This window comes from Mustela erminea, chromosome 1 (assembly GCF_009829155.1).
Source record: "Mustela erminea isolate mMusErm1 chromosome 1, mMusErm1.Pri, whole genome shotgun sequence".
NCBI lineage: Eukaryota > Metazoa > Chordata > Mammalia > Carnivora > Mustelidae > Mustela > Mustela erminea.
This window is the reverse complement of record NC_045614.1, coordinates 61746590-61798389: the sequence shown is the minus strand read 5'-3', so window position 1 is coordinate 61798389 and position 51800 is coordinate 61746590. Positions and strand designations below refer to the sequence as shown.

Here is a 51800-nt window from a genome sequence, read left to right as displayed (position 1 = left end):
ACAATAGTAGAGGGAATCTGGATAATTCCAGAAGCAGCTCTGGCTCCAGGCACACAAAAAGGAAAAGTCTCCCTGAGCTGGTTTCCTGGAAGTATGGGGGGCAACTCATTGATGTTCTCTTCAGGATTCCTGCCATCTTCTTCTGAACAAAGTGACACAGGTTCGAAGCCCTGTTAGGCTCATCTCCTGCCCTGGAGGGCAGGGAACCAAAGCTGCGTTGGGAGCAGATTCTGTCTCCCATCCATCTCCAGTTTCTGTGCTTACTCCAGCTTTTTCCTTCTTGGATGGTGGAAACTCCAGATGTCAAAGCTTGTTGTGAATAAAGCTGTAAAAGGGGGTCATGCATCCAAATTGACATGTATTTCTTCCTGGATTGAAAGTGACTACAGTCACCAGGTTGGGAAAGCATCATGAAACCTTAACACCCAAATCATAAAAAAAGGGCCAGATTGGGTTTGGAGGATCGAATGTGTAAGTGGGGGTAGTTAGGTCATAGAAGCAAAAATCACCTTCCACTGACTACAAACAAGTCAGGGAAGCCGTACCTGATGTTAATGACCTTGTTTCAAACTAAAGTCACATGCAGTGTTTTCACCATATATTTTTCTTTTATTTCTTAACTCACTGCTCCAAGTTTTGCCATTAGGTAAGTATTGCTCCCAGACCCTCCCTTATCTGCTAATGGGTAATGCTTCTTTCACATGATCTCATGTTTCCACATCTCCAAGAATACAGGGGAAGGATGGGTGAGGATGAGGAACCCTGGGTTTCAGGGCTGGGAGTATGGCAGGAACAAATATCGTGGGGGAAAACCTGGCAGGCACCTACCATCCTTGGAAGATAGCCCAATTCTTCTGAGCCCAGAGCCAAGCCAATATACCTGCTGGGGGTAGGGCGGCCAGGCAGCAGGCTTTCATTGTGGGTCCCACCTCTGCCCTAAGCAGAGGTCTAAGAGCAGCCTCTGCTCCATTGTTTCCCAAAAGTAGGAATCCTTGCCCTATGGGGGAAAATGTAGCTGTCCCTTTAAAAAGAAGTTTTAGGGGCGCCTGGATGGCTCAGTGGGTTAAGCTTCTGCCTTCAGCTTGGTCAGTGATCTTGGGGGCCCTGGGATCAACCACCTCCCATTTAGCCCCAGGATCAAGCCCTGTGTTGGGCTCTCTGCTCAGCAGGGAGCCTGCTCCCCCGTCCCCTGCCTGCTTGTGACCGCTGTCAAATAAATAAATAAAATCTTTAAAAAAATAAAAATAAAAATAAATTTTAGCTTAGTCATCTACAATTGCACAAAGAAAATGAGCCTCAAGCTTAGAGCAAGGGGCAGCGAAGTATTAAACAACCACCAGACAGATTTGTATATGTATTTCTTAATGTTTGTGCTTTGCTTGATCCCTTCTGGGGACAAAAAAAAACCGCTTTCTTGCCTGTTCCTTGTTCTTCAATAGCATGGGAACAAAGTCTTAAAAAACAGCATCTTACTTCCTAAATTATCCCTGACCTAGATTTCCCTGATGGAGACTGGATACAGGAAAGTAGTGAAGCCTGTCACCATGAGAAGTTTGCGCTTTCTTCTGCAGATAATCAGGGACATTGAAGGTGTGTCCCTGCGTTTTTCAACAGGTTTGTCAGGATTCCAGCAGCGATACTTTTCCACAGCTCCGCCAGACAGGAGTAATGGGAAGCTGGGAGACCATAAATGTTAATCCCAGAGCCTTGATGAGAGATTAAACCATAATCTTAAACATCTAGACCAATGTGGTCTAATAGATACATAGTGAGCCACGTGTAATTTTTAATAATCCAGGAGCCATATTGAAGATGAAGGAAAAAGGGGTGCCTGGATGGCTAAGTTAAGTTGGTTAAGTTTCTGATTTCAGCTCAGGTCATGATCTCTGGGTCTCGGGATCCAGTCCTACCACTGCCTCTCTGCTCACAGGGAATTGATTCTCCCTCTCACTCTGCCTCAGTTCTCTCTCTTTCTCAAATAAATAAAATCTTAAAAAAAATAGTTGAAATTAATTTTAATAATATATTTCACCCAAAATATCTAAAACATTTCAACATGTTATAACAATTATTAATAAGTTATTTTACTAGATTGCTGTAAGTCTTAGAAATGCGGTGTATGGGGGTGCCTGGGTGGCTCAGTTGGGTAAGCCTGGGATTTTCAATGTCCACTGAGGTCATAATCTCCTGTGGTGAGATAGAGCCCCGAACACCCGCTGAAGATTACCTCTCCCCCTCTTCCTCTGCACCACTGCTATCACTCCTCCCCGCACTTGTACATGCTCTCTCTCAAAAAAAAAAAAAAGAGAGAAGAGAGAGAGAAGGAACAGAAAAGAAATGCGGTGTATAGATAACTTTTTTTTTTTTAAGATTTTATTTATTTATTTGACAGAGAGAAATCACAAGTAGATGGAGAGGCAGGCAGAGAGAGAGGGAAGCAGGCTCCCTGCTGAGCAGAGAGCCCGATGTGGGACTTGATTCCAGGACCCTGAGATCATGACCTGAGCCGAAGGCAGCGGCTTAACCCACTGAGCCACCCAGGTGCCCCAGTGTATGGATAACTTAAGAGCACATGCCAATTCCTTCGCTAAATTTTAAGCGCTCAAAGGGAAATGTGGGTCTGTTAATAAAGTTGTTGAACAGAAAAATATTCCATACTGCTTCCATTTTTCATACAAATTAACTAAAATTAAATACAATTTAAATTTCTGGACGTCAGGCATATGAGCCACATTTGAAGTTCAAGAGGCAAGGATGGCTACCGGCTACGTACCCCGGCAGAGCACGTCTAGATCGCAGACACACCTTGCACCAGACCTTGCAGCCTGAGGCAGGCCTCCAAGCTCCAGGAGCGGGGCAACAGCGGACCCTGCAATTCTGGACGTGTTCACCAGGTGGCACTAAAGAGAACACCCTCACCAGCTCGCGAGGAGCGCCCAACCCCGGAAGCGAAATCCCAAGGTTGCGCGCGGTTCCTCCGGCTTTCTCCACCTCCGGATACACCCTACACGATCTGGGGTCCAAAAGCGTGCAGCCGGGCAGGATGGGCGGGAGAGCAGACGGGCGGGGTGTGCAAGGCGAGTGAAGAGCGGTGAGCAGGTCCCGGTGGGCCACGCGGAGCCACGCAGGGGCGGTGGGCGCGCAGACTCGGCGTCCGACCGCGCGGACTGCAGAACGCCCGCCTGCGAGCGCGTCGCCGGGCCACTGCTGCCGCGTCGCCTTCTCCCGCGAGATCGCCAGCGCTGGGCCCGAGCTCCCACTAACGCACCCAGAGCCCGGCCTCCTCTCCAATGTTTCAGAAGTCACGGCCGGCGCTGCTGCAGTCTCAGGATGTTGGAGACAAGGTGGAGACGCTTATGGTAAACTGCGGGGAAGGGACACAGGGGTTCCGAAACCGCCGGGTCGTGGAGGGAAATTCGGGAGGTAGCCGAGGCTCGGCGGCTCTCTGGGAGCCTTTTCCGCTCCCTGGGTGTGCGCCGAACAGGTTGGGGACGTGGCGGGAGAGGGATGGATTGGTCAAGGGGATTGAAAAGAGAAGGGCAAGGGAGGAGAGGAGTTGCAGCCCCCTTGGACAGACAGGCGACGGTCTGTCCGCTGCATTGGCGTCCGGGTAGGGTGGCGGAATTGCCCGGGCCTTGGGAGTGTCGGGGAGTGTGCCGGTGCGACCACGAGCCGCGTGCGAGCGCCTCCGGACGTTGCTTTAAGTTGGATGGCTAGAGCGACAGAGGTGGAAGGACGCTCGGGCAGGTATCTGGACCACCGCAAGGCCCGGGTAGTAGCCCCAGACCGGAGAAGAGGTGGGTGCCCGCGAGAGGTGAGTCAGGACCGCACTGGGCCACCGGGGCTGGGAGAGAGGACCGCTTCTAGGTCTCCACCTTCTAGCCCGCGAGGAATGGGGGGAGGGGTAGTAGGGCCCGAGGCCACGCCCCTGAGTCCGGATTGGCTGCCCCGGTCGTGCCGCCGGGTCTCCATTGGTGGAGGCGGAGGCGGGGCTGGGCAGGCGGGTCCCGGAGGGCGGTCTGGCTGAGCTGCTGCCTGTGGGTGGAGGCCGCAAACGCAAGACATAGATCCCCGAGCGCTGCCAGGCGCCGCGGCTCACCTTCTCTCCGAGGTCCCCTCCGCCAGCATGGGCAGCGTGGTGCATCGGGGTGGTTTTTTTTAATCCTTCAAAACGGCAGCGGCTGCGGCTCTGCTTTCCATCTTTGAAAGCGTACTTACCTATTCTCTTTCTGGGTCCTCCAGCTCTGGCCTGGAGACTTGATTGGATTTTGTTTTCTCAAGGAAATTAAGAATTGCTTATGGAGGGGCCCCTGGATGGCTCAGTCGTTAAGCGTCTGCCTTCGGCTCAGGTCATGAGCCCAGCGTCCTGGGATCCAGGCCTGCATCGGGGGCTCTGCTCAGAGGGAAGGAAGCCTGCTCCTCCTGCTACCGCTCCCCCTGCTTATGTTCCCTCTTGCTGTGTCTCTTAAACAAATCTTAAAAAAAAAAAAAAAAAAAAAATTGCTTGTGGAAATTGCTAACTTATTTCAGTACTAATTTACTGCCTTTGTATACTGTGTATTATTCGGTTGTTTTTGCCCTCTTCCCTCCAAACAAATTGTTACTCCTCTAACTTCGGGCTATTTAGAAAAAAATCAAACATGCCTACAAAGGATGTTCCATGTGACAACATCTTAAAACTTCAAAATGAAAAGTGTAAATTCTGTTGTTTTTTTTTTTAACGATATTACCTGTTGTGTGTCGGGTTTTCTTTTCTTTTTTCTTTCTTTCTTTATTTTTTAAGTAGTAGAAGTTAGTCTGTCCAGCTGGTATATATTTAGCATCTACTCTGGGCTCATCGACCAAGAAAATTACAAAATTACAAAAGTTACAGGCTCTAGGCATTTATTCAACAAATATTTATTAAACTAATAATATGTCCAAGCATTGCACTGTGAAAATAAGACATAAAATAGTTCCTGCAATGAGGAAGGGTGAATGTGTTGGAGCATGTGTTTGAAGGCCCACGGCCTTAAAACGAATTCCCTGGAATATCTGTGAGAGTGTTGGGGTAGCAGCACAAGAGGACTGCACAGAAGCTGTAACTATAGGTCATGCCCACAACCTTACCAGAGCGGGAGCAAAGGGCTGAAGGGAGCCTGGGGAGATTACCCTGTTGTAAGTCTGGCCAATGGCCTCAAACCCTGGGATGCAGGACACAATTTTTAAGAGTGCGGTGAGATCTTGAGGTGGTGTACATAGATGCCTTACCTGGTGCTGTTCCGGGAGCTCAGGAAGGTGGATTAGTAGGGTCGAGGCTGGAGGCTGCCAAGGAGGCTACTGGAACAGATGGGTGTGGGCCGACTCTGGAAACACTTAAGGGTCATTGGTACGACTGGGTCATGAAGCAGTAGGTACAGTGAGGAGTTTTACGTGTCTCCCAAACTTGCTACTGGAATATCTTGTTGATTGGGGTAGCAGCAGGAGTGTGAATTATTGACTGGGTTTCCATTTTGGAGTGTGAGTGGGAGCTTTCTGGGGCCCTCTCAGGGAAGGGGGTGCTGGGCTGAACTGGCTGTGGGTGTGGTGCAGTGTGGGTGAGGTGGCCCTGAGGGGCTGTGGTTGGGGGAGATAAGAAGAAAAACATCTGAGGCTAAGAGAAAAGAGCAGACTCAAAAGGAGCCCAAAACCAAGAGATGGCCAGCTGTTTGAAATGCACCGGACCAGCCAAGTAAGAGAAGGCCTAGGGCAGGAAAGGACTCCTGGGATGGGCAGGTCCTTGGTGAGCAGAAAGGGCAGCTTTAGCTGGATGGCAAGTAGTGGGGGCTGAGGGGGTGACTAGCCCAGAGGGAGTGGATGGAGGTGATGTGGCTTCAGACTGGAAAGACAGGGGTTTTGAAGCTTGCTCCCAGAAGATGCCAGTGGAAGGATGAGACCAAGAAGCACAGACTCCAGGAGTATGGCTTAGCATATCCCCACTCTCCCAACCCCTTTGGGGGACTGGGAATGGCATGCTGACAGACTGGCAAGGTAGATACATTTTGCTCGGTTGTATGTGTTGTGTTATCACTTTTGTCACCACTAGGTACTTTATAAGCCATTTGAACAGAGTTAGGACCTCCAGTTTTTATTATGTGAATTTTTTTAGTCTTTCAAGTGGTTGCAGTTCTAATTTGAAACTTGCTCATTTGGTAGAAATGTGGAGTGATCTCTCTTCCCTGTGAAACAAAAAAACCCACAAGTTACAAACATTTAGCTCTGGGTTGGTGGCTGTATGGGTATAACTGGCAACTTCATTTTCAGTGTCTTAGGACAACAGTTGTCCGTGCATTCAAGAATAATAGTGCTAGTGCCATTTAATGAGGAGAGAAGATCTTTTTGGATGGCGTTTGCCAAGTCTCTTGTTTGGAGAAGAGTGCTTTCATTTCCTGGTTGGATTTTTAAATGTGGCTTTTCACAACCATTCATGATCGAGTGTTTCTGAGGCTAGGTGAGGCCTCTAGCCTAGTGGGTTCAAGGAGGTACATTTAGGCTTTGCCCTTCTGGGTGGTGCCGCTAGATTAGCCAGGGTTTCCTTTCTGTCAGGCGACTGTCCTGGTTTAAGGGAGAGCCAGCAGAGCCAGGGGGAAGGGGTGGCTGCTGATCTACCCACATCTACAGTCGGCTTAGGTCCTAGTGAGATGTGTGGGTGGAAGAGAAAGGGAAAGCTTTTAAATTAAGGAAGTTCATAGGTTTCACAGGAAGTGGTCCATGTTTTACATTGAAACTGAGCTTATGGTTTCGCTTCCTATGTCTCCCTCCTGTAAATATCTACAGGTCCTATAACAAAGAGAGATTGACAGCCAACAGTTCACACACTAGGTTCAGTTGATTTTGCTTCTGTGAAGATAAGAGATGGCCAAAAACTTTTACCCTCAGGACAGAGAGGGAGGTGTGGTTGGTGGCCTAATTCACAGGTAGAGGGAGGTGGATTGCTCATTCTTAATACTGAGGCCAGAGAGATCCCCTCTATCTGGGTATTATGTTCTCCATGGCATTCCAGCGCTGTTAATTCCCAGGTTCACTTTAACCTTCTCTGAAGTGGGAAGATAATACAGGGCACCAGCAGGTGGTTTTCTAAGCCACCCACATAACGGAAAAAAATGGTCCCAGTGTGGAGAAAGCTGAGAAAACTTGGCAGCCGCAAAGTTGCTGACTCAGTGTTCTCGTGCCCTGAAGTTACATCCGGTGATCAAGGCTTTCCTGTGTGGCTCCATCAGTGGGACCTGCTCCACCCTCCTTTTCCAACCCCTGGATCTCCTCAAAACGCGCCTGCAGACTCTCCAGCCCTCAGACCATGGGTAAGGCCTGCTGCGTGCCCCCCTCACCATTTCTCTGAGGAATGGTTCCAACAACTCCTCTCAGACACAGGAACATCTCAACTGTTAAGTCAACTGCCATTGTGTTGGATACTTCAGGAGAAACATGGGCCATACCCAGCTTTGATTTGACATTTCCTGTTAGTGAAATGGAATCCTTCCCTGGGGGCACCATGCTGGGATCTGGGATGCCTTGGTGACATTTGCATTTTATTGTGCTGGCCTGTAATGTTGTAACTGTGCTGTCCAGTACGACTAGTGTGGGTGGTTTTCTGGAAATAATGTATGCATTAAGTGTCTCTTCTGTGCCTGACATTGGGCTCAGCAGCATGGGAAGTATACCAAATGCATGTAACATGGGAGGTCATCCCATTGCTCGCGGTGTGAATCAACAGATAAACACGTATGTGCCGAATCATGAACATATGGGAACTCAGAGTTATTCCAAGATGTGTTGTAGAGATTCTTGAGTGCTCTTAGGGAAGAAGTCATACCAACAAATCTTTGGATGGGAAGTTCTTTTATGAGGACGAGGTCTAAGTGATTTTTTTTTTCTTCCTTGCCTTCATTTTGTCTGCCTTTAGATCTGGTCGTGTTGGGATGCTGGCTCTGCTCTTGAAGGTGGTTCGCACGGAGAGTATTCTGGGCCTTTGGAAAGGGATGTCCCCTGTAAGCTGCCTTCTGGGTCTTCTCTTGCACTCTCTGCTGTCATAGCTATCTCTTTGTCATGCACCTTCCATATCCCCTCTTGGAAGGATAGGTCAGTGCCAGAAGCAGTGGGAGGACTTGTGTGGTCTTCTCCCTATCACATGATGCCACTCACTCCTATGAGAGGGCTCAGGGAAATATCTTTATGCCCTAGATACAGCTTGTTGGAGCAGTAGCAGATCTAGAGTAGATGCAGTGAGTGCCCTCAGCTGCCAGCATACCCTTGTCCTTGCCCTTCGGTACAAGCAGGCCACACCTGCGTTTCTTTACCTGCAGGTAAATTTGCTGGGAGTGCCAGGGCACAAATGCCCACCCCAGCCCAGTGGAAGATGATAGTTGATGTTTAAAAACCTCACTCACCCTCCTCAACTGGAGGGTGAACTCTGAGGTGCCTACATCAATTCCCAGAGCTCCCCCCAAAGAGATTACGTTTACCAGGGCAGTAATGCATCAGGCGGCCTGCCCTTCATTGGCTGCCTTCTCTCCTCACTTCCCCATTCTCTTGTTGCTGTTCCCTGCATACCTTCAGTCAACTACTTGCATGCAAATCTCTGTCTTTTGGGAAAACCCAGCTAAAACAGTATCTCACAGTGTCCATCTGGGCTTGCTTTCCTCCCTCTGCCCTGTTGCACAGTCCATTGTGAGGTGTGTCCCTGGCATTGGCATCTATTTTGGCACTCTCTACTCCTTGAAGCAGTACTTCCTGCGAGGCCATCCCCCCACGGCCCTGGAGTCGGTCATCCTGGGAGTGGGCTCTCGCTCGGTTGCAGGACTCTGCATGTCACCCATCACTGTGGTAAAGACACGTTACGAGGTGAGTCCGACTGCTTTCAGCCTTTGGGGTGGATAAACAGAGGCATTGGGCTTTCGTCAATTGGTCACCTATGTCAGCTCCAGACTTGGAATCTAAAATCGAGGCCTCTGTGGTCAGAGAATAAAAGCCACGTGGGACCAAGGCCTGTGGTGCCTGGCATTGTCACGTACCCCGAAGTCAGGTGGGTTCGTTGCTCAAACCCAGGGCTTCTGCGCTAGCCACTGGTCCTGTGCTTCCTTGCAGAGCGGGAAGTATGGCTATGAGAGCATCTATGCAGCCCTGAGGAGCATCTATCGCACTGAGGGGCACCGGGGACTCTTCAGCGGCTTGACGGCAACACTCCTTCGTGACGCACCCTTTTCTGGAATCTACCTGATGTTCTACAACCAGACCAAAAACATCATGACCCATGGTATGGACGAAGGAAGGTGTGGTGGGGGAGGGGAGAGATATCTTTGAGACCTCATATTCTTGCAGCTTTCTCTGCGATAGATACTGTTTATTGTTCTTAGCAGAGTTTTAGGAACGGAGCTATTTCTGCCTCACGTCAAGCATGGGGCCAGGTGCTAGGACCCAGTGGTGGTCATGGAAGACTTGGCCCCTTGCCCATTTGAATTTATGGTCTATTATGGCGGAGTACTGGTAGTACTGTCATTGTTGAGTGGGTTTGGGAGGGAATAAAGCATGTTTTACAGGAATCCTGCAGTGATACCTGGCAGATTTGCCTGATCTTTAGATTGCTGGGCCCTGCATGAGGGCCTCCTACATCAGGAACTTTGGGGTAAGACCTGGGAGTCTATATTTCTCAAGAAGCACGTGATCTGATTCTTATCAGAAAAGTTTGGTGAGGTTATTGGGGTTAGTGCTTCCCCTTGCCGTGTTCCCAGGTAAAGTGGTTTTGAGCCCTCTGTTCGGGTGGAGAGCAAGGTGCCCGACCTCAGGCATTCCAGCAGACCCACGCTGCTAGGAAGCTCTTGTTGGTCACAGTGGGCATACTCGGTATGCTGTGAGCATCCACCCACGCACGGCCAGGTTCTGATAGAAGCACGTCCTGTGGAATGAACCTGCATTCCATACGGTGTCTCCAGAGAACTTGAGCAAGGAAATGCAACCCAGGTCGTGTAAAGTGGGAAAACCTGCATGCCGCCATCATGACAATGGTAATCAGTGGAGTTGGAGGGCTTTAGGAGTTTGCTTCTCTCCTGTAGGCACCAGGAGGCCTGACACTGCAGGTCACAGCCTTATGTGGCTCAGAAGTTTAGGGCAGTAAGGGAGCTTGGTGTACATTTTTTACTTCTCTTTATGTATAATTGTTTTTTGCAATCCATTTATGATTGCAAAGGTTGAGATTAAGCCAAAGTAAAGATTAAGTTGCAGGAGTGATGCCCCTTTGCCCTTAAATACCTCCATGTGTGTTTCCTAAGAACAAAGATATTCTCATATAACCTGTCTCTTTTATCTCTCGGACAAGATGGCGTCTCCACTGAAAACTTATTTTTTTGTAATTTGGAAGCATCTGTGGGCACTGGAGGGGGTGGGGGGTGGTGGTGGAGATACTTTGAATCTGCATAAATCTCCATAAAACATTCTGTTCCTTTCACCCCAATGTTTGAGCCTCAGTCTGTGATTCTTGCCCAAATCAATTATGATGGCGATGGTTGTAAAAAAAGGCAAATTTGAATTCCATGACTGCCATCTACATTTAGTTATACCTTTAAATGTTTACTTCTTAACCCCATTTTGAATCTAGACCCTTCTGAGTTTGAGAAAGAATTCGTGGGCAACTTGGTATTGATATTTATGTGAGAGTCATTTGTAACTGAATGTTGCTTTTGTCATGTTTCAGACCAGTTGGATGGAGTCCTTATTCCCGCTGTAAACTTCAGCTGTGGGATCTTTGCTGGCATTCTGGCCTCCCTGGTGACTCAGCCTGCGGATGTTATCAAAACCCACATGCAGCTCTCTCCAGTGAAATTTCGGTGGATTGGCCAGGCGGTGACACTTATTTTTAAAGTAAGGCTACAGAGTAAATGTTGCTTCTTACTGGGGTTAAGACTTGCTCTCTCTCTCTCTTTAGAATGGAAGCTGGTGTCCTTTACATATTAAAATCAGCTGGAGTGCTTTAAAAAGTCCCCACCCCCAGGTCACAACCTGGGCTGCTTCAATCTGAATCTCTGGAGGTGGTGAAGCCCAGTAGCTAAGTTCCCCAGGGATTCTGGAGTGTTGCAAAGGTTGAGAATCACTGCTAAAAACCTAGGTTGGCTGTGGGTTGGGTTTTTTTTTTTGTTTTGGTGGGGCGGTTGGTGGTGGGTGGGGAAACTGACTACCTTAGGAGGACCTGTGATAATAGTTAAAGTTGACAGATTGCTGGACTCCACCCCTGCCCACCAGGTCGGGGAATCTGGGAGGGCCTCATCCCCTGATGATCAAGGAGCTAGGAGGGAACTCAAGTCAGAAAAAGATGACAGGGACACCTGGGTGGCTCAGTCGTTGGGGTGGCTCTGTCATTGGACGTCTGCCTTGAGTTCAGGTCATGATCCCAGGGTCCTGGGATCGAGCCCTGCATGGGGCTCCCTGCTCAGCGGGAAGCCTGCTTCTCCCTCTTCCACTCCCCCTGTTTGTGTTCCCTCTCTCACTGTGTCTCTCTCTGTCAAATAAATAAATATAATCTTAAAAAAAAAAAAAAAGAAAGAAAGAAAGAAATGACAAATACATCATTTGGTCTCTAGAAATTTGCTCTAACACAAATGGACAAAAGGTATTGTTGAAGATAAAAAGTACAGTAGACATAAGGTACACTTACTGAAGCACCATTTAAAAGCCACAGAGTTGGTCCTTTGGGAGCATGTACGGTTATCACACACCAGATATTCTTGTTCAAGCTAAGTTTTTATATTTTTCTATACGTCTCGGTTTTTCTGTGTAGCAGAGGAAACGATGCGAGCATAGGCATCCTGTATCTGTCTCGCCCTAGATGTAGACAGATATTTGTGAATCAGATCATATTCCTCACCCTGCTTGGGTTGCCTGCTCTCTTATTCTCTATACCTAAAAGCCTAAACTTTGAGAATAATATTCTTCAGTATGTATGAAATGGCAGGAATGATAATGATAGGAATGAATTGGTCCAGATTATGAGAAGGAGGTGTTTTGTCTTTAATGCTTATGTTAAGAATGTCAAGAGCATACAGTGGGTTATGCAGAAATGCTCCCACCAGACAGACAAATTGCCAAAAAGACATGTTTTCCTCCAGCCTGAAGCCAGGCCCCCAGGGCTTGGCATGCAGACTGTGGCCTGGATCTCGCTTGCTAGTTGGGGCTTGGTGTGTATGGGAGCTGCATAAGCTATCTAGCTGTATACAGCTGCCCTGTAGAAAGATTTGAAGCTGAGAAATAAATTCTCCTACATAAAGCAAGCCTAAAAAGAGAAAGTTTAGCAAAAAATTATGCAAAAAAATTTTATTTATTTTAGTTCATCATCTCCTTGGATCCATTATTCATAGTTTTGGCATTATCAATGAAAATCCTAAAACTGAGGCTCACCAATGGGGTAACAGAGACCCTCAGTCTCACACTAGGTGTGTTCCTCATGTTGCTACTCTGCTTCCGGAATGCTGATGTTCGTTTTCCTCATAGGATTATGGGCTCCGTGGCTTCTTCCAAGGCGGCGTCCCGAGGGCCCTCCGCAGAGCTCTGATGGCAGCGATGGCGTGGACCGTGTATGAGGAGATGATGGCCAAGATGGGCCTGAAGTCCTGACTGAGAGGGACTGGGTAAAGACGGGCTATGTTGCGCTCCCTGGCTCTTACCGGGGGCTGCTTCGCCTCACTGTCCTGGAGTAAGATGAAGTCTAATCTGGAAAGCCAGGCAGATGTGTCCCCTTCTGTTACCCAGTTTCAGTAGAAAATAGGTGGGCCTGACTCAAGCCTTCAGAATATCCCAGAAGAGGAGTTACGGATGCCTACAGCACACTGGGGAGTTCAGAGAAGGGCTTGCCCCTCCTGCCAGGTTACTCGAAAAGGCCTTTCTGGAAAGAGCTCTGTCAGGTGGTTCTGCTTCAGCCACCCAACCTACGCCAGGCTGCCTGTTTGCATCTGTTCTTGGGCAAGGCATCGCACGGCCAGAGGAGCTGTGGCTGTGAAGAGCTCCAGCAGGGGGGAAGCCGGGTCTGTGGAGAGAGGGGTTCTTGTCATCAGGCTTTTGTCTGTGTCTGGAATGCTGGTGGGATGAGGAAGAAAAGATGTCATTACTTAATTGGTCACCAATCACCTTCTCAGAGGCTCTGAAGAAGTGGGGAGAGTGGCTTCTTAGCCTGAAGTGTCCAAATAACGAATTTTGGTCTTGGCCTCTGCACTGTTTCAGTTCTAAATTGTTCTGGCATTTTTCTGCAGCTAACATTCGCATAAATAAAGTGAAGCACTTTATCATTGGAAACTGTTTGGAAAACCTAAATAGTGTCCTTCCTATGTTCTAAAATAACCCAGTTGTCTAAGGTGGCTGGCTCTTGACCCATATAAGTCCTAAACTCTAAACATTTATTTTATTTTGTTATGTATTTATTTATTTTTTTAAAAGATTTTATTTATTTCTTTGACAGGCAGAGACAGAGCGAGAGAGAGAGCACAAGCAGGGGGAGTGGGAGAGGGAGAAGCAGGCTTCCTGCTGAGCAGGGAGCCTGATGTGAGGCTCATCCCAGGACCTTGGGATCGTGACCTGAGCTGAAGGCAAACGCTTAATGACTGAGCCACCCAGGCGCCCCTAAACATTTTTTCAGGCAGCTTTATTTCACACATTGTACAATTCACTCATTTCAAATAAGCCATTCAATGATTTTTAGTAACTTACTGGGTGAGGCAACCATCACTGTGAGCCAGTTTTAGGGCATATTAATCCCCCAAGAAGATCTCAGATTTACAATTAATCCTCATTCTGAGTCCCAACTCTCGGCGACCATCAATCTGCTTTCTGTCTATAATCTGCCTTTACTGTACACTTCATGTAGTCATACCATTTGTAGCCTCTTGTATCTGGCTTCTTTCACTTAGCATAATGTTTCTGAGGTTTCTCCACATGGCATGTTCAACACCAATTTTTTTTTTTTGTTTATGGTCAAATAATACTGTGTGCCCCTACGAGATTTTATTTATCCACTTGTCAGTTGATGATTATTTGAATGGTGTCCACTCGGGGGCTTTTATGAATAATGCCATTTTGAATGTTCATGTGCTGGTGTTTGTGTGGACCTGTGTTTTCATTTCTCTTGCGTAAATAGATGCCCAGGAGTGGAACTACCAGATCACGTGGTAACTGTCAAACCATTTGAGAAACGACCAGACTCCGTACCACTCCACGTTCCCACACCCACAGTGCAGAAGGGTTCAGGTTTCCCCACATCTTCCTCAACACTTGTTATTGTTTTGTTTATTATACCCACACTCGGGGGTTCCCAGGTGTTTCTGTCAACTTTCAAACTTAGAAAAGAGCCATTACATTATCCAAACAGCAGGAAGGGGAATTTTGGTCTCCAGGTTAAGAATATGGGCTGTGATCTAGGTGGTTCTAGATGGAAAGTCTGGTTCTCTACTTATTTAGACATAGTTGCAATTGTTCCTGGAAAGTGGGCATACTAATGGTGAGGGTAAAAGGAGCAGATGTTTCTGGCACCCTGGCTTAGGTTCCAAGGGCTGCCACAACAAATTCCCACGAATTGGGTAGCTTCTAGCAGAAATGTATTCTCTGTTCTGGAGCCTAGGAGTCTGAAATCAAAGTGTTAGCAGGGACTTATGCTCTCTGAAGGCTATAGGGGACGATAGCACTGGTCTCCCCAGGATTCTGGTGGTTGCTGGCAATTCTTGGCACTCATCATTCCAACCTGGCTCTGTCTCCACAAAGCCACCTGTGTGTCCGTCTCTGTGTCCAAATTTCAAGGACATCAGTAATTGGATTACAGCCCACCCTCCTCTAGAATGTCTTCAACCTGATTACATCTACAAAGACCCTATTTCCAAATAAGGTCACATTCTTAGGCACTAAAGTTGGGGGGTTAGGACTTCCAGTATACTCTTTGGGAGCACACACACTAAGTTTAGTTGTAAGCTTAAGTTTACACTTTAGGGTTTAGGTTAAAGTGTCCTATTCAAAATAGAGCAGTATAGGAGAGGACAGATAGGATCCTAAGCACAGAATCCCCCTGGGCCTTGATGATCTGTGTGCATGAGGCCCTGTGCCAAGGAAAGTAGGAGATCAGGTAAGACTGGAAATGTGTGCTGGGACGGGAATGGAAGGAAGGCCAGTCACCATGGATGTAGTAGCTGGGTCCTTGGCAGGTTGGGGCAGAGAGGAGACCCCAGAGGTATAGAATTCACTCCAGTTTGCTCACCTTATACTTGACTGGTGAATTTCAGTCGCAAGGGTCACCTATTATGTTCATTACGATGTGGTTTTAGAATACAGGTAGGGTCCTGAGCTGATGACCAAGAAAGAATTCTTGAGATGTCTTTGGTGCAAAATGGGGTTATTAAAGCACAGGGACAGGACCTATGGGCAGAAAGAGCTGCTACCCTGGGATATAAGGGGTGGTAGATTATATACTATGGGGTTGGGGAGGTAAGGAAAAGGGAGGTCTCAAAAGGATTTTCATATATTAAAGTAGACTCAACAGCATACCAGAGGCCTTGCCATTGTCAAGGTTGTTTTTCCTTCTAAACTGGCATTAACACAGATAGTTGGGAGCTCTCTAGAGGAACGTTACACTTTTCCTATTTGAAGTACCTATCAATGGGCTGCAGGATATAAGGACATTTAATTTTATTATTTAATATTTAATATTGTTAATTTTATATTATTTATTATTAATTTATTATTAAATTAATATTATTAATTTAATAATAATTTCCTTCTGGAAGATAGGTTATTGATAGAAATGCTATCTTCTTATAAAATGCTAAGACATTCGTAAACTGAGGGAGACTCATGTCTTGCAGGGTATGAGTTAACTATTTGTTTTTCTTTACTCAGCTTTAGGGTAGCCAGGAGTGCCTGAGAAATGTCACGTAAATCCCATCTGGGGGAGAGGGAAGTTGTGGGGTGTCAGCTTCTGCTGCTTCCTCAGCTTGCCTTCTCTTCCCTCATCAATTAGAATGTTCTTTTGGGGCAAAAAAAAAAAAAAAGATTTGGAGAAGCAGCCTCATTTCCTCCTACATGTGGGGTAAAACTGGAATTTGCCCTTTTTAACCCTGATTCCAAAGGCCAGTGGCCCTGGATATCTCCATATCCCAGGCCCCAAGAATCTGTTTTTCTTTTTCTGTAGTCTGTCACAGCTATTAAAGTTTGAGAGTTTCAGCTGGCTGGAAACCGTGCCCAGTGCCTTTTAAAAACTGATTTGTTCTTGGCTGCCTCAGACTTAAGGCAAATTATTTAGAGCAGAGCTTTGTGGAAGGAAACGCTCATCTGGCCACTACAGATAAGGCTGGTAAGGCATGGGCCAGAAAAGGACAGAAGCAAAGCTTTTAAGCTCTTGTTACATTCAGTTTCCAGAAATATATTACAAAATATTTCAGTCACAAAGAGTAGAGCAAATGGTACCTTGTCCCTTTATTCCCATCACCGAGAGGATTATCAGGATCTTGCTCCCCTTTGTCTTCCTACTCTCCCCTTTACAAAGTCTTTAAAAAAGCAGATTCCGGGGTGCCTGGGTGGCTCAGTGGGTTAAAGCCTCTGCCTTTGGCTCAGGTCATGATCCCAGGGTCCTGGGATCAAGCCCTGAATCAGGCTCTCTGCTCAGCAGGGAGCCTGCTTCCTCCTCTCTCTGCCTACTTCTGATCTCTCTGTCAAATAAATAAATAAAATCTTTAAAAAAAAAAAAAAGCCTCAGCCTTCAGCTCAGCTTATGATCTCAGGGCTCTGGGATCAAGCCCTGCATCAGGCTCTCTGCTCAGCAGGGAGCCTGCTTTTCTCTCTCTCTCTGCCTGCCTCTCTGCCTACTTGTGATCTCTGTCAAATAAATAAATAAAATTGTAAAAAAAAAAAAAAAGGCAGATTCCAGACACAGACATCACACCATTTCACCCTTCCATAGTTCATCTCTAAAACATAACGAACATTTTTCTTACATAACTACATTATGATGCCACCTGGAAAACGTTAACAAATCTGTTGCATATCATCCAATACTCAGCCCATATTGGATTTTTTAGGGGAGCCTGGCTGGCTCCATCTGTGGAGCAAACCTGCTAGATCTTAGGGTTGTGAGTTGGAGCCCCACATTCAGTGTAGATGAAGGGGATACAAAGGCAGAAGGAACTGTAGATAAGATTAAGTGTCCTTGGGGCACCTGGGTGGCTCAATGGGATTAAGCCTCAGCCAAACTCAGATCATGATCCCAAGGTCCTGGGATCAAGCCCGGAACAGGGCTCTCTGCTCAGCAGGGAACCTGCTTCCCCACCCCTCACTGTCTACTTGTGATCTCTGTAAAATAAATAAATAAAATTAAAAAAAAAAAAAGTGTCCTTATAAGCTGCAGCCCATTGACAGATACTTGAGGCTGGCAGAGTATAAAGTTCCTCCAGGAAGCTCCCACCTCTTAATGTCAATGCCTTGCTAGATGAAAAGCAACCTTAGTTTGACAATAGCAAGGTCTCAGGCGTCCAGTGATTCTTCTTTAGCATATGAAAATCCTTTTGGAACTCCCTGGAGCTCAATCTCCCCCAGCCTCAAAGTACGTCATCAGTTGCTGTTCACAATCCTGGGGCAGCAGCAGCCCTAGTACTTTATGTACTTTCTGCCCTTGAGTCCATCCTCATGCTTTAATAAAATCACCTTTTTGCATCAAAGACGTCTCAAGAATTCTTTCCTGGCCCTTGACTCTGGACCTCACCAGTATTCCAAAACTACAATATAGAGATTATTTAAAAATAAAATCTTACAGGTGGCTCACTTGCTTAAGCCTCTGACCCTTGGTTTGGGCTCAGGTCATGATCTCAGGGCTGTGGGATGAAAACGCCACGGGCTCCTGCGCAGCCGGGAGTCTGTTTGAAGAGTCCTGCCCCTCCCCCAACCTGGGTGGGCAGACTCACTCTCATATATTTTTTTTAAAAATTAAATCTTGAAAAGAAAGGAAAACTTTTTTTTTTTTTAAACAGTTGGTGAACTGGAATTAGGATGCAGACAAGGTCCTGAGATTCCTTCACCAGATCTCCCACAGGGTTAAGTAATTTTGAGTTCTTGAGGGCCTTATCAAATCAGAGAACCTAATGGCAGTGACAGCAGTGGGCAGTTGCCAAGCCGAGATTTGCTCCCCAAAGCAGTGTCCCTTCCATGCCCCCCAGGCTGAGCACTGTGCATTTCCAACTACTTGTTACCTTCAAATTCTCAAGTCTCAATTTTTCCACCACTCCCATCTCCAAAATAAGCTGGCTGAATGCAGTAGTCTCTAGGTGTTATTTTAGCGTCCAAGGTCTTCCCAGTGGTTCTTCCAAGTAGGAGCCAGTGGATTAAATAGCTGATAAACACTCTGGATCTAAGATCAGTGGTTCTCAAAGGAGGCTGCACATTGGAATCAACTGAAGAGCTTTAAAAAGCTGCTAATGTCTGGGTCTGCCACCCGGAAATTCGAATGTAATCAGGCTAGGTTGCGGCCTGGGCACGAGTAGTTTTTTAAAAGTCACCCAGGTGACCCTAACGCGCAGCCGTGGAAGAGAGCCACCGAGGAGCCCACCTGACTTCCTAAACCAGCTCCAAGGGTTAACCCGGAGCTGGCGGGGCGGGGGCGGGGCCTCGAGAGCGGGGCGGGGCGGGAGAGGAAACCCAGTGGGAGAGTCCGGGTCACCGCGGCCAGCGCGCTTGGCTGTAGCAGAAGCGGGCGGAAACGCCTCCGTTTTACAAAACAAAGCGGAGAAGCGGGAGGCGTGCGCGGTCTGCGGGGCGCTGACCTCGGCGGTGGGTCCCTCCGGTCCGGGCGTTTCGGCACCTTTGGGTGGTGATGGAGAGAGGCCTGGAGAGCTGCGGGCGCTCGGAGTCCAATGGCCTCCGGGCGCCTCCGATCACCGCGGCCGTGGACCTGCAGAGCCGCGTGCAGGAGACCCTGGACCTGCTGTCCCCGCAGGAGCTGAGCTACTTCCGCATCTTCCTCAAGTCTGTGGATGAGGAGCCGCGCGTGACCCCCTTGCGGCTGGAGCTGGCGGGCAACAGCAAGGAAAGGCTGGCGGGTCTCCTGGTGCAGCACTACTGCGAGCCCGCCTCCGCGTCGCGCGTCCTCGTCAAGGTGCTGCAGCAGCTCCGCCGCGCCGACCTGCTCCGCCGCTGGCAGGGCGCCGGGGACGCCGACGACCGGGGTGAGCTGGGGGCGGCCAGGTACCCGGGCTGCGGGCGGGGCCTGGTGAGCCGGGGGTACTGGGGATGGGGGGCCCGGCCCGCGTAAGCGCGGGGTTTGGCCCGGCTGCCCCCGGGGTTCCGGGCTTGGCTCGGGGGCGGGGCGCCCGGTTTGACTAGGGTGGAGAGCGAAGAGCCGGCGGGCGCCCTGGGACCCCGTGACGCGCGGCGGGAAGTGGGAGCTGGGGGGCGGGGGGGCGAGGGGGCAAGCAGCCCCGAGAGTCGCGGTTCCCGAGCGCGGAATCCGAATGACCCATCGAAGAGCAGCCATCAGGGTCTACCAGCACATTTTGGGGTGGGCTCAGAGATCAGATTGACTCAGCAGGCCTGAGATGCTTTGTTAACATGTACCTTCAAGAGATGATGATGTGGGAGGTTTCCAAATGATGCAGCGAGCAGCGCGGTATTGGAATTCCCGCTGTAGCATCTCCAGGGCATGTGTGGGGCGAAGGGCTCCTGTTCTTGCGCACCATGGGACTATTTGCCATTAATCCCAGGAAGATGTGGCTTATGGTCAAGAAATGCAGTATCTAACAGGTTAAGGGAGGGGGTTCCCCCCTCCAGATTTAATAAACATATGCACACTTAAGTGCGTGTGAGACAGAGAAAGCAGCACTTACATGGGAGCCATCGATGTAGACACTAAAATACACCGTGGGTGACTGCCATTAGCGTGCTTACGATCTGACTGAGCTTTGAGGTGTGTTACCGTTGCTGGTGGTGTTTATATTTGTAATGAGCGGATCACAACGGTGACGGCTCACCGAACACCCGCCGTGGCAAGTAGGCAGCCTGCCCGCCCGGAGGAGGCTTGGCTCTCCCTGCTTTTCGTCACCTGTACCAGCCCCATCACTCGAGCACTTCAGGTGTTCTCAGTTCTTTAGGCTTTGAGTCTCTCTTACTATTGGCAAAGTGGGTTGTTGTTTTTTTTTCCAGAATCATCCAGACTACGCAAGATTATGGCTGTGCACTGTTGGGTGCACCCAATAAATATTTGAATTAAATGCTAAGAGATTATGTTAAATTTTAAAAAAACAACAACTAGTTCCCTTTATTACGTCTTGCTCTCCTCTTCAGGAAGTACAAGTGCAGTAATGTCAAGCAATTACACCTTGTCCTTTTTATTGATTGCCTGTCTTTCTGCCCTTGCACCTAACTGGGTCTAAGGGAGGTCTTTTTTAAGTTTCTAGCCTTGTATGAGTTTGAAAGAGGTGTGTTCATAATCCAAGGAACCTGTTCTAAAGTGAGGTTGAAGCCTGCTGGACCTGAAAGCCTAAGAGACAACAGAATTCCCTGGGAAGAGCTTCCTGTAAACAGGAATGACCGTGGATTGATTGAAAAGGGGAAAAAAAAATGTGGAAAAAATAATGCAGTAATGCCCTTTTTCTGTTTTATTCTCTTTCCATGAAAATTCATTCAGAGATTCCAAGAAAGATTCCAAAGAGAAGCTATGATTGTGTGGATGGCGAACTGGTAAATATTTTTGCTCTTTCTCCAGCACTACACACTGGTTTGGAATGAGGGTACTTAGCCATTTTAACTGACATTGGAATATTTTTTATGCTGCTCTTGTTGGTTAAATGAAATTATCTGTATGGTTGTCTCAGGTGGTCAGATCTCAGTGCTTTCTGTTATGATTGTGAAAGATAAACATGAGCCATTTAAAACCGCTGTGCCTTCATTAGCCAAACAAGGTATACACTGCTGTTATTTCTGTTTTATAAATCAGGATAAATGAGGCACTGGAGGTTCGAGGATAACAGGCTGTGTGGCGTTGGATGGATGGCTATTTAAATTGCTGATTGTAGGGTTTGTTTGCTTATTTTAAGTTTTATGATGTAAATTTTCAGCAAATACTAAAATAGAATAGAAAGACAAATCTCTCAAACTCCAGCCCGATATACTAATGACCTTGCTTCAGCAAATTTGTAACTTAGAGCCAATCTTGTTTTGCCTGGTTCCGGGCCCCATTATTTTAAAGCAAATCCAAATAACCTATCACATTCATCTACAGATACCTTAGTATGAACCTCTAAATCTTTAGTATGAGAAGGAGGTTGGTTCAAAACAACTGCAGTACCGTTATTCTACCTAAAAACAACTTCCTTAGTGTGTGCAAAGATGTGGTTGGAATTCAGATTTCATGGACTGGGTCCTGTCTTTTGCAGGTGTTTTTTGTTGTTGTTTTGTTTTGTTTTTTAGTTTTTATTTATTTTAAAAATTTCTTTCCATTGTTCCAGAATTCAGATGTGTTGTTTGAATCAGGATGTGGACTCATACAAAGTCAACACAATTATTATAGCCTATTGCTTTGGTGTCTTAAGGCTCTTAGCTTAGGATACTTTTCTTATTGTTTACTTATTGAAGAAAGCAGGTTGTCTGTAGAATGTCCCCTATTCTGGATTTGGATGACTACAGCCCTGTGTGGTCATTTACTCTACTCCTCTGTCTGCCATGTTTCCTTAAAGGGATAGTGATAACTATACATAGGCATTTAAAATTGAGATTGGCCTATTAGTCCTAGTGCAAGGAAGATATTTGAAAAAAAGGATAAGTCTAGTCACGCCTCCCCACACCCTCCTTCCATGACTAATAAGAGACAGTCCCTGTTGCAGCTCTGATCTGAACTGGGAAACCTCACCATTGATCCTAAAAGAAACTCATTATTTCATATCTGTGATGTGTTTGGATTTCTGAGTTTCATTTGATTTAAATATTTTTGGCTTTCTTGGAAAATAGGACTGTTATGACTTGAGAGGCAAGCGGAAGGCTTTCGTCATGTGCGTGGAGAAGAACAGACCTGGGGCTCACCGGGACATCTGTCTGATGGAGGAGTGGCTTGGCCAGTGCCGGTTTGAGCACACACAGTGCATCGATCCTAATAAAATGGTAAAATTAAAAACAAAAATGAAAAAATGTAACTTATAATTTTCCTTTATTTTATTTTATTTTTTAAAATTGGGTTTTGGAGGGGCACCTGGGTGGCTTAGTCAGTTAAGCATCTCACTCTTGGTTTCCACTCAGGGTCCTACGTCTGACTCCATGCTCGGTGGGGGAGTCTGCTTTAGGATTTCTCTCCCTTCTCACTGCCCCTCCCTCTCCTCATGTTCTGTGTCTCTCAAATAAATAAATAAATCTAAAAAAAATTAAAAATACTGGGTTTTAACTCCTGGCAAGAACCAGGGCTTGCTGAGCAATCCCATGAATGTCTTCATAAACTTCCTGATGCTTTTGTAATCTTAAGTGTGTGATACCCTGTCTCCACTTCCAGTCAAGCAGGGACCTCTTGGGCTCCAGTCTTGGCTAGGGCTACGCAGTTGAAGAGGGAAGGGGACCCAAGAAGGCATTCTTTTTTTTTTTTTTTTAATTTTTTATTTTTTATAAACATATATTTTTATCCCCAGGGGTACAGGTCTGTGCTAAGAAGGCATTCTAAGCAAGATGGGCAAGGAGGCCCAAGGACAGGGCGTGAGTCTGGAGTAGGCAATTTCCAGAGCCTTTGGGAGCAGGAAAGACCTAGAAATCCCTTTGAGAAGTCACCAGGAGGCTGGTTTCTTGCATTCTAGCAGTGTGGGTCCTTGCAGGATTCACGTGGAACCTGGAAGAGGTGTAGAGAGGGAGTTGATAATCCTGGGAGGAATTGCATTGTGACCTAACTAGATGATACTGAAAAAATAATGTGGAAGAGCCGTGGTGGGAACTTTTGAACCCTAGCTTAGTCTTGACCTAGACCTAGCCTTTTTTAGGGGTAGTAACATAGGAAAGCCCTTCCTAGATCCCAGGAGTCCCTGCTAATGAATGTCAAGGAACAGCGCAGCAGGGGCTTCGGATTCCACGTAGATTGCCTGAGCGGGAATCCTGTCTCTTCCTAGTTCTCTTAAATCTGGTTCTCATGGGGCGGGCCTGATTTGTCCCCCTCATTTGGCCACGTGTAAAGACATTTCTGGTTGTCTCACCTGGAGGGTACTGCTGGCCTCTAGTGGGGGAAGAGCCCCCTCAGCAAAGAATTTTCTGGCTCCAGATGTCCATAGTGCCGTAGTTTTCAGGAGCCCTGCCAGAAATTGACTACTTTTCTCTCCCGGAATTGGGGTTGATGAGAGTGACTTGTCTTGGAGGGCTATGGTGATAATGAATGAGCTGTGTCAAAATGCCCAGAAGAGCAACTGCCCAGTAAGCTTTGATTTTATCATAGTTTCAGAGGTAAAAATAGACTCTTTCACTTTCCCCAAGGATTGTACCAGAATCTCTTACATATTGCATGGTTTTGAATCAGATGACAGATACTGCCAATGTTCCTTTCGTTTATTCTCTTAGGGGGCTCCAGTGGCTGCTTTTCCTGCATCCTGGCAACGTTTAGTTTATTTGTAAATATTAGCAGTTTTACTGGCAAAAGTATTTCATTGTTCTTAGTTTCATTTTCCAGATTATTAATTTGGTTAGACATCTTTTGGCCCTTATTTTCCTTCTATAAATGGTTCTGTTTCCTTTGCCCTTTTTCCTACTGGGTCATCTTTTTCCTGCTTTTAGAGTTATTTTTCTGGACTTTATTCATTTACAAAATGTAGTAAAATATTTTTCTCTTGTCTCTGTTACTTGTCTTTGGATTTTTGTTGTTGTCTTAAGTTGTATAGAAGTCTTTTTAAATTTTTTTGTGAGTAAACATGTCAATCTTTCTTGGCGGCTTTTTGGTTTTGGTGTCTTGATCAAATCCCATGCCTTCCCAACTTAAAAAATGTTTAAATTATTTTTCTGTACTATTTGTATAATTTAAGGTTTCCTTTCTAAGTCTCTGGAATTTTATTTTTTTGGTAAGTGTGTGGTAAGAGGCTTTGCCATGTGTCCAGATGGATAGTCAGCTGTCTCAGCATCTACTGAATGATGTGTCCTTCCCCCACATATTTGAAACTCCACCTTTATTGTGAAATAAAGTCCTGTATACAATTTGATTGGTTTCTGGAATCTAAAATATTCCATTCATATATTTGTTTATACTTCTGCCATTAAATCACGGTTTCACTCACTGTGATTTTTTTCTTTTTTTTTTTTTTTAGGACATTTTGATGTCTGATATGACCTAGACCTCCTTTTTTATCCCCCCTCCTTTTTGACTTCTGAATATTCTTGACACTTCCTGAACATCATCTGTTCTCTGTGAGCTTGAGAATAATCTGGTTAAATTCCCCTGAAATCCTTTGGGAGTTTGATTGCCATGACATGGAATAGAGATTCATTTGGAGAGAATTGGCAAATTAATAGTATTAACAGAAGCATGGGCTTGTCATGGTGTATGTTGCCTCTTCCCTAAAGCTTTCCTTTTCTTCATTTAGGTAATGTGTGTTTCTTAGGCTTATTCCTAGGTATTGTCCTTGTTTGGGTGTGACCATGAACGGGACCCCCTTTTCGTTATGTGGTTTAAGTGATTGTTGCCAGGGCATCTGGGTACCTCAGTTAAGTGTCTGCCTTCAGCTCAGGTCATGATCTCAGGGTCCTGGGATCAAGTCCCACATGGGGCTCCCTGCTCACCAAACAGTCTGCTTCTTCCTCTGCCCCTCCCCCTGCTCATGCTTGCTCTCTGTAGTCTCTCTCTCAAATAAATAAGATCTTTAAAAAACATTAAAAAATTAATCGTTGTTGCCAGGTAACTGGTCGGGGGAAGCATTAGATCTTTATGAGTTAATCTTGTGTCTGGTCAGATGTCTGGTCGCTAGTTCCAGTATTGGTTGATTATTTTATATTTCTAGATAGTCAGATAGTCATGGTATTTGTAAGTAATGAATTTTAGCTCTTTATTTCCCATATTTAGACTTCGTTTTAAATATTCTTGATGTAAATTCAATTTAATTAACATACAGTGTATCACTAGTTTCAGAGGTAGAGGTCAGTGATTCATCAGTTGCACGTAACACCCAGTGCTCATTACATCCGGTGCCCTCCTTAATGCCCATCACCAGCTACCTCATCCCTCCACCAACCTCCCTCCAGCAACCCCCAGTTTATTTCCTATGATTAAGAGTCTTTTTTGGTTTGCCACCCTCTGTTTTTATCTCATTTTTCCTTCTCTTCCCTTATTTTCATCTGTTTCATTTGTTAAATTCCACTTCTGAGTGAAATCATGTGATACTTCTTTTTCTGACTGACTTATTTAGTGTATAATACTCTCTAGTTCCATCTATGTCCTCGCAAATGGCAAGATTTCATTCTTTTTGATGGCTAAGTAATACTCCATCACACACATATATCACATCATCTTTATCCTTTCATCTGTTGATGGCCATCGGGCTCTTTCCATAGTTTGGCCATTGTGGACATTGCTGCTATAAACATTGGAGTGTATGTGCCCCTTTGGATCACTGAGTTTGTATCCTTTGGATAAATATGTAGTAGTGCAATTGCTGGGTCATAAAGTAGTTCTATTTTTAACTTTTAGAGGACCCTCCACACTGTTCTCCAGAGTGGCTGCCCAGTTTGCATTCCCACCAACAGTGTAAGAGGGTTCCCTTTTCTCTGTATCCTCACCAACATCTTTTGTTTCCTGAATGGTTAATTTTAGCCATTCTGACAAGTGTGAGGTGGACTTCATTTAACTTTTACTCACTTTATTGAAGCGAGGAGCTGGGATCTTGGCTATGAGGGGCATGGGAGCAGTGGTAGCAGTCATTCCTGCCTTGCTTCTCTCTCTGGGGGGCTTGGTTCTGATGAAGTCTCCCCATAAGTTCTGGCAGGTGTATATTATTGGTAGACACTTCCATTCCCTTCCATTTCTAGCTTTTTGAGGGCATTAGTTTTAGAGAATAACAACTTTTATATGTTAAAACAAGCTAATGATATAAAATCTACATACACTAGCCTGTTGGGGAGCTGTCATTTTGTTGTATTTTGTGGTAGAGAATTGGAAATGCCCCAATTCTGTCAAAAAAGAACCAGTGGCACAAGAAGAAATCAACTGAAAGGGAAGTGACAAGTTAAGGAAGTGGTGTTTATCTCATACTAATCCTGTTTCAGTTGTGATTTCTTTTCATATTTGCCATGTCTTCAGATTGCCTAGGAAAGGGGCTGTCTCTGGCATTTCTGGTTTTTCTTACCTCTAGTTCTTTTGAATATGTTAACCTATTTTACAGGAGTTAATTGAGAAAATAAGATCATTTCGTGATGGACTCAATGAAAGTAAAGATGATGTTGGCTGTTGCCTTGTTACCCTTATGTCCCACGGAGAGAAAGGCTTTATTAAAATGGAAGATGGTGAAAAAGTCAGCCTAGAGGACATTTTTGAAATGTTTAATAATAAAAATTGTCCAGCACTACAGGAGAAGCCAAAGATCTTTATCATCCAGGCCTGCAGAGGAGGTAAGTGAAGACTTCTTTGTGACAGTCATGTTTCTAAGAAATTCTCATCCGGACGATTACGAAAAGAAAAAGAAGTTCAAAATATTTGTTTTTGTTTTTAAAGATTTTATTTATTTATTTGATAGAGAGAGACACAGTGAGAGAGGGAACTCAAGCAGAGGAAGTGGGAGAGGGAGAAGCAGGCTTTCTACGAAGCAGGGAGCCCGATGCGGGGCTCGATTCCAAGACCCTGTGATCATGACCTGAGCTGAAGGCAGACGCTCAATGACCGAGCCACCCAGGCGCCCCTATTTGTTTCTTTAAAATCAGAGGCCCCTCAGCTGATGTGACTTTAGTCGTGTAGTGTAGTAGGGCCTTTCGGCTGGGAGGAAGGGATAGAAGGGGAGCTTGGGCTGAGGAAGGGTTTAAGTCCCTCACATCATTAGTGGGGGCAGGGGACCTCATGTCAGAGAAAGAGGTGTGCAGTTTCCAAGGGCCATCCCACCATCCATGGGTTGCCAGGTGGCCTGTGGGGCTGACATCCAATCTCTGTAGCTTCTGTGGATATTTCTGTCTCTTGTGGAGATACAAGCTCATTGGGACTTGGAGTGAGGGCTCCTGGTATCTGTGGTGTATTACTGTAGTTTGTCCTTTTGTTCTTCAACAAACAGAGAAAAGAGACAGCGGTGTCGAGACAGACGATGAACCCATGGAGTCTGATGACGTAGCTGAGAAGAGGAGGCTGCCCACCTTCAGTGATTATTTCATCATCTATCCCACCCAGGCAGGTGAGACATGAGGGTAGATGACAGTGACACGCACTTTTCTTTCAGAAAGTCTGGGTCATGCATATCTTTTTTTTTTTTAATTTACAAATTATCAGTGCTTTACAAATTGAAGGAGAATTCTTCACGTACCCATCTCTCTTTACACATGTTCTCACTTTTCAGAGATGACAGGTTGACATCTTACTGTCCATTTCTTCTGGGAAGGTATGACCCTCTGAGCAAAGGATCACATGGTAAATAAGATCATTGGCTTTCCTGTGAAAAAGGTCTTGGCCCAAAAGCTAGTTCTGCCATTTGCTATATTGGAGAACTTCAGTATTTTTTTATCTCTAGATATATCAGTTTCTTCATGTAAAGTGGGAATGATGGAATTTACTTATGTCATTGAGATGTTATGGAAATTGAGTTATATAGCCGCAGACATGCTTATCATAATAACTAGCATAATAAATCCAAAAAAGGAAATTAGCTACTGTTATTACTAATACATTATACTAATAATATTATAATCATCATTACTTCATTACTAATACTATTATTATTAATAATAAGGTAAGGTCCAAAAGAATCTTGTGTGTGAAGAGCCATCCCTTCACTTGGTGCACTTGGAGGAGAGTTAGAATTAAGAGGTCAAGGACATTTCTTTCGCTGGCCTTTTTTTTTTTTTTTTTTTTTTTTTTTTTTAAGTCATCTCTACACCCAACATGGGGCTTGAACTCACAACCTGGAGATCAGGTGTCACATACTCTACCAACTAAGCCAGCCAGATGACCCCCTTTAAATTTTTTTTTTTTTTTTTAAGATTTTATTTATTTATTTGACAGACAGAGATCACAAGTAGGCAGAGAGGCAGGCAGAGAGAGAGGAGGAAGCAGGCTCCCCACTGAGCAGAGACCCCCGATGGATGCGGGGCTTGATCCCAAAACCCCTGGGACCGTGACCTCAGCTGAAGGCAGAGGCTTAACCCACTGAGCCACTCAGGCACCCCTGTTTTTTTTTTAATTTAGTATGACATTATCAATCTTTTTACTGGTAAATTAGGGCAATTTGTCTTTGTTACGACTATTGATGTATTTGCCCTTTTGCCATTTTGTTTTGTGCTATTTATTTTTCTTTTGCTTTATTTCCATTTCCTTCCTTTATGGCCCTTGTGTTTGCTTGATTTTTAGTTTAGCATGTTAGTCTAACATTTTTGTCCCCCCTACTGATCTGGAGGGTAGACATCCCATAATTCTTTTTCTCATGGTTCCTTCTGAAATTTTATACCTGTGCAGTAGCCTAAAGTTAATTTTAAAAAAGCTTATTTTTACTCCCTGATGATTCAAGTAACCTTGAAATACTAATTCCGATTACCTTCTTCCACTCCACTCATTCCCATTACCTTTTCCCCCACCTAAGTCCTTGGGTTGCTTCTGTTGATTGTCCCGCATGGTGGCTTATTTGTGTGTTTGAAGTCTTAGTTCATTTGTTGACTCTTCGTCTGTGGGACTCCTGAGAGCACGAATAGGAAATACTTTTCTTTAGGGAGGATTTTTATTCATGTGGACCACTGCAACTCTCTTTGGGATCACGCGAATGCAGGAATCTCTGGCTGAACTCCAGCATCTCCCGGGCACACCTTTAAGGCTTTCGTGCCCTCGCTAGAGGTGGTCCTAGTCCCTTGGACAGGGTGCAACTCTGCGTTTCATGTTTACTTTCTGCTTCGAGCTCAGGTTTCAGTTTCCTTTTTTGGAAGAATAGGAGCCTTGGAGATTTCCATGAATTCCCATCAGCCCAGGATAGCATTAAATGTTTTATTTTAATCAAGTTTTACATCTGGAGGAGCAAAGTGGAAAATTTGGAATATGTGTTAAAATCTTTCAGGGTTATCTGCTTTTATTTCATCAGACAACACATAAATGGCCTGGCAGTATACGAGTATACTCGTATATATACCCCGAGTATACGTGGGGATTGGAGCAACAGGTACTTCCGTACACCACTGATGAGAGCAGATTAATCCTACCTGTTTGGAGAGCAATGTATGCTTCCTAGTAAAGTTAAAGACATGTTCATCCCATGACCCGACAGTTTCACATCTGCATATATACCTTAATGCTGGGTCCCCAAACTGGGGGGGCCACAGTGAAGTCACACAGCTGTACTTAATTCTGGGAGTCACTAGCTGAAGGTTGTTTATGATTTCTACAATTAGATTATGCTGCATTCTTTAAGTGATACCCTATCTTGGGGGTACTAGGCTTTGGAGGGTTGCTGAGATTTAAAAGCAAGTACTTAGGTATTCTAGGTTGAAAAGTCATGCAGAGTCCAACAAGTGCATACATCACATTAGTAAGTAATTATGGTTCTTTAAGAATGAAATAAAAATATTACTTGTCTTTCAATTTGTGTGAGTTCTTTCACCCTGAGTGGCCAGTAAGTTATTTAGATAATACTACTGAGCTTAGACCTAAATGCTTGCATAAATGGAACTCTGAGATACATCTTTTGGTTTAGGAGCAATGCAAAAAAAGTTCCTAAGACACTGAGGGCACCATGAACTGAGAAAGTCTGGGAACCTCTGCATGGGGGAATCTTCTGCACATGTATACACATGAGATGAGATGACCAACTGCCCCAGTTTGTCCAGAGATGGAGGGGTTTCTTGGATACTGGACTTCCCAGTGTTAAAACTGTAAAGTGGATGAATGAGGGTGCATTAAGCACTCGAATCTGGGCACTTCTTTGAAATTGTTTATAGGAGGGAGAGTGAAGTGGCTGGAAAGCTAAAAACCACTAGAAGTTTTTTTTATTCATACTGTAGAAAGTACTGTACCCCAGTGGAAAAGAATCCGAGTGGAGAAGTTTTAAATGGAACAATGAATAAAGATAAGCCAGCTATAACAATACAGATTGTATGCCTTTAACATAAAGATTTGAAAACACAGTAATACAATCTGTTATGACTGAACATATAGTGGTAAAAGTATAAAAATATGGCACAAAGAACAGCCAACATCTTTGTAACAGGGACTGCTTCTGGTAGAGTACAGAAGGTAGCGAAGTGGGACAGAAGGTAATTGGGGAGAAATTTCAAAGGAAGATTCAGCTGTATTTCACCAGAAGAGAAGAGCTGGAACAGATAAAGCAAAATGTTTTCTGTTTGTTAAATCTGGGTGGTGGATGCATAGGCCTTCGGTGCACTATTCTGTGTTCTTATTTGTTATTTTTGAAGAGATGGGGGCTAAAGAAAGAAATTGGAAACTGTAGATACAGCAACTCTGATGCTATAAAGGGAGTTGAGAAATAGACAATCTGGATGGTGATGAGGGAGCAAAGTTTTTGTTGTAAAGATGGGCGGTACTGGTGCACAGCTGCTGAATGAATGATCCAGTAGAGAGGGGACTTTTTTTTTAAGATTTTATTTATTTATTTGAGAGAGAGAAATAGAACACAAGTGGGGTTGGAGAGGGAGAAGCAGGCTCCCCTCTGAGCAGGGAGCCCAATGTGAGACCCGATCCCAGGACTCCAGGGTCATGACTTGAGCCCAAGGCAGACGCTTAACTGACTAAGCCACCCAGGCATCCCAAGGAGGGAGATTTTTAGGAGAGACTGCAGGAGCCGCAGCTGATAGAGCCGAAATTTTGAACTTAGGCATCATACATCTACAGGGGTTAAGTTAGGCTGATTTTTCAAATGGAAGAAAGAAGTTGCCCTTTTCCTCTGTGGGGAGTACTTCAGGAAGAGCAGATGTGAGGAGGAGGGGAAATCCAGAATTTGGAATGGTAATTAGCTGTCCCAGCAGACAGGCAAAGAAGGCAGTTGATTGTTTAAATCTGGAATCAAGTGAGTGAGCTGCATTGGAGAGAGAAGTGTGGGAGTCATCAGCTTGTAATGTTATTTAAAGCCATAGTCCTGGATGGGGTCATGGGCCTTGCACGAACATTCATAGAATGTCAGGATGGAGAAGAGTCAGCCATGGAGACTAAGGAGCACCCACTGACAAGGGAGAAAACCAGGTGGGTGTGGTGTGCTGGAATCCTGTTGCAGGAAGTGTTTTAAGAAGAAGGGAGTAACAAAGTCAGGCCCTGCTGACAGGTCAAAAAAGGAGGTGGACACAGAATTCATTGGGCATCTTGACAAGAATAACTTGGGGTGTGGACAAAATTGTGGACCCAAAAGAGCAGAACTACAACTACATCGGATAAAAAGGATCAAACCCCAGAAATCAAGCCTTGAGTAAAAAAAGTCACAGTAGACTTGGCTTTGTGTTGCTTTTATTTATTTTTTTTAAAGTTCAAGGGAAAACACAATGTGGTGTTCAAAATAGTATGTAAAAGTATGTATGTATATGATAAAACTGACAGCGGTGTCTGTGTGGGGGAGACGGAATAGGGTCTGGGAGGAGCACACAGGTGGGTGCAAATCTTCCTAATATGTGAGTCAGTGAGCAAAAGACCCAATACAACATTGAGTTTGGGCTATTAAGTGATAATTCCTAGGGAACACCATTAACCTGGAGAAGATGCTCGATTTATAAGAAGAAAGCAAACAATATTGAAGTACCTCTTTTTATCAGATTGGCAGAGATCAGAAAGTTTGAATGTATGCCCTTGTTGAAGAGGTAAAGAATATACTTATTAATTCCTGGCAGGACTGTAAATTGATAGCATTTCTTTGGAGGACCACTTGGCATTGTCTAGCAAATAATGCAAATATAAATGCCAACATAATTATCTTCCAATTATTTAGTACATGTGTGAGTGACATGTGTGCAACGTTATGCAGTGACATTGTTTATAATAGAACAACCTAAACATCTATCTATAGGGGACTAGTTAAATAAATTATGACAAATCATAGAGTAAATACTATTTAATCAAAGGAAGAAGCTCTTTATTTATTGATGATGAGCAACCTCCGAGATGAACTGGCAAAAACAACAAAAATCAGGTCCTAGAACAGCATGTATAATATGCTGCTGAGATCAGGAGGAGGATGAGTGTACCCTCAAATATGTATCAGCTTCTTTGTACACGGTGTATATCTGGAAGGATACACAGGAAATGGATATATTGGTTTTCTTGGGCATGGGATGAGGAGAGAGAGAGGGACTTCTGCTGGATTCCTTTTGTAATTTAAATTTGAAACCATTTGTATTTGAGTCTTTTTTTGTTTTTACTTTAATTTTTTTAAAATTTAAATTTTTAATTTTAAAGATTTTATTCATTTGTGACAGAAATAGAGAAAGAGAGAGAGCATGAGCAGAGGGAGAGGGAGAGGGTAAAGTAGAGTCCCTGCTGAGCAGGGAGCCCAGTGCAGGGCTAGAACCTGATGTGCGGTTCGATCCCGGGACCCTGAGATCATGACCTGAGCCAAAGTCAGACGCTTAAACATCTGAGCTACCCAGGCACCCCTTTTTCTTTGTTTTTAGTTTCCCTGTCTAAGTGAAATTATATGGCAATCTTTCTCTGTCTGGCTTATTTTACTTGGCATAATATTCTCTAGTCCATTCATGTTGTCACAGGTGGCAAAATTTCATTCTTTTTTTATAAATGGGTAATATTCTACTGTGTGTGCACATGAAAGATAAATATGTAAAGATACATATATGTGTGTGTATACATATGTATATCTATATACATACACGGTCTGTCGATGGGTGAATTGTGAGTCATTTGGATGTATTGTCCATTCAACAAATGGATTTAATCACCTCTTGGCCTTTTGGCTAAGATCATGTGGAAAAAAATAGATTTAAAACGTTTTCGAGTTACCTTCTTTTATAATTGGAAGATTTCAGTAAAATTCAGGTTTCTGTCATCTTAGCTTACCAGAAACATTTATACCAGCTACCTGACCCCAGGGAGTCCTAGAGCTTGTCTCTCCTGCTTTGTGACAGAAGCGTGTCATCTGTGGGAGAGAAACTGCAACAAGATTTCACCTGTTTATTGGCTATTTGTAGTTAGTCATGTGGTTGCCACTCATGTTCTATGGCCAGAGTTCTCTAAACAACTTTATTTTTTTAAAGATTTTATTGACTTGAGAGAGGGAGAGAGATCGTGAGCGGGGGTGGGGTGGGGGTGGATTGGTAGGGGAAGAAGCAGACTCAGGACCCTGGGGTCACGACCTGAGCCAAAGAAGATGCTTAACTGACTGAGCCACCCGGGAGCCCCTCTAAACAACTTCATAATGCACATATCAAGAATCCCGGTCCTAATGATATTTTATTTGGCCTTGTTTTGTAAATCTGTGGACATTTCCTAGCTTTCGACCAGAGTCTAAAGTTCTCCAATATCACTCATTAGACTCATTTTTTTGTGGCTGAGAATCTGTCCTGAGGCCTGACCTCATGGCCATGGACTTAACGATCACTGATTATTTTCAAAGCAATGAGAAATTTATAATCTATCATTTGATAAGAGACTTGGCAGCTACTCTGATTGTTGTTTTCCTGACTTGCTCCTGATTCTTCAAAGGAGTTGAGACTGTGTTGGGTCAGAGGTTTTCAAATGTTATTTGCCATAACCCACAGGAAGAAATAGCTGTGGTGTTTCACCCAATCTAATGCCTTGATTGTTAAGACATATCATTATTTTGTATCCTTAAGAAACTACCAATTAATCTATGCCACAGAGGAGATTATACAGCACATCCAGATTTCAGATTGGTGGGAAAAAGAAACTTTGGTTTTAGAATTGATAAAACACATAATTCACTGTAGTCTACTACATATTTTATATAGAAGTACAAATATACATGTAACACTAGTTTTGTAAGTCATAGCTGCCCTTACTACATTCGAACCACTTTAATATTTTTTATCATACCCCATTTTATCCCATTATTTTTTTTATTTTTTTATTTATTATTATTTTTTTAAATATTTTATTTATTTTTTCGACAGAGAGATCACAAGTAGGCAGAGAGGCAGGCAGGAGAGAGGAGGAAGCAGGCTCCCTGCTGAGCAGAGAGGCCGATGTGGGGCTTGATCCCAGGATCCTGGGATCATGACCTGAGCCGAAGGCAGAGGCTTTAACCCACTGAGCGACCCAGGCGCCCCGTGAATTATATATAGTTATCTGTGTTTCCTGACTGCCTGTCTTCTTCCACTCAACCTAATGGTTTTGTGATTCATCCTTGTTGTTTTATCTATCAGTTCATTTCCTTTTATTTCTGACCAGTATTCAGCTGTGTGAATATAACACAATGTGTTCAGCCATTCACTGGGTGAACATTTGAGTTGTTTCTAGTTTTTGGTTATTAAAAGTAAAGGTGCTGTGAACACGTGTATGGAAGTCTTTGGGCATGTGATTTCTGTTTTTCTTGGGTACATACCAAAAAGTGAAATGGTTGGTTCATACTGTAGGTCTATGTTGAGGTTTTTTGTTTTCTTTTTTTTTTTTTTTCAAGATTTTATTTATTTATTTGTCAGGTAGCGAGAGAGAGAGAGAACACAAGCAGAGGGAGAAGCAGGCTCCCCACTGGTCAGGGAGCCAGATACAGGACTTGATCTTAGGACCCTGGGATCATGCCCTTAGCTGAATGCAGATGCTTAACTGACTGAGCCACCCAGGTGCCCTGTGTTTGACTTTCAAAGAAACTGCCAAATTGAAGATGGTTTTTCAGAGTGGTTGCATCATTTACATTCCCGCCAGCAGTGTCAGAGAGTTCCAGTTGCTCCACATCCTCGTAATAAGTTGTCTTGAGCTGTTTTAAAAATTTCAGACAATCTGATGGGTGTGGAGTAGTATCGCCTTGGGGGTTTAATTTGCATTTCTTGGAGGACTGCTGATTATCTTTTCCTGTACATATTGGCCATTCATGTATCTTCTGTTGCTGAATGTCTGCTCATATCTTTTGCCCAATTATTTATTGGGTTGTCGGTTTTCTTGTTATTTTGTAAGAATTATGTATGTATTCTGGATACCAGTCCTTTGATATGTATGTACTACAGATATTTTTTCCCAGTCCGTGGCTTGCTTTTCATTTCCTTAATAACATCTTTCAAAAAACAAAAGTTTTGCGGTGTCTGGGGCGCTCAGATGGCTAAGCAACTACCCTTGGCTCAGGTCATGATCCCAGGATCCTGGGATTGAGTCCTGCGTCACGCTCCTAGCTGAGCGGGGAGTCTGCTTCTCGCTCTCCTTCTCCCCGTGCTTGGGCGCTCTCTCTCTCAAATGAATAAATAAAATTCGTTTTATTTATTTTTTATTTGTTTTTTAAAAACAAAAAACAAAACTTTTTAATTCTGACAACATTCAATTAATCAGTTTTTTCTTGTTCTAGTTCATGCTTTTTGCGTTTTAAGAAACCTTTGCCTGTATTGCAGTTGCAGAGATGTCCCCATGTTTTCTTCTGTTCCAACCTAGATTTATTAATTAGAGGGTAAAATTTGGGATTCCCATCAAATTTCCACACTAAACTGACATGTTTCATGTTTTTTAATCTAACTAATAATAAAAAAAATTTCACTAAACTTTTGAGGACCCCAAAATGAATTCTATATGGGTGTGTTTTAGGGATATTCAGCTTAAAATCCTAAAGCAAAAGTCAGACATTAGAAAAAAAAAATAGAGAAGAGAAAATGAAGTAAATATGGCAAAATGGTGATAACTGTTGAGTGTAGGGGATGATTATATGGGGAATTTGCTAAAGTTTGCTTTCTTCCTTTGTGTATATTTGAAAAGATTTATTTTAAAAATTCATATAAAAGAATTGCTCTCTTGAAGGTTTATGCACTCCTGGTCACAGGAGTCCCCTGGGAGGCTCAGGTGTTTCCCTTTTTCATGTCTGTGCTTCTGTATTCTCAGTTCAGAGCCATTTTCCAGGTTTAAATGCGGGTGAAAGACAAAATTTGGTGCAAAGAGAGGAGGAAAATGGATGAAACATCTTCTGTTTGCTTTGTAGATCATGTTGCTTTACGGCACCCTCGCACTGGGTCCGTGATGATTGAAGCGATGTCTGCAGTCTTTAAACAGTATGGAAATAAGTGGCACATCGCTGACTTCTTCACCAAAGTAAGTAAATTCCAAGGGAGCACGTGCTCTGTTTGTCCTGATGGTAATGGCACTTGTTGAGAGCATTTTCAGGAGAAGGTTGACTTTAGCCATGAAGACTTAAGAGATACTGAAAAGTTGCTTGGAAATGATGGGCTGATCATGAGTTTTGATGATGGCGGCATTCAGAAAAGTTGGCTGAGTCAACTGCTGAGGGAAATGGGTATTGACACTTTCTGTTCTTTGGCAATACGAGTACATCGGGTCTGAGGTGAGCTTTCAAGTTCCTGCCTGCTCTGTAGTCACCCTTGCAGTTAGCTTTGGCCTGACTCCACTCCCCTCGAAGGGGGAATCTTAGGACTTCTTCAAAGACCGATTCTAGCTCACATTTGTCTCCCCAGTTTATAGCCCATAGTACACATTTGTTGAATGAATGCCTGTGTGCCCAATAATGGTGGTAGATTTATACACAAACCATAGTTTGGAGAATGGCCCAATTATTGTTGTTTATCATATCAGGATTAATGGGCAATTTTCTTCTCAATCAGAGAGTTTTACACCCAAAGAAAGCTAATTAGAAAAGACTGTAGATGACTACAGTAACGTGGGGTACCTGGGTGTCTCAGTTGGTTAAGCGTCTGCCTGTAGCTCAGGTCATGATCCTGGAGCCTCGGGATCAAGTTCCACGTTGGGCTCCCCAGTCAGTGGGGACCCTGCTTCTCCCTCTGACCCTCTTCCCTTCTCACGCTCTCTCTGTCACTCTCTCTCTCTCAAATAAATAAAATATTTTTTAAAAAGAGAGTATAGTAACAAAGATGCTATTAACATCTATTATCTATTGCATGGCTCACTCCGGATCAGTTACTGTTCTCTGTGCTACACAGATACTAATCCCGTTTAAGCCTTCCAACACCCCTCAGGCAGTGTGGGATTTGTATCCACTGTGACAGATGGGGCCTGGTCAGTGGCCGAGCTGGCACTGCAGCCTGGGCAGAGTGCTTCTAGAGTTCATGCTCTAATCACAATTATGTATTGACTACTCTACTCCCCTCCAAGGTATGGTCACTATTTTTATTTCTTTAAAGTCAAAAGATTTATTGCTAAGACTTTACCTATGATGCTTAATAGCTTTTAAAACTCCTTTTCGCCTCATTTGAGGTAAGACCTTGGGGGGAAACGTTATAGGAAGGGACCACAACAATTCTGACACTCATTTCACCTGTATTCCCAAATATCTTATATTGCTTAGTTTCTCTAAGGATATAGTTTCTTTTCTTTCTTTCTTTCTTTCTTTTTTTTTTTTAAAGAATATAGTTTCCTGTCAGCTTCTCAGGAATATGTTATAATAAAGACAGATTTAACCAACTATAAATAGAAATTCATTTTAGCTAAAGCTAACTGAAAAATTGTGCTGACCAGTGTTCTTCAAGCCTTTACTGAACACCGTTTATTTTTATTTTTAATTATTTTTAAAGATTTATTTATTTATTTATTTATTTATAAAGATTTTATTTATTCATTCGACACAGAGAGATCACAAGTAGGCGGAGAGGGAGGCAGAGAGAGAGGAGGAAGCAGGCTCCCTGCTGTGCAGAGAGCCTGATGCGGGGCTCGATCCCAGGACCCTGAGATCATGACCTGAGCTGAAGGCAGAGGCTTAACCCACTGAACCACCCAGGCACCCCAAGATTGATTTATTTATTTGCGAGAGAGAGAGTTCATGGGAGGGGCAGAGGAAGAGGAGACAGAGAATCCTCAAGCAGACTCCTTACAGAGGTGCGGCTCGATTCCCAGGACCCCAAGATCATGACCTGAGCTGAAACCAGCAGTTGGCCGCTTAACCGATTGAACCACCCACGTGCCACCCTTCATTTTTAAAGCACTTGCTGAGTGGACACTAGTAAGAAAAAAAAAATCCAGAAATGAGTGTGGTGTGGCCTTTGTATTAAAGGCACATGCAGCCTCGTTAGGTAGCAGATGATAAATGTACTTACAACCAACCCTGAGATTGTAGAGCTGTGGGATGCTTTGGACATAGCATAATCCAACCCTTTCATTTTACCACGTGTTCCCAAGGCTCAGAAAGGATTCATATCTTGCCTGCCATTATTCCAGGGCAAGTCGAGACCAAACCCTGCTCTGTGGACCTAAGTCTACTGGTTTTCTTATCTAGAGTGCTGCATTCCAAGCGCTTGGTGGGACATGCTCTTTCTAGTGCCATTTGCATCGCTTTCTGGAATGCATAGCGTTTGGCCGTTTCTTTCTGTAGTGTTCACTAACAGCCTTTTGCTCAGTGCTTTAATCTCTCAGGTGACAGTTTGTGCTTTAATCTTTCAGGTGAATAATAGAGTGGTGCACACTGAATTTCATCTACATGAGGAACCAATTAAAGTATCACTCGTCATGGAATCAACTTTAACTAGATTTGTGTACTTCTGACATCCGGAAGATGAAAAACTAAGGACTGCTTTGTAACGGACTTTGTGAAGAGCTGAGAGCATTTGTAGCATTGTACTAATAGTTATCGTTTTGCATTATCACTGTCACCGGTTGTATTTCTCCAATTCGTCTTGCATATATACGGTATTTTTCTAAGATTGAACCATGCTTATTTGACACTTAGAAATAACTCGATTTCTTTTAAAAGATGCCTGTTTTTTGAAAATGATTTTTCTGAACTATTATCAAACCTCAGGAGTCCAGCTCCATTGTGGACCATTTTTATCATGTGCTTCCCTTACTGGTTACACCCCATCCTCCCCCACTTGGTGCTGGTGTTTGTCCTCATTTTCTTGTCTGTCTTCAAGAACTGGCTCGATATAGTCTTGACCTATGTTTCTTCTGATTTCCTCCGTATTATTGTCTGTAGCCAGACTCCTCTCTTTTTGACTCCATAAGCCATTCTCTAATCTTACGTGGATGTTCTCATTTGCCCTCTGTGCCCTTGATGCCTCATATTTCTCCCTTTCCCCCACTCCCCAGCTTCCTCCCTGCTATGCAGTACCTTTGAACTACCATTTTTCCCTGCCTGGAACGCTCTGTTCTACCCCAGTCCGTTTGGTCCTTCAGAGTTTGGCTCAAGCATACTTTGCACAGGGAAGCTTTTTGCAACGCCTCATGCTAGGTCAGCCTTTTCTGTGTGCTCTCGGACACCTTGCTTTTCTTCTGCAGCACTTAGCACCAACCGTACTTAAATGCTATGTAGTAGCCATTAAAGCTCCCTCCAGTTCAGTCATAAGCTGCAAGAGGCAGAGGCCATGTGTCTCATTCATTCCTGTGGCCCAGCTTCTGTCCATGCCTTAAGATACGCAGAAGCACTGTGATGAATGTTTACAGAATGACTGGTCTCTGTCTTTCAATTATTTTGTCCATTCCTCAGACCTTACCTCATTACCTGTGTACATCTAGCCACCTTCTAGTCATCCCCACCTGCTTGGATGTCCTGTGGCCACTTTAACTGAACAAGTTGGAAGTCAGCCTTACATTTCCCTTAAATCTCTTCATAAAACCCATCTCATTGTTAATAATTGACTCCCCACTGCCTGCAGAATATACTCAAATTCCCCTAGGAGAATATCCCAAGTCCTTCTCTGTCAGGCCTTAACCTATACTATTTGTACACTGCCCGGGTCTTGACCACACCAGGTGATTTGCCCTCCCTTCAATAATCCCCTCTCACAGAATCAGACTTGTGGATTACTCAACGTTAAATGAATGCTCTTGGCTATGTTATCATAATTCGTTCTCTCCTTTCTTACTGAAATGCCCTTTGTTCTCATTCTGTGCTTACTCTATACCATGCATTCCTTAAGATGCAAATTGGGTCCCATCCCATTAGAAGGAAAACCTGTATGTAGACCAGTGATTTGAGAGTAATGAACTCTGGACTGAGTTTAAGTTCTCAGTGTAATTGTGTTCTAACTTCTGGTGTAACTTTGGACTATATTAAACCCGTTTCCACATCACAACAGGAGATCTGGCTTGGCTGAGAACTCATTCCACTGGACTTCAGTGAACTTTGGCTTCTTAATAAACTGTTCGTGAGTATCCTGCAGGTGTGGCTATTCCTGAAACTAGAGGTTCTAACTGGCAATTGCATAAGACTCTGGTGCCTGATTGAGGATACAGGTGTTTGGTGAAAATGCTCTGAAGATTGAGGGTCACAATGAATGAAGCAACCCAGATCTCCAGGCCTGTCTCCATTTCAGGGACAATTGTGTCCTTTTCAGTTAATGTGATTTCTGAAGTATGTATGTGTATGATTGAATTTTTTAAACTTTTGAGTTTTGATATTTGATATGTAACTTTGCTTTTTTATAGAGCATTAAACTGTCACCTTGGTTCATAAAATATCTGGTGAGCCTTCTCTGTTCACTTGCATGCTGTGTGATCCTAGTATTCCCGGCAAAGGGGCTCATTCCTGGGGGACAGAAGTAGCATAGGGGCTTATTTCTGGGGGACAGCAGCAGCTGAAATAGGCAATAGCTCTTATTTCCTGAGAGAGGTTAAGTGACTTCTTCAGAGCACACCGTGTGGCAAAGCTGAGATTCTAATACATGAACAACTGTAAGACAAAAAGTGCCAAGTGAGAGGGGGAAGTTGCAAGACAGAATCCTTTTGGTAGACCGAAAGAACCTACCATTTTACTAAGGGAATGAGAGCTTTGGGACAAAGGAGGGAACGGTTATTTTGGAACATTGTTCGGGCTACTGCAGGTAAGCTTTCTGGAGAGGACTGTAGCACAGCTGGGTACCAGACCTACAAATGAAGGAGGAAGTCCACCTAGAGAAGGAGGTGTGAAGGTGTCCAAGGTGAACTTGAAGCTTAGGGCCCATATTCTCTTAGTTGTAAATCAGAACAAGAGTTCCCCTAGCCATTCAATGTCTTGTGAAGTGTAGCTCCAAAAGACTACAGTCCTTAGTGTAGTTTTATATTTGGAAAAAAACTTAAGCCAAATTTTTATCTTACTATTTTTTTTTTATTTTAAAAATTATGTATTTATCTATTTGCCAGAGAGAGGGAGAGAGAGTGCACAAGCAGGGGGAGCAGCAGGCAGAAGGAGAAGCAGTCTCCCTGCTGAGCATGGAGCCTGATGCGGGACTCGATCCCAGGATCCTGAGATCATGACCTGAGCTGAAGGCAGATGCTTAACTAACTGAACCATCCAAGCATCCCTCTTTTTATTTTTATCCCTCTTATTATTTTTTAAAGATTATTTATTTTAGAGAGTGTGCAAGCAGGGGGGAGGGGCAGAGGAACCCTCAAGCAGGACTGTACACTGAGCTTGGAGCCTGATGTGGGGCTCAATCCCATGAGAGACTCATCACAAGTTGAAATCAAGAGTTGGAAGCTCAAGGAACTGAGCCACCCAGACACCCCAAGTTTTTCCTTAAATATGAACCCCAGAAATCAGAAGTGTGCAAAAGATAGGCTCTGAGATTTATTAAAAATGGGCATGAATAGGCAGGCATGCCTGAGTGGCTCACTCAGTTAAACGACTGACTTGGTTTTGGCTCAGGTCATGATCTCAGGGTCATGATATAGAGCCCCTTGTTGGGTTCTGTGCTCAATTCAGAATCTACTTGGGACACTCTCTTCCTCTGCTCCTCCCTGCTGCTCTCTCAAACAAAATCTTTTTAAAAAATGGGCATGAATAAAGAATGTTGCAAAAACTTGCGCAGAGGACTGGGAGGCTGCAAGAATACTAGATATTCTTCGCAAGTGCCACTTGGGGCAAGGGCTCCTCACTGTGGTTTACTGCCAACAGTCAGTCATTTATCATTGGACCTTTGTCAACTCATTTCCTTGCCAAGGATTTTCATCAGATAGAGGAGTTCTCAAGAGCAAAGTTATTGGGGTGCCTTGGTAGCCCAGTCGGTTGAGCCTCTGCCTCTGGCTCAAGTCAGGATCCCAGGGTCCTGGGGATAGAGCCCACCTGCTCTCTGCTCAGTGGGGAGCCTGCTGCTTCTCCCTCTGCCTGCTGCTCCCCCTGCTTGTGTTCTGTCAAAATAAATAAAATCTTAAAAAAAAAAAAAAAAAAGCAAAGTTAATTTGTGACAAATATATTATTTTGAGAAACACCTAAACATAATTAGAGTACAATGTCCTCCTTGTAACAAAGGAAGTAGTCTTGGGACTGGAGGATGCACATGGCAGGGAGCTGCTAAGGTGGCTTGGGAGACAGAAGGCCCTGCAGAAAAGTCATGCAGGGACAGAAAACTGCCCCTAAAAGCCACCCATTCTGTTTTCATATAGCTATTTTTTTTTTAATTTAAGATTTTACTTATTTATTAGAGAGAGAGAGCATGAGGTGGGGGAGGATCAGAAGGAGGAGACCCCCTGCTGAGCAGGAAGGCAATGTGAGATCATCCCAGGACTCCAGGATTAAGACCTGAGCTGAATGCAGTCCCTTAACCAATTTAGCCACCAAGGCACCCTACCTCCTTCCCTCTATATCAGCTTTTTAAACTGTGATAGGGTTTTCTGTTTAAAACAACCTGTGTTCTCCAGAAAATTTCAAAAATATAGAAAATTAAAAATAGGAGGAAAAATTCAAAAATGAGAGGAGGAAAAAACTCACCCAGTTTCTCTACTTGTATATTAACCGTTCTCACCCTGGCTGCACATTAAAATTATCTAGGAGCTACTTTTAAGAATCAGATTTTTTAAGTCCTGGAAATGTAACCTACAACGTGGCAACTATAGTTAATACTGTATTAAATATTTGACAGTAGCTAAGAGGGTAAAAGTGCTCATAAGAAAAACAAACATACCTGGATGGTGACAGATGTTAACTACGGATATTGTGGTGATCATTTCACAATATATACAGGCTATGTAGTACAACTGAAATGTTTTATCTCAATTATACCTCAATTTTAAAAATCGGATTTTAAAAATTGAGCCTTAGCATATGTTTAAAAGCTCTCCAAATGATTCTCCAGTGCAGCCAAGGTTGAAAACTACTATATAATTTAGTATCTTAGGTATTTTTTAAATAATATTTTAACGTATAGGACTTCGATTATTATTATTTCTTTTTTCAGGAAGAGAGAGACCCCTTCCCTGGGGAGCAGTGGAGAGAGGGGAAAGAATCTTTTTTTTTAATTATTTTTTTTTTTTTTTAAGATTTTATTTATTTATCAGAGAGAGTGAGGGGGAGAGAGCGAGCACAGGCAGACAGAATGGCAGGCAGAGGCAGAGGGAGAAGCAGGCTCCCTGCCGAGCAAGGAGCCCGATGTGGGACTCAATCCCAGGACGCTGGGATCATGACCTGAGCGGAAGGCAGCCGCTTAACCAACTGAGCCACCCAGGAGTCCCATAGGGGAGAGAATCTTAAGCAAGCTCCATGCCCTAAGCGGGGCTCTCTCAGGACTATGAGCTCATGACCAGAGCCAACATCAGCTTAATGGACTTAACCCCTCCTTTTCTTTTTAACTGAAGTACAGTTGAACGGGCTTCAATTTTTTTTTTTTAAATAATCTCCCTCATCCTGCAATTCTTGTTTGTACGTGGCATATCTTTTGAATATTCCTCAGTGGCTGCATAGTAATATATGAACAGAATATACTTTTAATAACCTATATTCCTTGTCTTCTTAAAAAAAAAACAAAAAAACAAAAAAAACTTAACCATTTGTACAGTCTTTTCCTTTTAATTTTTTCAGGAAAATTTCCCGAAAAGTCAACTTTTAAAAAACTGAATTACGTTCTGCCAAATTGTTCTCCAAAGAATGAAAATGATTTTTCCAGCTTCTGTTGATCGAATACTTGCGCACGTTGTGTCCAACAGCTTCTCACGGGCGCAAACTGTAGCTTCGGACAGGAACCCTCTTCACGTTGCGCGAAAATTCAAACCATCATCGCCAGCAGGACTCAAGCGCGCGTTCCTGACAAAGTACTGCAGGGACGGCCGCACGGCGCGGAACGTCTTCGCGGCGCCGGAAAGCACTGCCGTCGCAAACGGTCCCTCCGGGCTAGAGCTCCAGTCCGCCCTTCCGCTCGGCTTTTTCTGTTGTCATTGGCTGGTGGCGGAGTATATAAGGGCGTCATTTCCGCTCGCCTGTCTTTTCCGCGCTACCCGGGGAAGGGTCCATACGGCGTTGTTTCGCGTGAGTTCCCGGTGGCGTTCTCCAGCGTCCCCAAGTCACCAGAACAGTTTCCTGCTTGAGTGAGGGGGTGTGAGGACAGGGACAGAAGCCAGCAGGCAGAGCGGGTCTGTCTCCTGCCGGCGCGTTCTACCTCCCTCCGGCAGCCCGCACGTGGCCGGCCCGGGCCCGCGAATTCCCACAATTCCCCGGGAGCTCGTGGAGGTCGTGCTGGGGCCGGGGCGCTGGGCGAGGGTGCGCACGGGCCTGCGGGCTGGGTGGCGGGGGTGCAGAAAGCCGTGCCAACGCACCGTGCTGCCATCGCTTCGGACCGCGGCCCTCTGCCGTGACCTCAGGCCCCGGCGCACATTTACAGCAGCAGTTTGGGCTGGTAGTTAACCGTGTGTTAAGATTCTTGGCAGGGTTTTGCAGAAAGTTAGTTGTAACCCCAGAGAGAAATAATTCTGAAGCGTCCCCCTTCAGTCTGCTTGAAAATAAACTTGTCTGCCTCTGTGCTGCCTTTGCTCATCCATAACCTTTATTCCGGGTTACTCTGGAGTGTTAAGTGGCAATTCACCATTTTCGTCTTAATTATCTGGGTGTTTTTCCCATCTCCACATTCATTAAGATGTGCTGTTGTTTAATAATGTGTGGGATATGTCTGGTGTATTGTGTCTCATCCCAGTAGACTGTAAACTGAAAGGTGTGGTCCTTGGGTTTTATTTAGCTGTGAAGCTGTATGGCTCTGCAGTAGTTAAAATGCACCTGATCCCTTACCCACTTAAATCACTGGAATGCAAAGGACTGGATTGTTAACTTGTTTTTCAGGTTCCCATCGTAACTTAAAGGGAAACTTCCACAATGTCCGGAGCCCTTGATGTCCTGCAAATGAAGGAGGAGGATGTCCTCAAATTCCTTGCAGCGGGAACCCATTTAGGTGGCACCAACCTTGACTTCCAGATGGAACAGTACATCTACAAAAGGAAAAGTGATGGTCAGTCCTTGCTTTGATTTGGGGGGAGGGTCATTCCAGCTAAGTAATCAATGAAATCAGATCACTATTTTGGAATTAAGCTTTAAAACTAAGTAAAAGTGGGGTGCCTGGCTGGCACGGTAGAGATGTGACTCGATCTCTTTTGAGTTTGACTCCATGTTGGACATAAGAGATAACTTGAAAGAAATTAAAAAAAAAAACAGTGTTCTGGTGGTTTTGGGAAGAAAAGCTTTCTGGACTGCAGGGTATGAGTATGTCTACTGATAGGTTAGGGGACTTGGGTTGCTCTATGCAAGAGCTACGAGATACAAAGATGAGGAAGCTCATTAGCTTTATAGTGCCTTGTATTTCACAGGTACTGACACAGTTTTGTTTGAGTTTTGACAGTAAAGTAGAGCAAGAGATAGGAAGGAGCAATTAGGCTTGGAAGGTACTAGAAAAAGAAAAGGTAGGTTGTGATGCCTTTATAAGGCATCTTGGGCAAGGGAGTGCTTCAGCTCAGAGGCCACTGAAGGACATAAGCTTGGGAGTGGCATGTTGTAAAGCAGTTTTGGGTTAATTTGGCTTGGAGGCAGGTTGTAAGGAAAGTGGCTAGAGACTAGAAAGTGGGTGAGAACTTGAAGGAGGAATCCATATGCAGACCTGAGGGGGCCTTAACGCAGGAAGAGAAAATGATGTCCTTTGTTTACTGAGTCAAGGCTGCACACTATTAAAGCTCAAGGTTGAGGCCAGCCGTGGCCCATGAACTTCTGAGTGTCGGAAGTGTGCTATAAAAACTGCAGGATTTTCGCTAACACCAGTAGAGCTTGCCTCTATGACTGGAGTTTGATAGTACTCTCTGCTACACTGAATTTTTTTAGAAGAAAATAAATCGCAAATTAGGTCGGGTGTTAAAAAACTTTTCTGCTGTCATGTAGGTATCTACATCATAAATCTGAAGAGGACCTGGGAGAAGCTTCTGCTGGCAGCTCGTGCCATTGTTGCCATTGAAAACCCAGCTGATGTTAGTGTCATATCGTCCAGGAATACTGGCCAGGTTTGTAAGCAGTATACTTGGTTTTTATTATAAAAAATAAGCTTACAGATACTGTGGGATGCAGGGGAAAGTATAGGAAAATAGAAAATAGTCTAATTTAACTACTTATACAAATCTTGGATTGCCAGTATTCGAAGTTTTCAGGATTCATAATACTTGGCATCTGGTGGTTTGTTGAGCTTCAGTTTTGTTCTTGAAAACTGGTTTTCTAGTAGGATACTAGTCCTCCAAGACTCATCAGGTCTCTAAGATTAAGAATCTTTGCCAGCACTAAGTAACTTTTTAAAGGCCAGTGGGACAAAACTTGTATTTTGCCCCCATTTCTGTTTTGGCAATTGTTTTTCTGTTGAAGAAACTAATGAATGTCCTGAAAATTGATTTACAGTTGACCCTTGAAAAACACCGTGAATCAGGGGCACCGACCTCATGCATGACCAAAAATCTGTTTAACTTGACTCCCCAGAAACTTTACTGATAGCCTACTTTTCACCTTCAGAAGCCTCACCCATAAGAAAGATAAGCAGTTGATTAGTTTATTTTGTATATGTAGTATATACTATGTTTTTAGGGAAAAAAATACAAGCTAGAAAGGAAAATACTATGCAGTACTGTAAAGGGGAAAAAAGTCAGCATGTAGGTGGACGTGCCTGGTTTAAACTGGTGTTCAAGAGTCCACTAGATTAAGAGCTCTAGCAAGGGTATCAGCCCATTTCTAATTTGAAAAAGATGCTTGACTTAGATTTTGACAGGTGTGTAAATTGTGTAGTGAGATGGGTTCTTTTGTACTTAGTTGATGGTAGAACTGGTTTCTGTGAATTTAGGGTGTGTTTTGTGGTGGAGGGGGCTATTCCCCAGAGGCTGACTTGTGACAGGATTTAAAGTTTGGTGCGTGGTGGTAAACAGTTTTTAATTCTACTGTAGAATGAACTTGGTGACACCTCTCCTGGCTTCTTCCCTCAGCAAAAATTTACTGAGCGTCTATATTGGTCCAGGTGGTGTTGCTAGGGGTTTGGGATATAGCAGGAAGATACCAAGTCTGCAGGGTTGCAGGAAGTATATTTTGTTTTGTTTTGTTTTAATTATAATGTATTATTAGTCCCAGGGAGGAAATAACGTTTTTATGGAGGTAAAAAGTAAGGGAAGAGAAACGAAGTGGGTATATTCTTGCTTTGTGTAGGGTAGCTTTGATGAAATTGGACCAGATTACGGAAGTGCTTATTGATGTCAGACACAGTTTTGTTGTCTGTATTGATGAATTTCATTTTCATGACCGTGTTGGAAGTATGAGCATAACCTGCCCAAGTCACTCACAAGAGTGGCTTTCTTGGTTCTTAAAACCAGGTGGTGAGGTCATGGAGCATGCAGATGTGAGGAAGCCAGTGAGCCACAGGTACCCTCAGGGATTTGAGAGTGGGGAGTGCATTCCAGGCAGAGAGCTTGGGTGTGGGGTATGCTTAGCATTTTGGGCCCTAGTTCTGTAACTAGGTCTCAGGTAGCACAGAGCACACAGAATTGCTGGGTGTGTGAAGTGCTTTGGTGTTTTCATTGTTGAGGAGGGAAGATAGGAGGGGCTCCTTCAGGTGCTTACAGACCTGGGTGTCTGCTTGGGGACACTTGGGGGTGTTCTGTGATGCCATCTCTGGAGCACTGCTAACTCTCGATGTTAACTTTTTAAGCGAGCTGTGCTGAAATTTGCTGCTGCAACTGGAGCCACTCCCATTGCTGGCCGCTTCACTCCTGGAACATTCACTAACCAGATCCAGGCAGCCTTCCGAGAGCCAAGACTTCTGGTGGTTACTGATCCCAGGGCTGACCACCAGCCTCTTACAGAGGCATCTTACGTTAACCTGCCTACCATTGCTCTGTGTAACACAGACTCTCCTCTGCGCTATGTGGACATTGCCATCCCTTGCAACAACAAGGTAACAGTGTTAGGACGTACACTAGAGCCTCAAGAGTGAATACTCTTGAAACAGTTGGGCATTCTTCTGCACATTGTTAGAGCTTGGAGTTGAGGCTGCTGGCTGGCCGATGAACTCACAAGTGTAGGTAGTGTGCTACACGAGGGGCAAGTCTTTTCGCTAACACCACAAGGGTCTCTGGCCCAATGAGTGGGATTTGATAGTAATTCTTGCTACAAGTATAATTCAGGTGTGTCAGCTTTAAGAAGAAATCGTTTTTTAAACGGTCTGTGTTTTCTTCTGCTTTTCTCCGTATTTCTTAACTGTTTCGGCTTCTCACATTACTGGACCTTTTCAATTTTCAGAGCAACTTGGTGAATCCTGCTATAAGGTCCTAAAAAAGGTGGGTTGCATACAGCTCAAATTGGTCCAGTTTACTAGTCTCAAAGTCTTGATTCCACATAAGAATCATCCAAAGAGATGTTTTAGTACCAGTGTAAAACATGTCTATTTTGTTGGTACCAAAGGTCTGGATGATGGAACACAGTGGGAGGTGCATGCTGTTGGGGATGACCCAAGTGTCATTTCTTAACCTGGTGCTCTTGCAGGGGGCTCACTCCGTGGGTCTGATGTGGTGGATGCTGGCCAGGGAAGTTCTGCGCATGCGTGGCACCATTTCTCGTGAACACCCGTGGGAGGTCATGCCTGATCTCTACTTCTACAGAGATCCTGAAGAGGTAAGCTTCCTCCACAAAGGCATGTGGTTACATAAGCAAATCAGACATCTTGGTCTGCTTCTTTTTTTTTTTTTTTTTAAGATTTTATTTATTTATTTGACAGAGAGAGAAATCACAAGTAGGTGGAGAGTCAGGCAGAGAGAGAGAGAGAGAAGCAGGCTCCCGCTGAGCAAAGAGCCCGATGCGGGGCTCGATCCCAGGACACTGAGATCATGACCTGAGCCGAAGGAAGCGGCTTAATCCACTGAGCCACCCAGGCGCCCCTTGGTCTGCTTCTTTGACATAAAATTGTTTCTATAAACATTTTCCCCCCCTTAACCAGATTGAAAAGGAAGAGCAGGCTGCTGCTGAAAAGGCTGTGACCAAGGAAGAATTCCAGGGTGAATGGACGGCTCCAGCTCCTGAGTTCACGGCTACTCAGCCTGAAGTTGCAGACTGGTCTGAAGGCGTGCAGGTGCCCTCTGTGCCTATTCAGCAGTTCCCTACTGGTATGTGTTGTGATCCGTGGTTTGCATTTTTGGTATTCTTAATCTAACTTTTGAAGGATCTCCACAGCTGTGTATTTGCACTGAAAGATTCTAATCGCAGTGCACTGTAGCTGCACTAATACCGGGTGGTTTTGAAGTGGTCTTGCCTTGGGTGTTTGTCCCTTGAAATGTGTATTTGGTAGAAATCAAGGCCCAGTGTTGGTGGGAGTGGGGCTGATTATGTTTTCTTGGTTTCCTTAACAGAAGACTGGAGCGCTCAGCCGGCCACTGAAGACTGGTCTGCAGCTCCCACTGCTCAGGCCACTGAATGGGTAGGAACAACCACTGAGTGGTCTTAAGCTGCTCTTCCACAAAGGCAAACAAAATGGAAATAAGGTTGACGGAAAATAAACAGTTTGTAAAAGTCGTGTCCGTTTCTGTTTATTTCGCATTCCATATCAAGAAATGCCTGGGATTACTTCATACTTCAGGTCTTGACTTCTGTTTTACTTCTAAAGCCCACTTTAGATAAAAGATAGTGCTTCTTACTTGAGAGTTATCCTTCCTTTTTGCAAAAGGAATAGCTGTTCTGAAAATAGAGTTAGGCGTGCCTGGGTGGCTCAGTCTGTTGAGCATCCCATGATTTCAGCTGAGGTCATAATCTCAGAGGTGTGGCATAGAGCCCCATGGGCGTGGAATCTGGTTAAGATTGTCTCCCCACCACCCCATTGGTGTGTACTCTCTAAAAAAAAATAGATTTAAATGTAAATGGATGGTAACCCTGGGAATATTTTTTCAGGGTGGGACCTGAAGCTTTTTTTTTTTTTTTTTTTGCCATCTGCCCTCTAAAATTCTGGAGAACCAGAGTTTGAGTAAACTGCTTTTCAGTGACAGCCTTTTCCTTGCTCAACTATAAATATTACACTACTTGACCAGATATACCCTGCTTCTCTGTAAGACTTATAATCAATGTATAACTCCTATTCCTATCCCATTAAAAATTAAAGAGAAATAGGGTGGACCCAGATTTTGAGGAAGAATGAGTTAAATTGATTTACTCCCGTTTTGGAAGACCTATAAAGATGTATGTGACCTGCTCCTGGGCCCCTTGACAGTAGTGCAGGGGCAGTGAAGGGACCTGATGCCTCAAGCATCATCGGCTTTGTGGGGATTCTGCACTGGCTGTGTGCAGAGCAAGTTTGGATGCCTCTACCATAGACCTGCAAAGCTCCAACATGCTTTAGACCTTGAATCCACAGCACTTTTAGTGTTGCAAATGGTCAGTAACACCAGTTAACTCCTGGAATCAGGATGGCTAGAGGGAGGGACAGGGCAGAAGGAGGACCAGGAAGAAAATTGGGAGTGGAGGAGATGTGTAGATTGGACTAACAGCCTATTAGTATGTTTTGGGTGGAGGGGGCCAGTTCAGGGAACAAGGAACAGGAAAAGGCATTTCCTGCCAACTTAATCTATATTCTGGAGAATAATGCTGGCATTAAAATCTGACTCCCGTCTGGCAACTGCTGGCCCAACCTCCATCCCTGCTCCCAAGCTGTGTGTATTAATGGCCAGGACCTCCAACCTAGAGCCCTTGTGTTAACTTTTCCCCTTGCTTGGGCATTTGTCTCCTCTCATTCCTGTAGTATGTTCCACAAACAGGCTTTTTCCCCCTAGAATCTTTTTAATTCCTAAACTTAAGTTTAGAGGTATGGGACTACAAGCTGGTTTCTCCTGGCATAGTTCATTTATGCCCAGCATGATGCAGCCAAGAGATCCAAGTGGAGTTTCTCACAGATCTCACGTGCTGCTTCTTGATGGTGCAAGTTAGCTGCAAGAGAAAGGGAGCTGGGGATAACAGTAGAAAAGACTTCCAAACAACTCAGTCCCATATTACTAGTAATCACAGGAGTGGAAGAAGGCCATACGTTAATCATATCCTTGTAGATAAACAAGGAATAGGAGTTACACATTGATTATAAGTCTTACAGATAAGCAGGGTATATCTGGTCAAGTAGTATAATATTTATAGTTGAGCAAGCATTCAAAGGGATCATCTAATTAGTCACAGATGGTCCCTGGATTAGGGGAGAAAACAAAAAAGAAGCAGGCATTGTGTTGTCCATCCCCACCCCCTTAGTGGGCCAGGCGTTCCCAGCAGCTCGGCTTCAAGGTGCCCAACAGTCCTGTTGCCAGTACCTGTTTTTCTTAAGGGTATATCTAAACGTGCTTGATGGCTAGCACAATTTCTTGTATGTTATATTTT

At 44.3% G+C, this 51800-nt stretch overlaps 3 protein-coding genes and 2 non-coding genes across 10 annotated transcripts; all 5 read left to right on the top strand.

The window, feature by feature from the left end:
* The first annotated feature begins 2938 nt into the window (after nucleotides 1–2938).
* SLC25A38 (solute carrier family 25 member 38) lies at nucleotides 2939–13293 on the top strand. 4 transcript variants are annotated; one of them, XM_032346828.1, is made up of 8 exons: nucleotides 2940–3359; nucleotides 3615–3814; nucleotides 7198–7319; nucleotides 7922–8006; nucleotides 8680–8859; nucleotides 9103–9271; nucleotides 10706–10872; nucleotides 12496–13293. In XM_032346828.1, exons 2-8 carry the CDS (start codon nucleotides 3710–3712, stop codon nucleotides 12616–12618), a joined length of 951 nt encoding a protein of 316 aa, XP_032202719.1. In that variant the 5' UTR covers nucleotides 2940–3359; nucleotides 3615–3709; the 3' UTR covers nucleotides 12619–13293. The 4 variants fall into 4 exon arrangements, with proteins under 4 accessions (XP_032202948.1, XP_032202719.1, XP_032202878.1 ...); XM_032346987.1 differs by lacking the exon at nucleotides 3615–3814 and having other exon boundaries at nucleotides 2941–3344; XM_032346907.1 differs by lacking the exon at nucleotides 3615–3814 and having other exon boundaries at nucleotides 2941–3359.
* A 5338-nt stretch (nucleotides 13294–18631) lies between these two features.
* LOC116592973 (caspase-14-like) lies at nucleotides 18632–40668 on the top strand. Its single transcript, XM_032346726.1, has 7 exons — nucleotides 18632–19190; nucleotides 20648–20700; nucleotides 21967–22116; nucleotides 26346–26571; nucleotides 27222–27338; nucleotides 36228–36337; nucleotides 38654–40668. The coding sequence occupies exons 1-7, from the start codon at nucleotides 18839–18841 to the stop codon at nucleotides 38753–38755; spliced, it is 1110 nt and encodes a 369-aa protein (XP_032202617.1). The 5' UTR covers nucleotides 18632–18838; the 3' UTR covers nucleotides 38756–40668.
* Nucleotides 40669–44298: 3630 nt separating this feature from the next.
* On the top strand, nucleotides 44299–49965 carry RPSA (ribosomal protein SA). 3 transcript variants are annotated; one of them, XM_032346447.1, is made up of 7 exons: nucleotides 44299–44426; nucleotides 45231–45396; nucleotides 46314–46432; nucleotides 48109–48354; nucleotides 48942–49070; nucleotides 49393–49558; nucleotides 49802–49896. In XM_032346447.1, exons 2-7 carry the CDS (start codon nucleotides 45264–45266, stop codon nucleotides 49894–49896), a joined length of 888 nt encoding a protein of 295 aa, XP_032202338.1. In that variant the 5' UTR covers nucleotides 44299–44426; nucleotides 45231–45263. The 3 variants fall into 3 exon arrangements, with proteins under 3 accessions (XP_032202338.1, XP_032202489.1, XP_032202411.1); XM_032346598.1 differs by lacking the exon at nucleotides 44299–44426 and having other exon boundaries at nucleotides 45264–45396; nucleotides 49805–49965; XM_032346520.1 differs by lacking the exon at nucleotides 44299–44426 and having other exon boundaries at nucleotides 45264–45396; nucleotides 49802–49965.
* Nucleotides 46095–46245, top strand: LOC116581699. The gene has a single exon (XR_004282182.1). It is a non-coding gene; the product is annotated as a small nucleolar RNA SNORA62/SNORA6 family (small nucleolar RNA).
* LOC116581694 lies at nucleotides 48420–48574 on the top strand. The gene has a single exon (XR_004282181.1). It is a non-coding gene; the product is annotated as a small nucleolar RNA SNORA62/SNORA6 family (small nucleolar RNA).
* Nucleotides 49966–51800: the final 1835 nt, after the last annotated feature.

Bases quoted from the DNA above. Each gene is read 5' to 3' on its own strand.
- RPSA (XM_032346520.1), top strand. From the start codon at position 45,264: ATGTCCGGAGCCCTTGATGTCCTGCAAATGAAGGAGGAGGATGTCCTC. The intron at 45,397-46,313 runs GTCAGTCCTTGC...GCTGTCATGTAG, and splicing joins CTACAAAAGGAAAAGTGATG to GTATCTACATCATAAATCTG. The intron at 49,071-49,392 runs GTAAGCTTCCTC...CCCCTTAACCAG, and splicing joins TCTACAGAGATCCTGAAGAG to ATTGAAAAGGAAGAGCAGGC.
- LOC116592973 (XM_032346726.1), top strand. From the start codon at position 18,839: ATGGAGAGAGGCCTGGAGAGCTGCGGGCGCTCGGAGTCCAATGGCCTC. The intron at 22,117-26,345 runs GTAAAATTAAAA...CCTATTTTACAG, and splicing joins GCATCGATCCTAATAAAATG to GAGTTAATTGAGAAAATAAG. The intron at 26,572-27,221 runs GTAAGTGAAGAC...TTCAACAAACAG, and splicing joins CATCCAGGCCTGCAGAGGAG to AGAAAAGAGACAGCGGTGTC.
- SLC25A38 (XM_032346828.1), top strand. From the start codon at position 3,710: ATGGCTAGAGCGACAGAGGTGGAAGGACGCTCGGGCAGGTATCTGGAC. The intron at 3,815-7,197 runs GTGAGTCAGGAC...CGTGCCCTGAAG, and splicing joins GAGGTGGGTGCCCGCGAGAG to TTACATCCGGTGATCAAGGC. The intron at 8,860-9,102 runs GTGAGTCCGACT...GCTTCCTTGCAG, and splicing joins TGGTAAAGACACGTTACGAG to AGCGGGAAGTATGGCTATGA.